General features: G+C 45.6%; 3 long non-coding RNA genes across 9 annotated transcripts; all 3 read left to right on the plus strand.

Moving 5' to 3' along the window:
- Positions 1–2876: 2876 nt before the first annotated feature.
- LOC130367827 (uncharacterized) lies at positions 2877–19339 on the plus strand. 6 transcript variants are annotated; one of them, XR_008892191.1, is made up of 6 exons: positions 2877–2891; positions 5068–5093; positions 17494–17578; positions 18611–18677; positions 18780–18944; positions 19047–19339. It is a non-coding gene; the product is annotated as an uncharacterized LOC130367827 (long non-coding RNA). The 6 variants fall into 6 exon arrangements; XR_008892194.1 differs by lacking the exon at positions 5068–5093 and adding an exon at positions 18476–18516; XR_008892190.1 differs by lacking the exons at positions 2877–2891; positions 5068–5093 and adding exons at positions 5785–5799; positions 18476–18516.
- Positions 19340–43737: 24398 nt separating this feature from the next.
- Positions 43738–44536, plus strand: LOC130367828 (uncharacterized). The gene is made up of 3 exons (XR_008892195.1): positions 43738–43855; positions 43956–44120; positions 44223–44536. It is a non-coding gene; the product is annotated as an uncharacterized LOC130367828 (long non-coding RNA).
- A 1580-nt stretch (positions 44537–46116) lies between these two features.
- LOC130367825 (uncharacterized) lies at positions 46117–58735 on the plus strand. 2 transcript variants are annotated; one of them, XR_008892187.1, is made up of 5 exons: positions 46117–46131; positions 56820–56904; positions 57989–58055; positions 58156–58320; positions 58422–58735. It is a non-coding gene; the product is annotated as an uncharacterized LOC130367825 (long non-coding RNA). The 2 variants fall into 2 exon arrangements; XR_008892186.1 differs by lacking the exon at positions 46117–46131 and adding an exon at positions 53786–53800.
- Positions 58736–72089: the final 13354 nt, after the last annotated feature.

Below are 72089 nucleotides of genomic sequence, written 5' to 3' on the forward strand. Positions count from 1 at the left end.
ATTGCACTACAAATTTTGGGGGTCTTTCTTTCCTTTTACCGCTTGTGAAGAGGAAAAGTTGGGGGCTACACCAGCCTGTTAGTGTAAAAAAAAAAAAAAAAAATTTACACTAACATGCTGGTGTTGCCCCATACTTTTTATTTCCACAAGCGGTAAAAGGAAAAAAACACCCCCAAAATTTGTAACGCAATTTCTCCTGAGTACGGAAATACCCCAGATGTGAGCAAAAAATGCTCTGCGGGCTCACAACAAGGCTCAGGAATGAGAGCGTTGAGGCCTAAATTGGTGATTTGCACAGGGGTGGCTGATTGTACAGCGGTTCTGACAAACGCAAAAAAATAAATACCCACATGTGACCCTATTTTGGAAACTACACCCCTCACCGAACATGACAAGGGGTATAATGAGCCTGAACACCCCACAGGTGTTTGATGAATTTTCTTTAAAGTTGGATGGGAAATGAAAAAAAATATATTTTTTCACTAAAATGCTGGTGTTACCCTAAAATTTTCATTTTCACAAGGGAAAATAGGAAAAAAGCCCCCCCCCAAAATTTGTAACCCCATCTCTTCTGAGTAAAAACATACCCCATATGTGAATTTAAAGTGCTCTTCAGGTGAACTACAATGCTCAGAAGAGAAGGAGCGTCATTGGGATTTTGTAGAGAAAATTTGTTCGGAATTGAAGGCCACATGTGTTTACAAAGCCCCCATAGTGCCAGAACAATGGACCCCCGACACATGTGACCCCATTTTGGAAACTACACCCCTCATGTACTGTAATAAGGGGTACATTGAGAATTTACGCCCCACAGGTGTCTGACAGATTTTTGGAACAGTGGTCCGTAAAAATGAAAAATTTTATTTTTCATTTGCACAGCCTACTGTTCCAAAGATCTGTGGGGTGTAAATACTCACTGCACCCCTTATTAAATTCTGTGAGGGGTGTAGTTTCCAAAATGGGGTCACATGTGGGGGGGTCCACTGTTCTTGCACCACGGGGGGCTTTGTAAACGCACATGGCCCTGACCATTCCAAACTAATTCTCTTTCCAAAAGCTCAATGGCGCTCCTCCTCTTCTGAGCATTGTAGTTCGCCAGAACTTTCACAGAAAGAAAGCCGTTCACTGCGGCATCTTGGTCATTAGATCGGTCAGCCTGGTCCCAGCCGGAGTGGTTGTGGTGCAAAACTGTGCAGCTAGGAAAAAACCACCAGTAAGTGCCCTAGGAAAAAACCACCAGTAAGTGCCGGCTGCATTCACCAGCACAGAAAGCCATATATGCCAGCGGAAAGCCGCCACATAAATGCTGCACATGCTGTATGCCGCAACTATGCAAATATATCTAGCACAGCCTGCAGCCTGTTCACACCTATTGTGAAAACATTCATTTCAGCTGGGATTACACTTGGCGTGTTTGTCATAAAAAACACCATGCTCGCTGCGGGCACATGTTAGGTTGGAATCAATAGGGTAATATGAAACACCAGACACTAATGGGGGTTTCTTCATCCTTTTATGGTGTTTTTAGGCTATCAAATCTGTGGGATGCCGAGAGCATGTTTTTTTTTTTTTTTTTTCGGGGGGGTATTTTCTCACTATTTTTTTTTATAGAAATCCTTCAGTCAAATGATGAAAGAATCACATGACTTGTAATGAGAAAAGCCAGAGGGAAAAAAAACACCAAAGAAAAAACACTTCTGATGATGGATTGATGATGATGATGATGGGGATGATGATTGAATTGATGATGGATTGATGATGATGATGGGGATGATGATTGAATTGATGATGATGATGGGGATGATGATTGAATTGATGATGATGATGGGGATGATGATTGAATTGATGATGATGATGGGGATGATGATTGAATTGATGATGGGGATGAGGATGATGATTGAATTGAGGATGAGGATGAGGATGAGGAGGATGAGGATGATGAGGATGAGGATGAGGATGAGGATGAGGAGGATGATGATGATGATGATAATAATAATACACATTGGGACAGATGTATGAAAACCTGTGCAGAGGTCAAGTGGACCAGTTGCCCATAGCAACCAATCAGATCGCTTCTTTCACTTTTCAGAGGCCTTTTTAAAAATGAAAGAAACTACCTGATTGTTTGCTATGGGCAACTGGTCCACTTTCCCTCTTCCCTGGTTTTGATAAATCTCTAAGACACCCCCCCCCCCCCCCCCCCCCAGTGCTTTTAGCAAAAATAACACAAAGATAGCTGAGAAAAGACATGAGGGGGAAGATTTTGATGTTTGTTTTTTTTTTGCAAAAAAAGGAAAAAACATCAAACAAGAATTGTGTTTGTTCCTAGGCTTAGGCTGTGATTAAAAACAACATATAAATGGTGTTTTTCAAAGCCCACATTGCTTTATTTTTGGTGCTTTTTCCCCCCTTTCGACATACGTCTGTCCAGCTATTTCAAAGCTACAACTCCCAGCCAGTGGCGGATCCAGGGGGGGGGGGATGGGGGCAACGGGGCAATTGCCCCCCCCCCCCCCCCCCCCCCGAGATTGCTGCCCCCCCGCTCCCTAGCATGGTGGAGCCGAAGCTGTAAGCTCCGGCTCCACCATTCACTAACCCAGTGTTTTTCAACCACTGTGCCACGGCACACTAGTGTGCCGTGACATAGTGTAAGATGTGCCGTGGGAAAAACACCCGCCGGGTGTTTTTGCCGGGGGACACCTCTGTGTCTCGAAAGTTGCTTTTGGGACACAGGGATGCCTCTAAGTCCCTGCGGTCCCGCGTTTACTTTAAAAACGCGGGGACCGCCGGGAGGTAGCGCACGCAGGGACGTCACTGACGTCCCATGCGTGCGCCCATAGCAACAATCGCAGAGGACCGGAGCAGCGAGGAGGACGCGCGCTGTCAACTTGGTAAGTGTTACCAGCGGCGCGTCACCTTTGGTGTTCCGAGCACCGCTCCTCCGGTCCTAGGACCTACTTGTATAGCCGGACCAGAGGAGTGGTGCTCGGAACACCGAAGTGGGGCAGTACACAGGCATACAGCCTTCAGTAATACACTGTATGGCTGAAGGCTGTATGTTTGTGGGGGATCTGCACCTAATGTGGGGGGACTATACTGGGCTTAATGTGGGGGGGGACTATACTGGGCCTAATGTGGGGGGACTATACTGGGCCTAATGTGGGGGGATTATACTGGGCCTAATGTGGGGGGACTATACTGGGCCTAATGTGGGGGGGACTATACTGGGCCTAATGTGGGGGGGACTATACTGGGCCTAATGTGGGGGGGACTATACTGGGCCTAATGTGGGGGGGACTATACTGGGCCTAATGTGGGGGGACTATACTGGGCCTAATGTGGGGGGGACTATACTGGGCCTAATGTGGGGGGGGACTATACTGGGCCTAATGTGGGGGGGGGACTATACTGGGCCTAATGTGGGGGGGACTATACTGGGCCTAATGTGGGGGGACTATACTGGGCCTAATGTGGGGGGAATATACGGGGCCTAATGTGGGGGGACTATACGGGGCTTAATGTGGGGGGACTATACGGGGTCTAATGTGGGGGGACTATGCGGGGTCTAATGTGGGGGGACTATGCGGGGCCTAATGTGGAGGGACTATACGGGGCCTAATGTGGGGGGACTATACGCGGCCTAATGTGGGGGGACTATGCGGGGTCTAATGTGGGGGGACTATACTGGGCCTAATGTGGGGGGACTATACTGGGCCTAATGTGGGGGGACTATACTGGGCCTAATGTGGGGGGACTATACTGGGCCTAATGTGGGGGGGACTATACTGGGCCTAATGTGGGGGGACTATACTGGGCCTAATGTGGGGGGGACTATACTGGGCCTAATGTGGGGGGGACTATACTGGGCCTAATGTGGGGGGGACTATACTGGGCCTAATGTGGGGGGGACTATACTGGGCCTAATGTGGGGGGGACTATACTGGGCCTAATGTGGGGGGACTATACTGGGCCTAATGTGGGGGGGACTATACGGGGCCTAATGTGGGGGGACTATACGGGGCCTAATGTGGGGGGACTATGCGGGGCCTAATGTGGGGGGACTATGCGGGGCCTAATGTGGGGGGACTATGCAGGGCCTAATGTGGGGGGACTATGCGGGGCCTAATGTGGGGGGACTATGCGGGGCCTAAAGTGGGGGGACTATGCGGGGCCTAATGTGGGGGACTATGCGGGGGCCTAATGTGGGGGGACTATGCGGGGCCTAATGTGGGGGGACTATACTGCCAACCTAATGTGGGGAGACTATACTGCCAACCTAATGTGGGGAGACTATACTGCCAACCTAATGTGGGGAGACTATACTGCCAACCTAATGTGGGGAGACTATACTGCCAACCTAATGTGGGGGGACTATACTGCCAACCTAATGTGGGGAGACTATACTGCCAACCTAATGTGGGGGGACTATACTGCCAACCTAATGTGGGGAGACTATACTGCCAACCTAATGTGGGGAGACTATATTGCCAACCTAATGTGGGGGGACTATACTGCCAACCTAATGTGGGGGGACTATACTGCCAACCTAATGTGGGGGGACTATACTGCCAACCTAATGTGGGGGGACTATACTGTCAACCTAATGTGGGGAGCCTATACTGCCAACCTAATGTGGGGGGACTATACTGTCAACCTAATGTGGGGAGCCTATACTGCCAACCTAATGTGGGGGGACTATACTGCCAACCTAATGTGGGGGGACTATACTGCCAACCTAATGTGGGGGGACTATACTGCCAACCTAATGTGTGGGGACTATACTGCCAACCTAATGTGGGGGGACTATACTGCCAACCTAATGTGGGGAGACTATACTGCCAACCTAATGTGGGGGGACTATACTGCCAACCTAATGTGGGGGGACTATACTGCCAACCTAATGTGGGGGGACTATACTGCCAACCTAATGTGGGGGGACTATACTGCCAACCTAATGTGGGGGAAAATAAGATATATGCAAGATAAGATATATGCAGTGTGCATAGGAATTTGTTCATATATATATATATATATATATATATATATTTTTTTTTTTTTTAACTATAGTCCGGTCCTCCAAGGAGACAAGTGCAGTAAGTACTGAGTGACAGTGAGACAGATAAATAGATATAGTGCAGTGAGTTTCTTCCCTCTTTTTTTTTTGCTCGTCAACCTCGGTAGCGGTGCCCCGCGAAAAAAAAAATTTCCGAGGTGTGCCCCGACTCGAAAAAGGTTGGGAAACACTGCACTAACCTTACACACACGCTGTGAGTACACAGCGTGTGAGCTGCGGGGACGAGATCTACTAAAGGCCGTCGCAATGACGTCACATCATCGCGCGGGCGCCTGGAGGACCCGTCCCTGCGGCCTGCATACTGTAAGTAAGGGTATGCTCAGGGTCCAGGGGATTATGGAAAGAGGATATGCTCCACTGTTAGGAGGAGGGGGGTCAGAGAAAAGGGAATATTTAATGAGGGTCTGCAGCAGGGACGTGCACACATAGGAGTGAAAGGGGGCTGGAGCCCCTGCCCTTTTCCTCACCTGCCCCTCTAGTGCCCTCACAAAAGGAGGTGCAGACTCAGGCTGACAAGTGAAGTAAAAAGGATCCATTGCTGGAGATTTGTATGTGGTTTAATGAAGGGTGCTGTGCCCTCCCTGCAGCAAGGGGGCGCCACTCACCCTATCATTATCTGCCATTTCTTTGCTTCTCTCCACACGGAGGAGACAGGAGCAGAGGAGGCAGAGGGAGGCCCCGCCCACAACATGTCCGGCCACAAACCAGTCTAAGCAGCCCTTACTGTAAGTAACTGTAAATATATGTGAGTGATTGTATGTCAGTGTGTGTGTATATATATATATATATATATATATATATATATATATACATATATGTGTGTGTGTCTATCTCTATGTATGTGCAGAGAGGGATGGATGGGGCCTTACTGTAAGTAACTGTAAATATATGTGAGTGATTGTATGTCAGTGTGTGTGTATATGTATATATGTGAGTGATTGTATGTCAGTGTGTGTATATGTATATATGTGAGTGATTGTATGTCAGTGTGTGTATATGTATATATGTGAGTGATTGTATGTCAGTGTGTGTATATGTATATATGTGAGTGATTGTATGTCAGTGTGTGTATGTATATATATGTGAGTGATTGTATGTCAGTGTGTGTGTGTGTATATGTGAGTGATTGTATGTCAGTGTGTGTATATGTATATATGTGAGTGATTGTATGTCAGTGTGTATATGTATATATGTGAGTGATTGTATGTCAGTGTGTATATGTGAGTGATTGTATGTCAGTGTGTGTGTATGTATATATGTGAGTGATTGTATGTCAGTGTGTGTGTATGTATATATGTGAGTGATTGTATGTCAGTGTGTGTGTGTATATATGTGAGTGATTGTATGTCAGTGTGTGTATATGTATATATGTGAGTGATTGTATGTCAGTGTGTGTGTGTGTGTGTATATATGTGAGTGATTGTATGTCAGTGTGTGGATATGTATATATGTGAGTGATTGTATGTCAGTGTGTGTGTATATATGTGAGTGATTGTATGTCAGTGTGTGTATATGTATATATGTGAGTGATTGTATGTCAGTGTGTGTATATGTATATATGTGAGTGATTGTATGTCAGTGTGTGTATATGTATATATGTGAGTGATTGTATGTCAGTGTGTGTATATGTATATATGTGAGTGATTGTATGTCAGTGTGTGTATGTATATATGTGAGTGATTGTATGTCAGTGTGTGTATGTATATATGTGAGTGATTGTATGTCAGTGTGTGTATGTATATATGTGAGTGATTGTATGTCAGTGTGTGTATATGTATATATGTGAGTGATTGTATGTCAGTGTGTGTGTGTATATGTATATATGTGAGTGATTGTATGTCAGTGTGTGTGTGTGTGTATGTATATATGTGAGTGATTGTATGTCAGTGTGTGTATATGTATATATGTGAGTGATTGTATGTCAGTGTGTGTATATGTATATATGTGAGTGATTGTATGTCAGTGTGTATATGTATATATGTGAGTGATTGTATGTCAGTGTGTATATGTGAGTGATTGTATGTCAGTGTGTGTGTATGTATATATGTGAGTGATTGTATGTCAGTGTGTGTGTATGTATATATGTGAGTGATTGTATGTCAGTGTGTGTGTGTATATATGTGAGTGATTGTATGTCAGTGTGTGTATATGTATATATGTGAGTGATTGTATGTCAGTGTGTGTGTGTGTGTGTATATATGTGAGTGATTGTATGTCAGTGTGTGGATATGTATATATGTGAGTGATTGTATGTCAGTGTGTGTGTATATATGTGAGTGATTGTATGTCAGTGTGTGTATATGTATATATGTGAGTGATTGTATGTCAGTGTGTGTATATGTATATATGTGAGTGATTGTATGTCAGTGTGTGTATATGTATATATGTGAGTGATTGTATGTCAGTGTGTGTATATGTATATATGTGAGTGATTGTATGTCAGTGTGTGTATGTATATATGTGAGTGATTGTATGTCAGTGTGTGTATGTATATATGTGAGTGATTGTATGTCAGTGTGTGTATGTATATATGTGAGTGATTGTATGTCAGTGTGTGTATATGTATATATGTGAGTGATTGTATGTCAGTGTGTGTGTGTATATGTATATATGTGAGTGATTGTATGTCAGTGTGTGTGTGTGTGTATGTATATATGTGAGTGATTGTATGTCAGTGTGTGTATGTATATATGTGAGTGATTGTATGTCAGTGTGTGTATATGTATATATGTGAGTGATTGTATGTCAGTGTGTGTGTATATGTATATATGTGAGTGATTGTATGTCAGTGTGTGTGTATATGTATATATGTGAGTGATTGTATGTCAGTGTGTGTATGTATATATGTGAGTGATTGTATGTCAGTGTGTGTGTGTGTATATATGTGAGTGATTGTATGTCAGTGTGTGTGTATATGTATATATGTGAGTGATTGTATGTCAGTGTGTGTGTATATGTATATATGTGAGTGATTGTATGTCAGTGTGTGTATGTATATATGTGAGTGATTGTATGTCAGTGTGTGTGTGTGTATATATGTGAGTGATTGTATGTCAGTGTGTGTATATGTATATATGTGAGTGATTGTATGTCAGTGTGTGTATATGTATATATGTGAGTGATTGTATGTCAGTGTGTTTGTATGTATATATGTGAGTGATTGTATGTCAGTGTGTGTGTGTGTATATATGTGAGTGATTGTATGTCAGTGTGTGTGTATGTATATATGTGAGTGATTGTATGTCAGTGTGTGTGTATGTATATATGTGAGTGATTGTATGTCAGTGTGTGTATATGTATATATGTGAGTGATTGTATGTCAGTGTGTGTGTATATGTATATATGTGAGTGATTGTATGTCAGTGTGTGTGTGTGTATGTATATATGTGAGTGATTGTATGTCAGTGTGTGTGTATATGTATATATGTGAGTGATTGTATGTCAGTGTGTATATGTGAGTGATTGTATGTCAGTGTGTGTGTGTATATGTATATATGTGAGTGATTGTATGTCAGTGTGTGTGTGTGTATATGTGAGTGATTGTATGTCAGTGTGTGTATATGTATATATGTGAGTGATTGTATGTCAGTGTGTATATGTATATATGTGAGTGATTGTATGTCAGTGTGTATATGTGAGTGATTGTATGTCAGTGTGTGTGTATGTATATATGTGAGTGATTGTATGTCAGTGTGTGTGTATGTATATATGTGAGTGATTGTATGTCAGTGTGTGTGTGTATATATGTGAGTGATTGTATGTCAGTGTGTGTATATGTATATATGTGAGTGATTGTATGTCAGTGTGTGTGTGTGTGTGTATATATGTGAGTGATTGTATGTCAGTGTGTGGATATGTATATATGTGAGTGATTGTATGTCAGTGTGTGTGTATATATGTGAGTGATTGTATGTCAGTGTGTGTATATGTATATATGTGAGTGATTGTATGTCAGTGTGTGTATATGTATATATGTGAGTGATTGTATGTCAGTGTGTGTATATGTATATATGTGAGTGATTGTATGTCAGTGTGTGTATATGTATATATGTGAGTGATTGTATGTCAGTGTGTGTATGTATATATGTGAGTGATTGTATGTCAGTGTGTGTATGTATATATGTGAGTGATTGTATGTCAGTGTGTGTATGTATATATGTGAGTGATTGTATGTCAGTGTGTGTATATGTATATATGTGAGTGATTGTATGTCAGTGTGTGTGTGTATATGTATATATGTGAGTGATTGTATGTCAGTGTGTGTGTGTGTGTATGTATATATGTGAGTGATTGTATGTCAGTGTGTGTATGTATATATGTGAGTGATTGTATGTCAGTGTGTGTATATGTATATATGTGAGTGATTGTATGTCAGTGTGTGTGTATATGTATATATGTGAGTGATTGTATGTCAGTGTGTGTGTATATGTATATATGTGAGTGATTGTATGTCAGTGTGTGTATGTATATATGTGAGTGATTGTATGTCAGTGTGTGTGTGTGTATATATGTGAGTGATTGTATGTCAGTGTGTGTGTATATGTATATATGTGAGTGATTGTATGTCAGTGTGTGTGTATATGTATATATGTGAGTGATTGTATGTCAGTGTGTGTATGTATATATGTGAGTGATTGTATGTCAGTGTGTGTGTGTGTATATATGTGAGTGATTGTATGTCAGTGTGTGTATATGTATATATGTGAGTGATTGTATGTCAGTGTGTGTATATGTATATATGTGAGTGATTGTATGTCAGTGTGTTTGTATGTATATATGTGAGTGATTGTATGTCAGTGTGTGTGTGTGTATATATGTGAGTGATTGTATGTCAGTGTGTGTGTATGTATATATGTGAGTGATTGTATGTCAGTGTGTGTGTATGTATATATGTGAGTGATTGTATGTCAGTGTGTGTATATGTATATATGTGAGTGATTGTATGTCAGTGTGTGTGTATATGTATATATGTGAGTGATTGTATGTCAGTGTGTGTGTGTGTATGTATATATGTGAGTGATTGTATGTCAGTGTGTGTGTATATGTATATATGTGAGTGATTGTATGTCAGTGTGTATATGTGAGTGATTGTATGTCAGTGTGTGTGTGTATATGTATATATGTGAGTGATTGTATGTCAGTGTGTGTGTGTGTATGTATATATGTGAGTGATTGTATGTCAGTGTGTGTGTATATGTATATATGTGAGTGATTGTATGTCAGTGTGTATATGTGAGTGATTGTATGTCAGTGTGTGTGTGTATATGTATATATGTGAGTGATTGTATGTCAGTGTGTGTGTGTGTGTATGTATATATGTGAGTGATTGTATGTCAGTGTGTGTATGTATATATGTGAGTGATTGTATGTCAGTGTGTGTATATGTATATATGTGAGTGATTGTATGTCAGTGTGTGTGTGTGTATATGTATATATGTGAGTGATTGTATGTCAGTGTGTGTGTATATGTATATATGTGAGTGATTGTATGTCAGTGTGTGTATGTATATATGTGAGTGATTGTATGTCAGTGTGTGTGTGTGTGTGTATATATGTGAGTGATTGTATGTCAGTGTGTGTATGTATATATGTGAGTGATTGTATGTCAGTGTGTGTGTGTATGTATATATGTGAGTGATTGTATGTCAGTGTGTGTATATGTATATATGTGAGTGATTGTATGTCAGTGTGTGTGTATATGTATATATGTGAGTGATTGTATGTCAGTGTGTGTGTATGTATATATGTGAGTGATTGTATGTCAGTGTGTGTATGTATATATGTGAGTGATTGTATGTCAGTGTGTGTATATGTATATATGTGAGTGATTGTATGTCAGTGTGTGTGTGTGTATATATGTGAGTGATTGTATGTCAGTGTGTGTATGTATATATGTGAGTGATTGTATGTCAGTGTGTGTATATGTATATATGTGAGTGATTGTATGTCAGTGTGTGTATATGTATATATGTGAGTGATTGTATGTCAGTGTGTGTGTATGTATATATGTGAGTGATTGTATGTCAGTGTGTGTGTATGTATATATGTGAGTGATTGTATGTCAGTGTGTGTATATATGTGAGTGATTGTATGTCAGTGTGTGTGTATGTATATATGTGAGTGATTGTATGTCAGTGTGTGTATATGTATATATGTGAGTGATTGTATGTCAGTGTGTATATGTATATATGTGAGTGATTGTATGTCAGTGTGTGTGTGTGTATATATGTGAGTGATTGTATGTCAGTGTGTGTGTATGTATATATGTGAGTGATTGTATGTCAGTGTGTGTATGTATATATGTGAGTGATTGTATGTCAGTGTGTGGATATGTATATATGTGAGTGATTGTATGTCAGTGTGTGTATGTATATATGTGAGTGATTGTATGTCAGTGTGTGTGTGTGTGTATGTATATATGTGAGTGATTGTATGTCAGTGTGTATATGTATATATGTGAGTGATTGTATGTCAGTGTGTGTGTATGTATATATGTGAGCAAGTGAATCTATGTGTGTATGTATGTGTATTAGTGTTGAGCGGCATAGGCCATATTCGAATTCGCGAATATTCGCGAATATATGGACGAATATTCGTAATATTTGCGAATATTCGCATATTCGTAATATTCTCGTTTTATTTTCGCATATGCGAATATTCGTGTGCGCGAAAATTAACATATGCGAAAATTAGCATATACAAAAATCAGCATAAGCGAAAATTCGTATATGCGAAAATTAGCATATGCATATTTTCGCATATGCGAACATTCGCACGCCAGTCTCACATAGTAGTATTAGAGCCTTCTTTACACCACACAAGCTGGAAGATGTATATATGTGTGTATGTATGTGTATATGTGTGTATGTATATATGTGTGTATGTGTGTGTATGTATGTATATATGTGTGTGTGTGTGTGTGTATGTATGTATGTATGTATGTGTGTATATGTGTGTGTGTGTATGTATATGTATGTATATATGTATGTGTGTATGTATATATGTGTGTATGTGTGTGTATGTATGCATGTATGTGTGTGTATATGTGTATGTATGTGTGTGCATGTATATATGTGTGTATGTATATATGTGTGTGTGTATATATGTGTGTATGTATGTGTGTGTATATATATATATGTGAGCAAGTGAATCTGTCTGTGTATGTGTATGTATGTATATAAGTGTGTGTGTGTGTATATATATATATATATATATATATATATATATATATATATATATATGAGCAAGTAAATCTATGTATGTGTGTGTATATCTGTGAGTGATTGTATGTGTGTACCTGTATGTATGATGTGCCTATTGGCTATATCTTTTAGTATATATTCCATGTTGTATGTATGTGTCAGTGTCTCTATGTATGTGTATATATTACCTATGTACTGTATGTGTGTATATTACCTATGTACTGTATGTGTGTATATTACCTATGTACTGCATGTGTGTATATTACCTATGTACTGTATGTGTGTATATTACCTATGTACTGTATGTGTGTATATTACCTATATACTGTATGTGTGTATATTACCTATGCACTGTATGTGTGTATATTACCTATGTACTGTATGTGTGTATATTACCTATGTACTGTATGTGTGTATATGACCTATGTACTGTATGTGTATATATTACCTATGTACTGTATGTGTGTATATTACCTATGTACTGTATGTGTGTATATTACCTATGTACTGTATGTGTGTATATTACCTATGTACTGTATGTGTGTATATTACCTATGTACTGTATGTGTGTATATTACCTATGTACTGTATGTGTGTATATTACCTATGTACTGTATGTGTGTATATTACCTATGTACTGTATGTGTGTATATTACCTATGTACTGCATGTGTGTATATTACCTATGTACTGTATGTGTGTATATTACCTATGTACTGTATGTGTGTATATTACCTATATACTGTATGTGTGTATATTACCTATGTACTGTATGTGTGTATATTACCTATGTACTGTATGTGTGTATATTACCTATGCACTGTATGTGTGTATATTACCTATGTACTGTATGTGTGTATATTACCTATGTACTGTATGTGTGTATATTACCTATGTACTGTATGTGTGTATATTACCTATGTACTGTATGTGTGTATATTACCTATGTACTGTATGTGTGTATATTACCTATGTATTGTATGTGTGTATATTACCTATGCACTGTATGTGTGTATATTACCTATGCACTGTATGTGTGTATATTACCTATGTATTGTATGTGTGTATATTACCTATATACTGTATGTGTGTATATTACCCATGTACTGTATGTGTGTATATTACCTATGTACTGTATGTGTGTATATTACCTATGTACTGTATGTGTGTATATTACCTATGTACTGTATGTGCCTTTATGTTATGTGCTTGTATTTATTGTATGAAGCACATTATTAGGAAATTAATAGAGGAATGTAAGCACAGTATATAGGGAATTTATGGAAGCACAGCATATATTTCATTATATTGGAACATTATATTTTTTATGTATGCTGGCACTGTGTGTAGATCCTTAGGGTGCGTTCACGTGTGCCTATTTTTGCTGCAGATTTTGCTTCTCATTGACAATGGGAAGAGAAATCTGCTAAAGCAAATCTGCAGCAGATCTGCAGCAGAAAATACGCACGTGTGAATGCACCCTTAGTGGTGGCACAGTATAGTTAAATAATAGTGGCACAGTATATAGTTCATTAATGGTGGCACAGTATATAGGGAATTAATAGATGAATGGTGGCACAGTATATAGTTCATTAATGGTGGCACAGTATATAGGGAATTAATAGATGAATGGTGGCACAGTATATAGTTCATTAATGGTGGCACAGTATATAGGGAATTAATAGATGAATGGTGGCACAGTATATAGGGAATTAATAGATGAATGGTGGCACAGTATATAGTTCATTAATAGTGGCACAGTATATAGTTCATTAATAGTGGCACAGTATATAGTTCATTAATAGTGGCAAAGTATATAGGGAATTAATAGATGAATGGTGGCACAGTATATAGGGAATTGATAGATGAATGGTGGCACAGTATATAGGGAATTAATAGATGAATGGTGGCACAGTATATAGTTCATTAATAGTGGCACAGTATATAGTTAATTAATAGTGGCACAGTATATAGGGAATTAATAGATGAATGGTGGCACAGTATATAGTTAATTAATAGTGGCACAGTATATATGGAATTAATAGATGAATGATGGCACAGTATATAGGGAATTAATAGATGAATGGTGGCACAGTATATAGTTCATTAATGGTGGCACAGTATATAGGGAATTAATAGATGAATGGTGGCACAGTATATAGTTCATTAATGGTGGCACAGTATATAGGGAATTAATAGATCAATGGTGGCACAGTATATAGGGAATTAAGGGGAGGTACGGTATATAATTAAAGGGAAACTGACAGGCTGTTTACTCGCACTAAACCCAATACACTAGGTTACAGTGCAGTATACAAAAATTGGTCTTTCCATTTTCTAGGTATTGCCCCACATTGCTAGTATGCGAAGTCAGTCTTGTGCGCAATGGAGGCGGAGCTTCCCTGCCTCCATCCTGTATGCTGTGCTATGCCTCGCCATCTTTGTATATTTATAATTATTTTTTTTTGCCAACTCTAGTATATTGTAGACTGTAAGCATATATTAGTGTGGTGTCCATCTCTTCAGTGTAAGAACCAGAGCTGTGTGGAGATTCCTGCATAAGGTGGGTGATTGGTGATGGGTGCTGGGTGATTGGTGCTGGGTGATTGGTGCTGGGTGATTGGTGCTGGGTGATTTGTGCTGGGTGATTGGTGCTGGGTAATGGGTGCTGAGTGATTGGTGCTGGGTGATTGGTGCTGGGTGATTGGTGCTGGGTGATTGGTGCTGGGTGATTGGTGCTGTATGATTGGGGATGGGTGATGGGTGCTGGGTGATTGGGGATGGGTGATGGGTGATTGGGGATGGGTGCTGGGTGATTGGTGCTAGATGATTGGGGATGGGTGATGGGTGCTGGGTTATTGGTGATTGGTGCTGGGTGATTGGGGATGGGTGATGGGTGATTGGTGCTGGGTGATTGGTGATGGGTGCTGGGTGATTGGTGCTAGGTGATTGGGGATGGGTGCTGGGTGATTGGTGCTAGATGATTGGGGATGGGTGATGGGTGCTGGGTTATTGGTGATTGGTGCTGGGTGATTGGGGATGGGTGATGGGTGCTGGGTGATTGGTGCTAGGTGATTGGGGATGGGTGCTGGGTGATTGGTGCTAGGTGATTGGGGATGGGTGCTGGGTGATTGGTGCTGGGTGATTGGGGATGGGTGATTGGTGATGGGTGCTGGGTTCTGTCATATAGAGCTCAGGTGGGGGCATATAGGGGGAGATTTATTAAAACCTTTGCAGAGGAAAATCCTTCCGCAAAATGATCTGATTGGTTGCTATGGGCGACTGCACCGCTCTTTCTCTGCACAGGTTTGATAAATCTCCTCTATAATACAGTATATTATAGGGCAGCTGTCATATCTTTTCTGTAAATAAGACTGACAGCACAGCCAAAGTGTATATACACATGGCAGACCTTCATAGATACTGTTCTTGACTCGATTTTACAAAAACACCAACTTTTATGGGGGCTAAGAATGTCGAGAAAGCCTGGCGGGAGTCCACTGTGTCCCTGGGCCGCAGCACATCTGCCCATTAAGTCTGGCAGACGTTTTTTAAATTATGAAAAGTGCCCTCTTTTTTACTTGAGCCCCTGCCCTTCAAAATGTCTGTGCACGTCCCTGGTCTGCAGGGCAAAGCACAGGGGGCATTATATGTGAAGAGCACATGACAGGGGGGCCCCCTGTCCTGTGCCCTTCACATATAATGCCCCCTGTGCTGTGCCCCTCACATAATGCCCCCTGTCCTGTGCCCTTCACATATAATGCCCCCTGTGCTGTGTGCCCCACACATATAATTTATATGTGTGGCACAGCACAGGGGGCATTATGTGAGGGGCACAACACAGGGGACATTATATGTGAGGGGCACAGCACAGGGGGAATTATATGTGAGGGGCACAGGACAGGGGGGCATTATATCATATAATGCCCCCTGTGCTGTGCCTCTCACCTAATGCCCCCTGTGCTGTGCCACACATATAAATTATATGTGTGGGGCACACAGCAGAGGGGGCATTATATGTGTGGGGCACAGCACAGGGGGGCATTATATGATATAATGCCCCCCTGTGCTGTGCCCCTCACATATAATGCCCCCTGTGCTGTGCCCCTCACATATAATGCCCCCTGTGCTGTGCCCCTCACATATAATGCCCCCTGTGCTGTGCCACACATATAAATTATATGTGTGGGGCACAGCACAGGGGGCATTATATGTGTGGGGCACAGCACAGGGGGGCATTATATGATATAATGCCCCCTGTTATGTACCCCACACTTATAATGCCCCCTGTGCTGTGCCCCTCACATATATTGCCCCCTGTGCTGTTCCCCTCACATATATTGCCCCCTGTGCTGTTCCCCTCACATATATTGCCCCCTGTGCTGTGCCCCTCACATATAATGCCCCCTGAGTGGACAGGACATGGGGCTTTATATGTGAAGGGCACAGCACAGGGGGCATTATATGTGAGGGGCGCATGATAAGGGCATTATATGTGCGGGACGCATGATGGGGGCTTTATATATGAGGGGCGCATGATGGATGCATTATATGTGAGGGGCAAAGAATGGGGGCATTATATGTGAAGGGCACAGCACAGGGGGCATTAAATGTGTGGGGCACATGATAGGAGCATTCTATGTGAGGGGCACAGCACAGAGGGCATTATTATGTGGGGGAACAGGACGGGTCATATTATATGTAGGGGCACAAGATGGGGCATTATTACTATATGTGAAGGCACAGAGTGTTTTGCCTTTCAGAAGTATAGTGTATATTGTGAGGAATTTCTGGGGTGGTACGTTTTTTAGGGGCCACAATACATTACGTCATTTTACTCAGAGGGTAGTTACAGCACAGCAAGTTATATTCAGAGAATGCACTGTGTGGTAGTATTAGATTTAGAGGGCACAGTGTGTGTTAGTATTATATTCAGTGGGTACAGTGTGTGATAGTATTATATTTAGAGGGTGCAGCGTGTGATAGTATTATATTCAGAGGGTGCAGTGTTTGGTAGTATTACATTTAGAGGGCACAGTGTGTGGTAGTATTATATTCAGAGGGTACAGTGTATGGTGGTATTATATTCAGAGGGTACAGTGTGTTGTATATTCAGGGGGTACAGTATGTCAGAATTATATTAGGAGGGTGTGTGCCAGTATTATATTCAAAGAATACAGTGTTTGGCAGTATTATAATAATTATTGTTTTCATATAGAGGATCAGAATGCGTTGGCATAGTGAGGAGACGTCTGGGCATCAAGTTCTGCAGAGAGAAGATTTAGCTGGAACAAATCCTGGCGGTATTTACCATCTGAATTAGATAAGGAAAGACTATAGAGAAGACGTCACCTGTAATCACTGATATCATAGTGTATTCTCCTCACTATAGAGAAGACGTCACCTGTAATCACTGATCTCTATAGTGAGGAGAATACACAATGATATCAGTGATTACAGGTGAAGTCTTCTCTATAGTGAGGAGAATACACAATGATAAGACGTCACCTGTAGTCACTGATATCACTGCGTATTCTCCTCACTATAGAGCCTTAGCACTTTCCCATTCTGTGGCAATTGGTATATTTGATTATTATTCTGACATATGAGCACGGCCTAAGAGTCTTAAACAAGGTTAGGACTGTATGATACATTTAATAATATTGTAAGTTCCGTAATCTTCTGTCCGCCAACACAAAATGCTCTAATAGCGCCTCTCCCGAGACGCGACTCTGGATCCGCCCCTGCTCCCAGCATGCCCTGACAGCCGAAGGCTGAGAGTTGTAGTTTTGCAACAGGTGGGCAGCCACAGGGGATCGGTGTTGCAGTATGTCAATCTAGGGCCATGGTGTCTGATCTTGAACTGGCAGCAGGAGCCACGACCACTTTAAATCAATGGCTGCTGGGACGTCTGACTAGTGACATCCTTCGCTCCAGACCGCAACGTCAGGGACATCATTCGTCAGACGTCCCGGCGGCCAGCGCTGCTCATTGAGCCTACCGGAGTAGCATTGATCTATGTAAGAAACCCATGGGCCCAGGCTGTTGGGGCCACCAAATGATATTACTTATACAGAATATCTGGTTAGGAGAAACAAATATAACGCACCCACAGGGAGTAGCGCCATTTTAATAAAAATTGTCAAAAACCTTAGATAACAGTCATACAGAATGTACTAGAAAGCTTTTTTGATTTTCAGCCAATCAGAGAGCAGCACTACTGAAATAGAACTCCCAGGAGGTAACAGCGTGTCACACATGTGATGTCATAACCATTGTCCACCAAAGAGCAGCACTGAGCAGAAATAACACTGCTCCTGTTCATTCTCCATCAGTGAGGGGCCGGTGCTGGACACTGTGTAGGGACGCGGGAATGCAAAGTCATACACATGACTGTGACTGGTAAGTGTTACATTGTTGTGTCCAAAAGGTCTTTAGTGCAGTTCCATGTGTATTTCTATGATAAACATGTAAATAATCTATCTTTTTTGTCCCCTATCTTAGATGCACTATTTCCAGGACATGGAGTAGCATTTCCGGACCTACAGCAAGACGTTGGATGAAGGCATAGCCCCAGAAATAACACTGGTCCTGTTCATCAGTGAGGGGCCGGTGCTGGACACTGTGTAGGGACACGGGAATGCAAAGTCATGCACATGACTGTGACTGGTAAGTGTTACATTGTTTTGTCCAAAAGGTCTTTAGTGCAGTTCCATGTGCATTTCTATGATAAACATGTAAATAATCTATCTTTTTTGTCCCCTATCTTAGATGCACTATTTCCAGGACATGGAGTAGCATTTCGGGACCTACAGCAAGACGTTGGATGAAGGCACAGGCCTAGGAATCATGCACATACACAGAAACATTTGCCCAAATTCTAGAGGTAACCTCCTTTAGTATGCCCAGAGGAAGGGCCATACAGTAGCCATGGATTCCCTACAGGTTTCCTCCCCTCTGGAGGTTTTTCCTGTCCTGAGTATTAGTTACTGTACGCTCTTTGTGAGTGATGGGAGGTTACAAAAAGTCCCCTACACAAACATTTTAATAAATAATAAATAAAGTTCCCCTCTATTTAAACTGTTCTTTGACTTGTTCGACTCATTTATTTATTTCTGTGTGTGAAAATAGAGTTAGCAAAACATGGATGACCAAAGCTGCTCTCCTGCACGATCTGCATAATGCGGTGCGGAGAGAGGCAACTGGTGCTGGGTGGTGCAGTTTATGAGGCAAACGTAGAACACCCAGCAAGTTCCATGCACAAGCCTTTTTCTGATGAATGGGACTCATGCAGGGAACTTGCTAGGGGTCATACGGTTGCAAAGGATCAACTTTTGGGTACATGAACTGTCCCTTAAAGGGGTACTCCGCCTCTAGATATCTTATCCCCTATGTAAAGGATAGGGGATAAGATGTCTGATCATGGGGATCCTGCTGCTGGGACCCCAGCAATCTCCATGCAGCAACCAAAATTCTTAATAGTATGTTTAGATCACTGGTTCCTGTGGTGGGATTCGTGACATCATGCCACACCTTCTTGTGACATCACACCACCTCCCATAGACATAAATGGAAAGGGTGTGGCGTGAGGTCACGACCCGCACCACGAGAACCCAGAGTTCTAAATATATTATTTGGAACGCCGGGTGCTGCATGAAGATCGCGGGGGTCCCAGTGATCAGTCATCTTTTGTCCTATCCTTAAGGTAGGGGATAAGATATCTAGGGGCGGAGTACCACTTTAAGGAATTAGAGAGTGTAAGCATGCCTTACAAGCAGGTAGACAAAAAACAGCTGGGAGAAATGACAGGAGACAAAGCAATGTTTGGCTGGGACCGATTTTGGGTGTGTTCTGGCCAATTAAAGGAGAACTATGACAAAAATTAACTTATCCCCTATCCATGGGTTATGGGATAAGTAGCTGATCGTGGGGGGTCCCCCTGCAATACCTGGGATGAGACCCGTCGCTCAGTGAGAAGCGCTCGCTGCAGACGTCAAATCTCAATTTCCCTGGACCCCTCCCCTTCCTTCATGTCCACCACAGACGCCCCCAGACTGCTGTCTCTTACAGAGTTTTATGCCCAGAAATGGTTGGCTACTCACTTTGTCAGTAGATTCTCATCCTAAATATGAAGACAATCGGGGAAATGTACCTGTGGAGAGGAAATGTTGTCCAGTTGCTCTTAGCAACCAATCAGATCACTTCTTTTATTTTTCTTGTAGTTGGGTTGTAGTACTTTCATTTTTACAGTTCCCCTATAACTCTGCAGCTTCGGTAGAAGTATGAGGCTCAGCCTTAGAGTCAGTGTATCTGGCTGCTCCGGTGTTCTTCTATTTTACAGCCTGGACCCTGTTCTCCTCCACACTGGTCCCTGTGGTCCGGTCAGATGGTTCTGGACTGGGGCTGAATGGTTGCTTGAGGGATTTAGTGGCAGAATTTTTTGGGACTTCAGTTGTTGGATGACCTCTCTCTTCAGTGGCTGCTGATATTCGTAGTGCAGAATTTACAGGTGTTACGTTAAAGGGGTACTCCGGGGGAAAACATTTTTATTTATTTTTTTAATCAACTGGTGCCAGAAAGTTAAACAGATTTGTAAATTACTTCTTAAAAATCTTAATCCTTACAGTACTTATCAGCTGTCGTATGCTACAAAGGAAGTTGTATAGTTCTTTTCGGTCTGACTACAGTGCTCTCTGTGAGTAGGAGCAAATCTCCATAGTAAACTCCTCCTACTCCGGACAGTTCCTGACATGGACAGAGGTGTCAGCAGAGAGCAATGTGGTCAGACTGGAAAGAAATCCAAAAAGAAAATAACTTCCTCTGTAGAATACAGCGGCTGATAAGTATTGGAAGGATTAAGATTTTTAAATAGAAATAATTTACAAATCTGGCAAATTTCCCCAACCTCAAGGTTAGTGTTTAACCACTTAAGGACCTAGGGCGTATGGATACGCTTTGACGTCCTGGTTCTTAAGGACCAAGGGCGTATCCATACGCCCGTGGGAATTTCAGTCCCCGCCGCGCGCCGGGCGGGGACCGGGCCGGGGTGACTGCTGATATCAATCAGCAGGCACCCCGCGCAAATGCCAAGGGGGGTCATCAGATCCCCCCCCCCCATCGGCGATCGGCGCAAATCACAAGTGAATTCACACTTGCGATTTGCGCCTATTCCTGGTCATACGGGTCTATTGTCCTTAAGGTGAAAAAGGGCTCGGTCCTTAAGGGGTTAAGGACCCAGGGCGTATCCATACGCCCGAGGGAATTTCATTCTCCGCCGCGCGCTGGGCAGGGACCGGGCCGGGGTGACTGCTGATATCAATCAGCAGGCACCCTGCGCAAATGCCCAGGGGGGTCATCAGACCCCCCCATCGGCGATCGGCGCAAATTGCAAGTGAATTCACACTTGCGATTTGCGCCGATTCCGGGTCATACGGATCTATTGTGACCCGGTGACCCGGAATAGAAGGGGGATTGCGGTTGTCTAAGACACCCACGATCCCCCTGTAGGCATAGGAGTGGGGTGGCAGGGTTGCCACCTCTCCTATCCCTGCTATTGGTCTGCTATTGATCGTCAGAGGTGGCCACCAATAGCAGACCGAGGGCGGGGGGGGTTAACTTTTGTTTTCCCCGTCCTGCCCACCCACAATAGGCGGGGCAGAATGGGGAACCGAAGGGGATCGGGCGCCGACGTCCACTTACCCATCCGGAGGCTGCGGCGACGTTGGGGACCGGGCGCCGACGTCCACTTACCCGTCCGGAGGCTGCGGCGATGCAAGGATAGAATGAACAGAAAAGGTGGTGGAGTCTGTCTGTATGTAAGAAGTGGTATGAAAGTCAGTGTGAACGATGCCATAGTGTGTGATGATTTTGAGGAGGTGGAATCACTGTGGGTAGAATTACAAAAGGAGGGAAATACTGAAAAAATAATATTTGGGGTAATCTACAGACCCCCTAATATCACTGAAGAGATAGAAATTCGGCTTCATAAACAAATAGAGAAGGCCGCTCGGGCAGGTACAGTGGTAATAATCGGAGATTTTAACTATCCAGATATAGACTGGGGTCCGGGGTTGGCTAAAACTACAAAGGGGCGACAATTCCTAAATTTATTGCAGGATAATTTTATGGGCCAGTTTGTGGAGGACCCAACAAGAAGTGATGCCTTGTTGGATCTGATCATTTCCAACATCGCAGAGCTGGTTGCAGGGGCGGACATATCACTTGTTCAGCCGGTTCGGCTGCACAGGGGCCCAGCGTGTTAGGGGGCCCACCTAGTGGCCCAGGTCACAGCCTGGGCCTCACAGTCTGGGCCCCTGCAGGGCCCCCTGCCAGTACTTCATGCTAAATGCTGCAGCAACAGGTCCCGGACCTGCCGCTGACAGCAGTCCTTTACCTTTAAACCGGCCGGGCGAGACGGACAGGCAGGGACGCCATCAGGGGGGTACAACCGGTACCCCAGTAAGGGGCCCGGACCCTCAGGGAGGCCCTACTGGCCCCAACACTCTTTCTTGCGAGTCAGTGAGTGACTGTCACTCACTGACAGCTGGGGGGGGCATCACTATACACTGACTGACTACATCACATTCTTTTTTCTTATGTTCCAGCCCTGCCCTGTCTGTTGCCCAGACTGGCCAGCGGGGGCTGAAGCAAGAGGGTGCGCCGTCCGGAGGGCAGAACTCTTTCACTTTATAATGTCAGGGGCTGCAGTTGGTATGAGACATGCCTGTGCGCGGCTCTCAGTTACCAGCAGGGCCTGATAGTAGCAGCTGGCCAGTGATGTCACCTCATGTGTCCCTCCTCTTCCTGCCCACTGCCTGCAATAGAGGAGCGGAGCAGCAGACTACACTGCACACAGGTACTTACTTGTATGGGGGCAGTGTATGATGTGTGTGTGTGTGTGTGTGTGTGTGCAGTGCATGTGTGTATGGGGGCAGTGTATGATGGCTGTGTGTGTGTGTGTTTGTGTGTGTGTATGGGGGCAGTGTATGATGGCTGTGTGTGTGTGTATGTATGTATGGGGGCAGTGCATGTGTGTATGGGGGCAGTGTATGATGGCTGTGTGTGTGTGTGTGTGTATGGGGGCAGTATATGATGGCTGTGTGTGTGTGTATGTATGTATGGGGGCAGTGCATGTGTGTATGGGGGCAGTGTATGATGGCTGTGTGTGTGTGTGTATGGGGGCAGTGTATGATGGCTGTGTGTGTGTGTGTATGGGGGCAGTGGATGATGGCTGTGTGTGTGTGTGTATGGGGGCAGTGTATGATGGCTGTGTGTGTGTGTATGTATGTATGGGGGCAGTGCATGTGTGTATGGGGGCAGTGTATGATGGCTGTGTGTGTGTGTGTATGGCGGCAGTGTATGATGGTTGTGTGTGTGTGTATGTATATATTGGGGCAGTGCATGTGTGTATGGGGGCAGTGTATGATGGCTGTGTGTGTGTGTGTGTGTGTATGGGGGCAGTGTATGTTGGCTGTGTGTGTGTATGTGTGTGTATGGGGGCAGTGTATGATGGCTGTGTGTGTGTGTGTATGTATGTATGTATGGGGGCAGTGTATGATGGCTGTGTGTGTGTATGGGGGCAGTGTATGATGGCTGCGTGTGTGTGTATGTATGTATGGGGGCAGTGTATGATGGCTGTGTGTGTGTGTATATGGGGGCAGAGTATGTGTGTGTGATGGCTGTGTGTGTATAAAGGGGCAGTGTGTGTATAAAGCAGCTGTGTATGTGTATATAGAAGCTGTGTATGTGTATATTGAAGCTGTGTATGTGTATATAGAAGCTGTGTATGTGTATATAGAAGCTGTGTATGTGTATGATGGCCATGTGTGTATATAGAGGCAGTGTATTTATTTATGGCCATGTGTGTATGATGGCAGTGTGTGTCTATATAGTGGCAGTGTATATGCATATAGAAGCTGTGTTTGTGTATGATGGCCATGTGTGTATAAAGGGGCAGTGTGTGTATATATAGTGGCAGTGTATGTGTATATAGTGGCTGTATATGTTTGTATGATGGCAGTGTGTGTCTATATAGTGGCAGTGTATGTGTATATAGTGGCTGTATATGTGTGTATGATGGCAGTGTGTGTCTATATAGTGGCAGTGTATGTGTATATAGTGGCTATATATGTGTGTATGATGGCAGTGTGTGTCTATATAGTGGCAGTGTTTGTGTATAGTGGCTGATATGTGTGTATGATGGCAGTGTGTGTCTATATAGTGGCAGTGTATGTGTATATAGTGGCTGTATATGTGTGTATGATGGCAGTGTGTGTCTATATAGTGGCAGTGTATGTGTATATAGTGGCTATATATGTGTGTATGATGGCAGTGTGTGTCTATATAGTGGCAGTGTATGTGTATAGTGGCTGTATATGTGTGTATGATGGCAGTGTGTGTCTAAATAGTGGCAGTGTATGTGTATATAGTGGCTATATATGTGTGTATGATGGCAGTGTGTGTCTATATAGTGTCAGTGTTTGTGTATAGTGGCTGTATATGTGTGTATGATGGCAGTGTGTGTATATAGTGGCAGTGTTTGTGTATAGTGGCTGATATGTGTGTATGATGGCAGTGTGTGTCTATATAGTGGCAGTGTATGTGTATATAGTGGCTGTATATGTGTGTATGATGGCAGTGTGTGTCTATATAGTGTCAGTGTTTGTGTATAGTGGCTGTATATGTGTGTATGATGGCAGTGTGTGTATATAGTGGCAGTGTTTGTGTATAGTGGCTGATATGTGTGTATGATGGCAGTGTGTGTCTATATAGTGTCAGTGTTTGTGTATAGTGGCTGTATATGTGTGTATGATGGCAGTGTGTGTCTATATAGTGTCAGTGTTTGTGTATAGTGGCTGTATATGTGTGTATGATGGCAGTGTGTGTATATAGTGGCAGTGTATGTGTATAGTGGCTGATATGTGTGTATGATGGCAGTGTGTGTCTATATAGTGTCAGTGTATGTGTATATAGTGGCTGTATATGTGTGTATGATGGCAGTGTGTGTCTATATAGTGTCAGTGTTTGTGTATAGTGGCTGTATATGTGTGTATGATGGCAGTGTGTGTATATAGTGGCAGTGTTTGTGTATAGTGGCTGATATGTGTGTATGATGGCAGTGTGTGTCTATATAGTGTCAGTGTTTGTGTATAGTGGCTGTATATGTGTGTATGATGGCAGTGTGTGTATATAGTGGCAGTGTATGTGTATAGTGGCTGATATGTGTGTATGATGGCAGTGTGTGTCTATATAGTGGCAGTGTATATGCATATAGAAGCTGTGTATGTGTATGATGGCAATGTGTGTATAAAGGGGCAGTGTTTGCATATAGCAGCTGTGTATGTGTGTATGATGGCTGTGTGTATATAGAGGCAGTGTATATATTTATGATGCATGTGTGTGTATAGCGGCAGTGTATGTGCATATAGAAGCTGTGTATGATGGCCATGTGTGTGTGTATATAGGGGTAGTGTGTGTGTATGTGTTATGGCCGCCATCATCGTCGTGTCATATACACGCGAAGCCACATATTTATGACTGTAAATACTGTCACATCAATTCCTGATGACAGGACAGACGGAAACGTATAGAGTCTAAAAGAAAAAGGAAAAGCCAATTAGGAAGCAAAATCAGGATAACAGCTTTTGTTTCACACTAATGTGGAGGATTGTTTGTTTACTTCATGTGACTAATCTTAGAATGTGGGCATTGGGTAACTAATAGTACCTGCAGATATGAAGATGTCCTAAGAACAGTTATGTTGTATGCACTGTATGGGTTAATGCCATTCATTTGATAGCATCCAGTAAGAGACTGAGAATGTGGTCTGCCAGAGAGAGGATTTATACATTGATGTTTTGGAGTGCGCTAAAACTCTCAATAATATACTAATAATGACTACAAAACTAACACTACTAATTCTGAATACATGCAAATACATAAAATAGCTGACAAGGATTCCTGCGAGGGACATGGAACACATGATTGTATATAAGACTAACACATTGATGTTGAAAATTGGATGTTCACTCAGGCAAGTGTTCATATATGGTCGGTGTGAACAGGCAGCAAGTATTAATATGGCTACTAAGATGGTGGCCGGAAATAGCTGCAGATATGTATAAATACAGTTCTATTCACTTTCTTTTTTGATATATGGTTTTTAGAAGAAGTATTAAAAGTGAGGTTTTAAAGTCTCAGATTATGTATTCAGTGCCATATACAGTCATAATGGTAAATGTTGGCCCCCTGAAATTTTTCAAGAAAAAGAAGTATTTCTCACAGAAAAGGATTGCAGTAACACATGTTTTGTTATACACATGTGTATTCCCTTTGTGTGTATTGGAACTAAACCAAAAAAGGGAGGAAAAAAAGCAAATTGGACATAATGTCACCAAACTCTAAAAATGGTCTGGACAAAATTATTGGCACCCTTAACTTAATATTTGGTTGCACACCCTTTGGAAAAAAATAACTGAAATAAGTCGCTATCTATAACCATCAATAAGCTTCTTACACCTCTTATCCGGAATGTTGGACCACTCTTCCTTTGCAAACTGCTCCAGGTCTCTTATTGGAAGGCGCCTTTTCCCAACAGTAATTTAAGGATCTCTCCACAGGTGATCAATGGGATTTAGATCTGGACTCATTGCTGCCACTTCAGAACTCTCCAGCGCTTTGTTGTCATCCATTTCTGGGGGCTTTTTGACGTATGTTTGGGGTCATTGTCCTGCTGAAAGACTCAAGATTTCGAACGCAAACCCAGCTTTCTGACACTGGGCTGTACATTGCGACCCAAAATCCGTTGGTAATCCTCAGATTTCATGATGTCTTGTACACATTCAAAGCACCCAGTGCAAGAGGCAGCAAAACAACCCCAAAATATCATTGACTTCCACCATATTTCACTGTAGGTACTGTGTTCTTTTCTTTGTAGGCCTCATTCCGTTTTCGGTAAACAGTAGAATGATTGGCTTTACCAAAAAGCTCTATCTTGGTCTCATCTGTCCACAAAACGTTTTCCCAGAAGGATTTTGGTTAATCAAGTTCATTTTGGCAAAATGTAGTCTTGCTTTTTTATGTCTCAGTGTCAGCAGTGTGGTCCTCCTGGGTCCCCTCCATAGCGTTTCATTTCATTTAAATGTCGACTGATAGTTCATGCTGACTCTGATGCTCCCTGAGCCTGCAGGACAGCTTGAATATCTTTGGAACTTGTTTGGGGATGCTTATCCACCATCAGGACTATCCTGCGTTTACACCTTTAATTAATTTTTCTCTTCCATCCATGCCCAGGGAGATTATCTACAGTGCCATGGGTTGTAAACTTCTTGATAATGTTGCGCACTGTGGACAAAGGCAAATCTAGATCTCTGGAGATGGACTTGTAACCTTGAAATTGTTGATATTTTTCCACAATTTTGGTTCTCAAGTCCTCAGACAGTTCTCTTCTCCTCTTTCTGTTGTCCATGCTTAGTGTGGCACACACAGACACCCAATGCCAAGACTAAGTGAACTTCTCTCCTTTTTATCTGCTTTCAGGTGTGATTTTGATATTGCCCACACCTGTTACTTGCCCCAGGTGAGTTTAAAGGAACATCACATGCTTGAAACAATCTTATTTATCCACAATTTTGAAAGGGTGCCAATAATTTTGTCCAGACCATTTTTGGAGTTTGGTGTGACATTATGTCCAATTTGCTTTTTTCCTCCCTTTTTGGGGGGTTAGTTCCAATACACACAAAGGGAATAAACATGTGTATAGTAAAACATGTGTTACTGCAATCCTTTTCTATGAGAATTTTATAGAAAAATTTCAGGGGTGCCAACATTTACGGCCATGACTATATGTGTGTATTGGCGCTGTGTATGAGTATATAGAGGCTGTGTACACATATGAGGCTGTATATGTGTATTTCCTTAAGGTTGCAGGGTGTAAATGTACGTCCTGCCCCCCTCCAGTTCTATGCTTCATAACCGGTTGGTTAGAGCTGGGACATGTGGCTAATGCCAGAGTTCACCAATCAGGGTGATGTCCAGCATTAACCACATTAGATGCCACAATCAAAGTTCATTGCAGCATCTAAAAGTATGAAAATAGGTTGCCAGATAGCCCAGAGGAGCTGATCAGGACCACAGCAAAATTGTGGTGTCCCGATCAACTCAGCGGAGGGTACCTATCTGCCTCTGGCTCGTCTGATCTGTGCTCCGTTAGGGCAGAAAGCTTCAACAGCCTGTAGTAAGGTAGCGCCAATAACAAATTCTGTGCTATGGCACAACATTGGTAAGTATATGCAATCTAAAAATTACCTGGGGGCGGGGAGGGGTTGAAGGGGGCCTTGACCTGTGTAAGGGGCCCCAAAATTTCTGACGGCAGCCCTGATGAGAAGGACCGGGGGGGGGGGGTGTCAGCTGTGTAATAATGATGAGGTGCTTAAGGTATATGGGGTGATGAGGAGACTGAGGATGGAGTGCGTGGGGTGTATGGGGGTGTTGAGGAGACTGAGGATGGAGTGCATGGGGTGATGAGGAGACTGAGGATGGAGTGCATGGGGTGTATGGGGTGATGAGGAGACTGAGGATGGAGTGCATGGGGTGATGAGGAGACTGAGGATGGAGTGCATGGGGTGATGAGGAGACTGAGGATGGGGTGTATGGGGTGATGAGGAGACTGAGGATGGGGTGCGTGGGGTATATGGGGTGATGAGACTGAGGATGGAGTGCGTGGGGTGTATGGGATGATTCAGTGGTTGGTACAGTGGTTGGCAGTATTAATGGAGTACAGTGATTGGCAGTATTATATTAATGGAGTACAGTGGTTGGCAGTATTATATTCAGGGGTACAGTGGTTGGCAGTATTCAGGGGGTACAGTGGTTGGCAGTATTATATTCATGGGTACAGTATTTGGCAAGGTTATAATGATTATTGTCATCATACAGAGGATGAGGATCTACTGACAAATTAAGGAACCAATGATGTCCAGGTGTCAGACTCTGCAGAGAAGATGGAAGAAATCCCGGTGTCTGGACCAGATGAAGAAGAAAAGTAAAGACAACAGAGAAGACGTCACTCAGGTCAGTGATATCATTGTGTATTCTCCTAACTGTCCCATCAGAGCTGTAGTCACTGATATCATTGTGTAGTCTCCTGACTGTCCCATCAGCTGTAGTCACTTCAGACATGATGGGAGTTGCAGATTTCCAACATCTGGGGAGCCACTTGAACCAAGGTGATTGGTGGGGGTCCCATGAGTCAGACCCCCACTATAAAAATGGGCTGTTTATTTTAAAATGCCTGGGCCTATTTTTCGTCCCAGTCTGGCCCTGCCTGTAAGTCACTTCTATTACTAAGGAGCCAAGGAACCAGGGGGTGCCAAGGGGTGTCGTGCTAAGTCAAGGGGTGTGAGTGTAAAGGGGAGCACTGCCCTCTGCCTCCCAGCTAGATACGGGTCAGGCTGACCCGGGGGAGTACTCATGGGGCCTGGTCCGCACACTGAGAGGGACAGGGGCCACCCGGAGCCCACCTCAGGAGCCGTTCCATCCACCTGTGGTGGACAAGGCAAGTGGCGACACTACACGGGCGGGATAAGTGGAGGCAGTCCGGTGGGGTCTAGGTACATGAGGGGGCACAGTGCTGGGGGGGGGGGGGCAGGCACATTCTTTGCACAGGGGCCCTCTGCTGTCTGTGTCCGCCCCTGGCTGGTTGGTAATGTAACTGTGCGGGAAAACCTTGGTAATAGCGACCACAATATAGTTACTTTTGACTTAAAATGTAGAAAACAAAGACAGGCGGGGAAGGCAAAACCATATAACTTTAAAAAGGCAAATTTCCCTGGGCTGAGGGCTGCACTACAGGACATAGACTGGGGGGAGATGTTGTCAAATACTGATACAGAAGGTAAATGGGACATCTTTAAATCAACTCTAAATAACTATACAGCTAAATATATACCAAAGGGGAACAAATATAAATGATTAAAACTAAATCCTACATGGCTGACACATGATGTTAAAAGAGCAATAAACAACAAAAAAATTGCCTTCAAAAAATACAAATCTGATGGGTCAGCTATAACATTTAAACAGTACAAGGAGCTTAATAAAATCTGTAAAAATGTAATAAAAACAGCAAAAATTCAAAACCAGAGACAGGTGGCCAAAGAAAGCAAAACTAATCCTAAATATTTTTTTTAGGTATATAAATGCAAAAAAACAAGGACAGAGCATGTAGGACCCCTTAATAATGATAATGAGGAGGTTGTCACAGGCGATCAAGAGAAAGCGGAGCTACTGAATGGGTTCTTTAGTTCTGTATACACTATGGAAAAAGGAGCTGACATTGGCCAGGTCAGTGCTGGTAACACATCATGTATTGTACTGAACTGGCTTAATGTAGAGATGGTACAAGGTAAGTTAAGTAATATAAATGTAAGCAAATCCCCAGGGCCGGATGGACTACACCCAAGAGTTCTTAGAGAGGTAAGTTCAGTAATATCTGTACCCCTGTTCATGATATTTAGAGATTCTCTGGTGTCTGGTATTGTGCCAAGGGACTGGCGCAAGGCGAATGTGGTGCCAATCTTCAAAAAGGGCTCTAGGTCTTCCCCAGGAAACTATAGACCGGTAAGTTTAACGTGCATTGTGGGTAAATTGTTTGAAGGACTTATAAGGGATTACATACAGGAATACATAGGGGATAATTGTATTATAAGTGATAGCCAGCATGGGTTTACTAAGGATAGAAGTTGTCAAACCAATCTAATTTGCTTTTATGAAGAGGTGAGTAGAAGCCTTGACAGAGGAATGACTGTGGATATAGTGTTTCTGGATTTTGCTAAAGCGTTTGATACTGTCCCTCATAGACGTCTGACAGGTAAGTTAAGGTCTTTGGGTTTGGAAACTTTAGTTTGTAACTGGATTGAACACTGGCTCATGGATCGTACCCAGAGAGTGGTGGTCAATAATTCGTACTCTGATTGGTCCCCGGTTATTAGTGGTGTACCCCAAGGTTCAGTACTGGGCCCGCTGCTGTTTAATTTATTTATCAATGATATAGAGGATGGTATTAACAGCTCTGTTTCTATCTTTGCAGATGACACCAAGCTTTGTAGCACGGTACAGTCTATAGAGGATGTGCATAAGTTACAAGATGACTTGGATAGACTAAGTGTCTGGGCATCCACTTGGCAAATGAGGTTCAATGTGGATAAATGTAAAGTTATGCATCTGGGTACTAATAACCTGCATGCATCGTATGTCTTAGGGGGGATTAAACTGGCAGAGTCACTGGTAGAGAAGGATCTGGGTGTACTTGTAGATCACAGACTACAGAATAGAAAGCAATGTCAGGCTGCTGCTTCCAAAGCCGGCAGGATATTGTCATGTATCAAAAGAGGCATGGACTCAAGGGACAGGGACATAATACTCCCCCTTTATAAAGCATTGGTACGGCCTCACTTGGAATATGCTGTTCAGTTTTGGGCACCTGTCCATAAAAGGGACACTGCGGAGTTGGAAAGGGTGCAGAGACGCGCGACTAAACTAATATGGGGCATGCAACATCTTAGCTATGAGGAGCGATTAAAGGAGTTACAATTGTTTAGTCTTGAGAAGAGACGTTTAAGGGGGGATATGATAAACGTATATAAGTATATTAATGGCCCATACAAAAAATATGGAGAAAAACTGTTCCAGGTTAAACCCCCCCAATGGACGAGGGGGCACTCCCTCCGTCTGGAGAAGAAAAAGTTTAGTCTCAAGGGGCGACACGCCTTCTTTACCGTGAGGACTGTGAATTTATGGAACGGTCTACCTCAGGAACTGGTCACAGCAGGAACAATTAACAGCTTTAAAACAGGATTAGATACATTCATGGAACAAAAGAACATTAATGCTTATGAAGAAATATAAAATCCCATCCCTTCCCCAATATCACTGTGCAGTGGTCTAAAAACTGTAGCTCTCCAGATGTTGCAAAACTGCAATTCCCAGCATGCCCAGAAAGCAAACAGCTGTCTCGGCATGCTGGGAATTGTAGTTGGGTACCTCCAGCTGTTAAAAAAACCTATAAATACGCCACTACAGCGTATAGGGTAAACCCACCAAGAATAAAAAATGTATATAATAAAATAAATAAGAAATATATTAATCTGATAAATCAACGACCATCAAATTTAATAAATATAGTTTTATTTTACAAAAAAATATATATATTATACACAAGCAAAAAAAGAGATTGATGATAATATATAGCTATATAACATACATAAAAATAGTAATCATTAGCGCAATTTGATATTGTGTATAATTGTTTAAAAAAATTAATTATATATATATATATATATATATATATATATAAAATAAATGAACTTAAAAAATGCAATAGATAGCAGGGACGGGAAAAGGATGTAAAAAAGAAAGGCGTAAATGTCGGGGTCAACTGATCACCAATGGATCATAAAAGCACCTGTTGCTATAAAATACGTGCAATGTGACACTCTGTTTAAAGCATAAAAAGTGTGTTTAACCTTAAAAATATATGCATAAGGTGCAATGTGCAACACAGAAATATAAGTGTATACAATAAATGTAAAAAAAGTAGTGCAAGAAAACAAAAAATAGGGTGCTAAAGGTGAAGGTGTCAGAATGTAAATACTTGACCCCACATGTAAAAAGAAGATAGGTTCCACGTCCCTGCGATCAGATGTTGCAAAACTGCAATCCCCAGCATGCCCAGAAAGCAAACAGCTGTCTCGGCATGCTGGGAATTGTAGTTGGGTACCTCCAGCTGTTGCATAACTACATCTCCCAGCATGCCCTTCGTGATTAGTACATGCTGGGAGTTGTAGTTTTGCAACAGCTGGAGGCACACTGGTTGGAAAATACTGAGTTAGGTAACAGAACCTAACTGAAGGTTTTCCAACCAGTGTGCCTCCAGCTGTTGCAAAAGTACAACTCCCAGCATGCACGGTCTGTCAGTACATGCTGGGAGTTGTAGTTTTGAAACAGCTGGAGGTTTGCCCCCCCCCCCCCCCCATGTGAATGTACAGGGTACATTCACGCGGACAGGTTTACAGTAAATTTCCTGCTTCAAGTTTGGGCTGCGGCAAATTTTTCGCCGCAGCGCAAACTCCTAGCGGGAAATTCATCATAACACGCCAGTGTGAATGTACCCTAAAACACTACACTACACTTGCACATAATAAAGGGTAAAACACTACATATACACCCCCTTACACTGTCCCCCCCCCCAATAAAAAATTAAAAACGTCTTGTACGGCAGGGTTTCCAAAACGGAGCCTCCAGCTGTTGCAAAACAACAGCTCCCAGCATTTCTGGACAGCCACTGACTGTCCAGGCATGCTGGGAGTTTAGCAACAGCTGGAGGAACCCTGTTTGGGAATCACTGGCGTAGAATACCCCTATGTCCACCCCTGTGCAATCCCTAATTTAGTCCTTAAATGCGCATGGCGCTCTCTCACTTCGGAGCCCTGTCGTATTTCAAGGATACAGTTTAGGGCCACATATGGGGTATCTCCGTACTCGGGAGAAATTGCACTACAAATTTTTGGGGGCTTTTTTTCCTTTTACCGCTTGTGAAAAGGAAAAGTTGGGGGCTACACCAGCCTGTTAGTGTAAAAAAATAAAAAAAATTTACACTAACAAGCGGTAAAAGGAAAAAAAGACCCCCAAAATTTGTAACACAATTTCTCCTGAGTACGGAAATACCCCAGATGTGAGCGTAAAATGCTCTGCGGGCTCACAACAAGGCTCAGGAATGAGAGCGCACCATGTACATTTGAGGCCTAAATTGGTGATTTGCACAGGGGTGGCTGATTGTACAGCGGTTCTGACAAACGCAAAAAAAAAAAAAATACCCACATGTGACCCCATTTTGGAAACTACACCCCTCACCGAACGTGACAAGGGGTATAATGAGCCTGAACACCCCACAGGTGTTTGATGAATTTTCATTAAAGTTGGATGGGAAAATGAAAAAATATATATTTTTTCACTAAAATGCTGGTGTTACCCAAAATTTTTCATTTTCACAAGGGAAAATAGGAAAAAAGCTTGCCCCAAATTTGTAACCCCATTTCTTCTGAGTAAGAACATACCCCATATGTGAATTTAAAGTGCTCTGCGGGCGAACTACAATGCTCAGAAGAGAAGGAGCGCCATTGGGATTTTGCAGAGAAAATTTGTCCGGAATTGAAGGCCACATGTGTTTACAAAGCCCCCATAGTGCAAGAACAATGGACCCCCGACACATGTGACCCCATTTTTAAGACTACACCCCTCACGTAATGTAATAAGGGGTACATTGAAAATTTACGCCCCACAGGTGTCTGACAGATTTTTGGAACAGTGGTCCGTAAAAATGAAAAATAAAATTTTTCATTTGCACAGCCCACTGTTCCAAAGATCTGTGGGGTGTAAATACTCACTGCACCCCTTATTAAATTCTGTGAGGGGTCTAGTTTCCAAAATGGGGTCACATGTGGGGGGGGGGGGTCCACTGTTCTGGCACCACGGGGGGCTTTGTAAACGTACATGGCCCTGACCATTCCAAACTAATTCTCTTTCCAAAAGCTCAATGGCGCTCCTCCTCTTCTGAGCATTGTAGTTCGCCAGAACTTTCACAAAAAGAAAGCCGTTCTCTGCGGCATCTTGGTCATTAGATCGGTCAGCCTGGTCCCAGCCGGAGTGTTTGTGGTGCAAAACTGTGCAGCTAGGAAAAAAACACCAGTAAGTGCCCGCTGCATTCACCAGCACAGAAAGCCATATATGCCAGCGGAAAGCCGCCACATAAATGCTGCACATGCTGTATGCCGCAACTATGCAAATATATCTAGCACAGCCTGCAGCCTGTTCACACCTATTGTGAAAACATTCATTTCAGCTGGGATTACACTTGGCGTGTTTGTCATAAAAAACACCATGCTCGCTACGGGCACATGTTAGGTTGGAATCAATAGGGTAATATGAAACACCAGACACTAATGGGGGTTTCTTCAACCTTTTATGGTGTTTTTAGGCTATCAAATCTGTGGGATGCCGAGAGCATGTTTTTTTTGTTTTTTTTTGGGGGGGGTTGGTATTTTCTCACTATTTTTTTTTTTTCCAAAATATCTTTTTATTATCATTAAGTATCATATACAACAATGACAACAGGGCAATAGAAGAAACATCTCGTCAGTATGAATAAGTACTTACAACATTGTAAATCACGAAACATAGTCACAGGTGTCAACATCGTCCCATGACATCCGGAATGAGCTCCCACAGTAAATACAATCAAGCTGAAACTACACAGGTCTGAGGTAATAGACAGGCATGAGAAACAGTCGTTATCTAAGTGAGAAATAACCTCTGAAGTCCAACGGAGCTAGCTGGAGCGACACCTACTCGTAGTCATGAGACCAACATATAAGTGGATCAGGGGCAAGCGTGAGTCGGCCTGAGACAAAGAAGGTGGTAGGGGTTTTGAGGAGGAGAGGGGAACGGAAAGGAGAAGGAGGAAGGGAGGGAAAAGGGGTGGGAAGGGAGGGAAGAAACAAAAAAAAACGGGGGGCATAAGGGACATGGGAAAGGAGAGGAGGAGAAAAAGAAAGGGCAAGCAAGTCAAAGAGTGAATCAAGTGTGCGGAGATAGAAAGGAGGGAGGGAAGAATAGAAAAGAAAGACAAGAGAAGAGAGTGGCTAGGACCACAGGCTGAAGGCGGCATATAGTGAGGTTCTCTTGTGGTGCACATACCTGTCCGGGTCAGTCCCCAATCGTCGATCAATCATCCCCTCGAGTCATCCAAGTGCCGGGTTCTGAAATCGGGCGAGGTCACAAAGGCTAGCCAGGGGGCCCAAACCTCATGAAATTTGGTGCATTGGCATCTGGAGTCCGCCAGCAGCTCCTCCATTCTACAGATGTGCGATACTTCCCTAAGCCAAGATGAGTGAGTGCCATAGAGGACTTCCAGAGTCTGGGAATTACTGATCTGGCAGATAGTAGTAGGAAATGTGTTAGTTTGGAGGTAAGTTTGGGTGTGTCTCGCGGCAGGATCGAGAGTAGTATGACAGCCGGTTCCCTTGGGAGCGTTAGAGAGGTGAATGTGCGGATTCTGTCTAGGACGGAGGCCCAAAAATCATCAAGCATAGAGCTGGACAGCCATATATGCGTCATAGTTCCTCCCCGATGTCCACATCTCCAGCAAGAATCCGAGACAGATGGGTAAATACGGGAGAGAAGAGCAGGAACTCTATACCAGCAGGATATTATTTTATAATTAGTCTCGTGTATCCTGCAGGAGATGGAAGATCTATGACAGAGGGTCAATGCATGCACCAATCAGCATCCGAGAGCACACCGCCAATTTCCCTCTCCCATGCCGTACGGAAAGGCAAAGGAGTGGAGGAGCCTGTGCGTTAGAGCAGTGAATATACTACGCTCACAGCATGGGGAACAGTGTTGGAGGTGGCGCATAAGCTTTCAAAGGTAGTGAGCTGTCTATGCAGATTGAGGGAGGTTTTGTTGGAGCTGTAGAAGTGTCGTAACTGGTTGTACTGGAAGGAGTGTAGAATAGAGTGGGGAGCATCGCCTAAGATGTCCGGGAGAGATTTCAGACTATCCTGCGATAGGACAGAGGAGAGAGTGGTACCCTCCAATCTATGAAAAGATCGAAATGATGTGGAGGAAAGGGCCGGGGGGAAGGCGGGGTTCCCAAAGATGGGCGTTAGTGGTCCGTCTGGTGTTATCAGGGAGTGGCTACCCAAATACGCCGAGTACGTTTTAACTATGGAGTCCATCACTGGAGGTAAGGTGAAAGCGGAGCGGAGGATAGAGTGGATTAGAGCGCCCCTCAATTCTGACCCACAGCTTATTAGAAGTGTCCTGGAAGCTGTCCAGTACACGGACTAGAACGGCCGCCAGATAGTACGATAGGCAGTCTGGTAACGCCAGTCCCTCATCAGTTTTGCGTCTGTATAGTTGTTTCCTAGCAATACGAGGCCTCTTGCGTGCCCACACAAAACCCGACTGGAGCGCAGAGAGTTCCCTGAAAAAAGAGCGAGGCAAGTGCGACGGAACCCCAGCAAACAAGTAGAGGAGTCGAGGTAGCACGTTCATCTTAAAGATATTTATCCGCCCCAGCCAGGAAAAGTCCCTGCGCTCCCACCTGGTTAGGTCATTACGCAGCGTCTGCAGCAGAGGGGGGAAATTGACCTTGAAGGTGTCTGCAAGGTTAGAAGGGACATGCATGCCCAGGTATTTTAAAGCTATTGATTGCCATTTAAACGGGTACAGAGATTTGAGTAGGGACACCTCTTGTGAAGAGAGGGTAATATTCAGAGCCTCGCTTTTGGCCAAGTTTAACTTATAATTGCTATAATTTGAGAATAGGTCTATATAGGCCATTAGGGAGGGCAAGGATGTGAGGAGGGAAGAAATGTACGAGAGGACATCATCCGCAAATGCCAAGCATTTGCAATGGTCATGAGACAGCGGTAACCCCCTGATGTCAGGATTGTTGCGGATCGCGTTAAGCAAGTGTTCAATACATAGAACATACAAAAGGGGTGAGAGGGGGCACCCCTGTCTAGTACCATTGCAAATCTCAAACGGCGCGGATAGTTGACCATTGACACGTATCTGTGCAAAGGGGTGTCTATATAGGGCCATGATACGTTGTCTTGCTACAGGACCCAGACCAATTTGAGTAAGGGTGGCAGACATGAAGTCCCAGTCCATCCGGTCAAATGCCTTTTCAGCATCTAAGTACAGCAGTAACAACGGCAGGCGTTCATTTTGAGCATGATGAATCGTGGAGAAGGCACGAAGCGTGTTATCTCTTTCTTCCCTACCCCGGATGAAGCCAACCTGATCCGGATGGACTAGGGAATCCATGTGGCCAGACAACCTGTTAGCTATTAATTTTGCGAACAGTTTAGCGTCTGAGTTTATCAGGGAAATGGGTCTATAGCTTTGGCACAAAAGGGGGTCCTTTCCCTCCTTGGGGATCACTGTGATGAAGGCTCTCAGGAAGGATTGTGGTATGTCGGTGGAGTCTGAGATGTCGTTAAATGCAGATAGGATCGGAGAAGTCAGTTCACTTCTGAGTACCTTATAGAATTTAGCCGTGTAGCCATCAGGCCCCGGGCTTTTGCCTGCCGGTAAGGAGGCGATAGCGAGGTCGAGTTCTTCAGCAGTGAACGGAGTCTCCATGAAGGTAAGTACATCAGGGGAGAGTTGGGGTAGTGCCGTGTCGGAGATATAGTGCGCCAAGGAGGGAAAAGCGGTGTCATTAGGAGATCGTAGACCCGGGGGCTTGGGTAGATTATAGAGGGTAGTGTAGTAGCTATGAAACGCCTCCAGGATGCTCAGGGTTAGGTGAATAACTGAGCCAGATCCAGTACGGATGGCAGGGATATATAGAGAAGACTTCTTCTCACGTAAGGCATTAGCCAGGAGGCGTCCCGACCTATCACCCCACTCATAGAACAATTTACCAGTGATCTGTTTGTAGTGACGGTGTTTAGCATTAAACAGGGACAGAAGCTCCTGATGAACCCCAATCAGATCCCTGTATACAGTGTCTTGCTGCGTCTGCTTATGTTGTGTTTCAAGCGCCGATAGTTTCAAGAGCAGCGCAGAGAGTTTCTCCGAGGCCGCCCTTTTAAGCCTCGCCCCATGCCTCACTAGGATGCCCCTGAGGACACACTTGAGTGCCTCCCATTTAATCAGTGGAGAAGAGGTGTCATGTAAGTGATCCCTGTGAAAGTTTGAGATCGTCTGTTTGAGATCTAGCAGACATAATTCATCTAGGAGTAGGGACTCATTAAGCCTCCAGGAGGCATGGGGTTTGGTAAAGGAGGGCAACGAGAAGGAGCAGGTGACAGGGGCGTGGTCAGAGACAGTCATTATCCCTATCGCAGCTGAATGAAATGCAGGGAGAAGGGAATGAGAGCAAAAGACATAGTCAATCCTACTGTATGAATTCCTGGGGTGGGAGTAGAAAGTATAGTCTCTATCCTGTGGGCGCAGCGTTCTCCAGACATCTAGCAATTGTAGGGAGTGGAGTTTCTGTCTCAGGGCTCTCAGACGACTATGTGATATGTAGGAATGGCCCGAGGAGGTGTCCACTGTGGGGAAAAGGGGGAGATTAAAGTCCCCACATAGTATCACAGGCCCAGTTGCAAACCGAGCCAGGGCATCCAAGGTATTAATCAGAAATGGAACCTGGTCGCGGTTTGGGGCATATATCGACGCTACAGTAATAGTCCTGTCAGAGAGGGAACAATTTGCAAATATGAATCGTGCATTCGGATCTATAGAGGAGGAAAGAACTGTGAGTGGGAGTGACTTGTGAAAAAGCAGTGAGACCCCCTTCGTCCTGGATTCAGGATTTACACTATTTAACCAGGTTGGGTAATATCTATTAGTGCCTGAGGGGAGATGACCCTCTTTGAAGTGGGTTTCCTGTAGGGCCACTATATGTGTCCTCTGTTTATGTAGTGCATACAGGGTCTGCGCTCTTTTCTCGGGGATGTTGAATCCCTTAACGTTAAGGGACGTGATATTGTCAGCCATCATATGTGTGTGGAGGGATTACAATTAACTCACCCAGGAGGAGGAGGACCGAGGGGATGATCAGTCCGGGAGGCCAGCACCACGAGATAATAGGTAGCCTGTGGGAGAGAGGGGAGACAAAGAAAAATAAGAACAGGACAGCAAGAGGTAGCAATATCCGTACAGACACGGATATACAGGGACTAAGAGGATAGGTCATAAGGACCTGAGACCTAGTCGGAACAAGCCCGACGTCTATACTATGGCGGGTAGCATGAAAGGCACACCAAAGTATGGAGTACGCAAAAACAAACACAATCAACATCATACAGAACTGAGTATGACCGTTAAATAACTAAAGGAGCCCAATCCAACCCGCAGGGTGGTGGGCGCATATGGAAAACAGGCTATGAAGTAGCTGGACGGGTAGGGAACCCGAATGAAAACTACATAACAGGAGGCAGATATTCAGGGAGGCCCCACAACACTTAAGAGACCCACAGAAAAATGGGCCGAGGGGCGGCATCCACTATGTGCAATAAACAAGAAAATATAACCCAGCGACACATGTAACTGTCCAGGGGGATGAAGGTCTGGGAACAACAGGAATCAATGCATTCGCAGTCCATACTGTAGATCCTACGATGACAATTGTAAGAAGTCCCAACTAGATCAGGCAGCATGTGTCTGTCTTGGAATCATCGGGTTCGATGACCTCCCCTGTCGCCTGGGCGAGGAGGAATGTCCAGCAGAGGAAGCGGCAGGGGGCTTCTGAGGTGGAAAAACAAACATCTGATCCCATTCCGGCAGTTGCATCGGCGGGAGCTTGAATTTGGCAAGAAACTTTGGCAAGTTAGGAGGACATCTGAGGGTGGCAGAAGTCGTCCCATGTCTAGCTGTTAGTGAAAAGGGGAATCCCCATTTGTAGACAATCTGCGCATTTTGTAGAATCTGAAGAAGCGGCTTCAGTGAGGCTCGTAGGAGCAGTGTGCGCAAGGAGAGGTCAGGGTACAGGTTGATCTGAGTCCCATTATACAATATATTCTTAAGGTGTCGCGCTTTGCGCATAATCTGATCCTTCTGGAGGAAGTGGTGCACCCTGCAGATCACGTCTCTTGGACGTTTGGGATCGGGATTTTTGGCTTTCAGAGCTCTATGAGCCCTATCCAATTCAATTGGTGAATCCTCCGATTTCTGAACGATTTCATTGAACAGCCTCTGGAGTGTGGCAGGTAAGTCAGCGGGCAGCACAGACTCTGGCAGGATTTTTATTCTAATATTGTTCCTGCGGTTTCTGTTGTCCATATCGTCGATGTGATCCACTGTAAGGGCATTTTGGATGGTTAGGTTCGCCGTCGCCTCCTGCAATTTTTGTATCTGTAAAGACGTAGCAGATTGTTGTTCCTCAAGGCTATGCACCCTTTCCTGAAGAGACGTGACTGCAGTTTTCACGGGTTTGAGATCCTGTGTCCATGCAGAATGTAGATCTGTGGCAAGCGCCTGCATATCAGCTTTAGTCGGGAGCAGGGCCAGCAAGGCTTGTAATTCCGGGTGGTTCTTGAGGGTGTTAACCGCCGCCTCAGGCGAGGGTAAGGTGGAAGCAGGGGTGATGTATGGCCCAGCATTAGGATTGGGAGAAGCAGCAATCCTGACAGGTGCCGGGTGTTTAGCAGGTGAGCCCCCCTTAGGAGTGAGGGATCCGTCCGAGGAGGAATAGTCAGAAGTGCAGCTTCTGAGGTGGCGCAACTTTGATGGAGTTTTAAATAATTTCTTCTTTGCAGACGGACTGTCACCCCAGAAATCAGGAACATCACTGTCTGCAGAGGAGTCTTGTGACCCCCTTTCCGAGTTAGAAGCATCAGAGTCCATTTCACCCGTCCAGTCCGTGACATCCCTGGCAGGGGGTCCCTGGACTGGGGTCAGGGAAGGCTGTCCAGGGGGGGGATAAGTAGGGCTGTCCTGAGAGTGCTGAGACTGAGTAGCCCTGGGCTTAGATTTACGCTTTACTGTCTGCCATTGCTCATTAACAGCTGGGAGTTCTGGAGGAGTCAGAGGTGGGTAGTCCATTTCAGATTGCTGCGGGGTTAAGGATACACAGGGACACCCAGGAGTGGAGGGCAGTGCAGCCTGAGCAACATTCAGTGAGAGACGAGTGATATGGTTGCCATGGGTTACCACAGAGTCCGCTGACAGATCACTGGGGAGACTTCTCATGGGAGCAGCAGTTTATGAGGGTTCAGGTCTGTGCCCCTGTCTCCGTTCTGATGCAGGCAACACTGAGGGAGCAGGGAGCTGAGGGGACACAGGAGGAAGAAGGTGTTTCTGGTCAGCGCTGCACAGCACCATGTCACTAGACACAGGGGGGAAGGTGACAAGGCTTACTTGATGCACAGGTGGTGCAGAGGGTGCCTCCATCTGTGTCACGGCTCTCGGTGGTTGCAGAGGAGGGCTCCGTCCTCCATCTCCAGCGTGTGTGGCCGCCGCCATTACGGAAGCTGCAGGGGCTGAGAGCGGGGATGTCACGTGTCTCGGAGCCGGCAGAGCAGTGGGGGAATGGCGCGCTTCCTTCTCCGGCTGCTGGGAAGTTGGGAGCAACTTGAAGAAGCGGGTAATGCGGGTTGGGTGGTTGCCGGGACCTTTAGGAGCCTTTTTCTGTTGTTTGTGGTGCGATCTGCCTCCCATAACCGTTCCGGTCGCCTGTTTTAAAACCGGTCAGGACGGAGCTCTCACACAAAGCGTCCTCGCTCCAGCGTGCCGATCCACACCCCCTCCCCCACTATTTTTTTTTTTATAGAAATTCTTCAATCAAATGATGAAAGAATCACATGACTTGTAATGAGAAAAGCCAGAGGGGAAAAAAAACACCAAAGAAAAAACACTTCCTATAATAATAATAATAATGATAAAGATGATGATGATGATAATAATAATACACATTGGGACAGATGTATGAAAACCTGTGCAGAGGTCAAGTGGACCAGTTGCCCATAGCAACCAATCAGATCGCTTCTTTCACTTTTCAGAGGCCTTTTTAAAAATGAAAGAAACTACCTGATTGGTTGCTATGGGCAACTGGTCCACTTTCCCTCTTCCCTGGTTTTGATAAATCTCTAAGACCCCCCCCCCCCCCAGTGCTTTTAGCAAAAATAACACAAAGATAGCTGAGAAAAGAAATGAGGGGGACGATTTTGATGTTTGTTTGTTTTTTGCAAAAAAAGAAAAAAACATCAAACAAGGATTGTGTTTGTTCCTAGGCTTAGGCTGTGATTAAAAACAACATATAAATGGTGTTTTTCAAAGCCTATATTGCTTTATTTCTGGTGCTTTTCCCCCCCTTTCGACAGACGTCTGTCCAGCTATTGCAAAGCTACAACTCCCAGCATGCCCTGACAGCCGAAGGCTGAGAGTTGTAGTTTTGCAACAGGTGGGCAGCCACAGGGGATCGGTGTTGCAGTATGTCAATCTAGGGCCATGGTGTCTGATCTTGAACTGGCAGCAGGAGCCACGACCACTTTAAATCAATGGCTGCTGGGACGTCTGACTAGTGACATCCTTCACTCCAGACCGCAACGTCAGGGACGTCACTCGTCAGACGTCCAGGCGGCCAGCGCTGCTCATTGAGCCTATCGGAGTAGCATTGATCTATGTAAGAAACCTATGGGCCCAGGCTGTTGGGGCCACCAAATGATATTACATATACAGAATGTCTGGTTAGGAGAAACAAATATAACGCACCCACAGGGAGTGGCGCCATTTTAATAAAAATTGTCAAAAACCTTAGATAACAGTCATACAGAATATATTAGAAAGCTTTTTTTATTTTCAGCCAATCAGAGAGCAGCACTACTGAAATAGAACTCCCAGGAGATAACAGCGTGTCACACATGTGATGTCATAACCATTGTCCACCAAAGAGCAGCACTGAGCAGAAATAACACTGCTCCTGTTCATTCTCCATCAGTGAGGGGCCGGTGCTGGACACTGTGTAGGGACGCGGGAATGCAAAGTCATACACATGACTGTGACTGGTAAGTGTTACATTGTTGTGTCCAAAAGATCTTTAGTGCAGTTCCATGTGTATTTCTATGATAAACATGTAAATAATTTATCTTTTTTTTCTTATCTTAGATGCACTATCTCCAGGACATGGAGTAGCATTTCCGGACCTACAGCGAGACGTTGGATGAAGGCATAGCCCCAGAAATAACACTGGTCCTGTTCATCAGTGAGGGGCCGGTGCTGGACACTGTGTAGGGACACGGGAATGCAAAGTCATGCACATGACTGTGACTGGTAAGTGTTACATTGTTTTGTCCAAAAGGTCTTTAGTGCAGTTCCATGTGTATTTCTATGATAAACATGTAAATAATCTATCTTTTTTGTCCCCTATCTTAGATGCACTATTTCCAGGACATGGAGTAGCATTTCGGGACCTACAGCAAGACGTTGGATGAAGGCACAGGCCTAGGAATCATGCACATACACAGAAACATTTGCCCAAATTATAGAGGTAACCTCCTTTAGTATGCCCAGAAGAAGGGCCATACAGTAGCCATGGATTCCCTACAGGTTTCCTCCCCTCTGGAGGTTTTTCCTGTCCTGAGTATTAGTTACTGTACGCTCTTTGTGAGTGATGGGAGGTTACAAAAAATCCCCTACACAAACATTTTAATAAATTATAAATAAAGTTCCCCTTTTTTTAAACTGTTCTTTGACTTGTTCGACTCATTTATTTATTTCTGTGTGTGAAAATAGAGTTAGCAAAACATGGATGACCAAAGCTGCTCTCCTGCACGATCTGCATAATGCGGTGCGGAGAGAGGTAACTGGTGCTGGGTGGTGCAGTTTATGAGGCAAACGTAGAACACCCAGCAAGTTCCATGCACAAGCCTTTTTCTGATGAATGGGACTCATGCAGGGAACTTGCTAGGGGTCATACGGTTGCAAAGGATCAACTTTTGGGTACATGAACTGTCCCTTAAAGGGGTACTCCGCCTCTAGATATCTTATCCCCTATGTAAAGGATAGGGGATAAGATGTCTGATGAAGGGGATCCTGCTGCTGGGACCCCAGCAATCTCCATGCAGCAACCAAAATTCTAAATAGTATGTTTAGATCACTGGTTCCTGTGGTTGGATTTGTGACATCATGCCACACCTTCTTGTGACATCACACCACCTCCCATAGACATAAATGGAAAGGGCGTGGCGTGAGGTCACGACCCGCACCACGAGAACCCAGAGTTCTAAATATATTATTTGGAACGCCGGGTGCTGCATGAAGATCGCAGGGGTCCCAGTGATCAGTCATCTTTTGTCCTATCCTTAAGGTAGGGGATAAGATATCTAGGGGCGGAGTACCACTTTAAGGAATTAGAGAGTGTAGGCATGCCTTACAAGCAGGTAGAAAAAGAACAGCTGGGAGAAATGACAGGACACGAAGCAATGTTTGGCTGGGACCGATTTTGGGTGTGTTCTGGCCAATTAAAGGAGAACTATGGCAAAAATTAACTTATCCCCTATCCATGGGTTATGGGATAAGTAGCTGATCATGGGGGGTCCCCCTGCAATACCTGGGATGAGACCCGTCGCTCAGTGAGAAGCGCTCGCTGCAGACGTCAAATCTCAATTTCCCTGGACCCCCCCCCCCCCTTCCTTCATGTCCACCACAGACGCCCCCAGACTGCTGTCTCTTACAGAGTTTTATGCCCAGAAATGGTTGGCTACTCACTTTGTCAGTAGATTCTCATCCTAAATATGAAGACAATCGGGGAAATGTACCTGTGGAGAGGAAATGTTGTCCAGTTGCTCTTAGCAACCAATCAGATCACTTCTTTTATTTTTCAGAGGTCTTCTCAAGAATGAAAGAAGCAATCTGATTGGTTGCTATGGGCAACCTGATGAAAACATTTTTTTTTTATTTAACAACTACAGTACTACAACTCCCATTGTAATGTGTCTGTTCAACCTGTGCCTCCTCCAACCCTGACCCTTAGGGGGGCACAGACGGACCACACTGGGGGTTGTAGTACTTTCATTTTTACAGTTCCCCTATAACTCTGCAGCTTCGGTAGAAGTATGAGGCTCAGCCTTAGAGTCAGTGTATCTGGCTGCTCCGGTGTTCTTCTCTTTTACAGCCTGGACCCTGTTCTCCTCCACACTGGTCCCTGTGGTCCGGTCAGATGGTTCTGGACTGGGGCTGAACGGTTGCTTGAGGGATTTAGTGGCAGATTTTTTGGGGACTTCAGTTGTTGGATGACCTCTCTCTTCAGTGGCTGGTGATATTCGTAGTGCAGAATTTACAGGTGTTAAGTAAAAGGGGTACTCCGGGGGAAAACATTTTTTTTTTTTTTTTAAATCAACTGGTGCCAGAAAGTTAAACAGATTTGTAAATTACTTCTTAAAAATCTTAATCCTTACAGTACTTAAAATAATACACTACTGCTCAGGATATACAGGTCTGGCAGAAGACCTCTAGCTCCCAGTCAACGATAAACAATTGGTCTGAATAACCCTTAGTTTAACACACAAAGAGTATGGGGAGTGACTCTATTAAAACATAACTTTTACTAAATCAAAGTAAAATATCAAAAAATAGGTGCTGCATCCAGTGTGGATGACTCAGTGCAAATACCGGACAAACATGAAAACAATCTACTCAATATTCATTAATGGGTTTATGGACCGAATATGCCCCAATTAGAAAAGTATGAAGAAATATAAAATAGTATTAAATCCTGTCACAAATATTGTGAACTTGCTCATACAATAATTCTAGAACAAAGGTTTCTCAATAGTATTAAATCCTGTCACAAATATTGTGAACTTGCTCATACAATAATTCTAGAACAAAGGTTTCTCGACGCGTTTCTGCCGAAGTGCCTCGGCGTCCTCAGGGGAAACCCTTATAGATTATTATTTTTAATCAAATAGATGATAAAAATCAAATACAACCCTCACAGACTAATGCAGGTCTGATGCTTATAATGTCAAGCATACCCAGACCTATGATACTGTAGGGGTGGCCACAGGACATCAGGTACCTAGAAAAAAGAAAAAGCACATGATAGTGTATGGTGGGGGAAATAGTTTCCATTTTTTAGAGATAATTCCCCACTTCCTCTACTTACATACAGACAATGCTGCCTAGGTTTACCTGGAAAAAAGCACAGAGGAAAAATAGCCTTTTTACTAACTCTCCTGGAAAGGCCGACTGTGGAGAAAACTGTACGCTCGACAGATAATCTACTGACGTTATATCCGGTCGCCCAGACACATGCGTCAGAAGGCCGCGCCCCGTCAGACGCCTCTGAAGGGCGCGACTAGGATAGTCTATGCGCGTGCGCAGATGGCGGCGATCCCGATCTCAAAAAAGTAACTAAATGTTTACATAGGCTCAATGTTACTCAGTCTTGTCAGTGGGCGCAACAATGTGGATTATAAGAATATAGAGTAAGTGTTGGGGATGTAAGAACAACACTGTACCCAAAGTCCATGTTTTAGAGAATTATGAGATGCTCAAGGCAGAACCACGCATATGTAGATTCACTACAGCTTTGGAAAATTACTAGGGGGGCCAATAATGGCTGATTTGTGGACATGTAATGTCCATATATTGTTTTTTGCACATATGAGGCCAAGCAATCCACGGATACCATAAGGTGCCCTGTATTTAAGTTGGGCACAGAGCCACTGAGGTGACTATTGGGACCATGGAGTGGTAGGCGTCATATGTGCATTAAAAAAACACATGCTGGAACATTTGGGGGACATCAGGCACCATCGGGATACCCCCCTAGCTAGACATGTGAACACTGTACATGCAGGAAATTATAAAAATCTCAAATTTATTGGTATTGAAAAAGTGATACCATCAGCTAGCGGAGGGGACCTTGATCGATTACTTCTTCAAAAAGAGAGCAGATGGATACATAGACTTGATACGACATTTCCTAGAGGTTTAAATGAACAACTTAACTTTGCTTGTTTTTTGTGACATGGTCATAGTTCGGTGACTATTAGGCAGTTAGTGAGGGTCTTAGATGATCCTCGGAGCTAGTGTCACCATTCCCTATAGTTAGGGTTTGTAGGGAACCTTAGGAGGTTGGATGAGCGGGACCGCCCTTTTTAGGGCTGACCATCCTGCCTAGGATTAGGGCCTGTTAGTTAGTGTAGGGATTTACAGGCTCCCTTAGGCCCAATTTAATCCCAGTCACCATTCCCCCCTAGGGACTCCCACCCCTGGTAGACCGTGTCACTCTCCCTTTCATATATCTAAATTTGCTGCCCCTTTCTCTATTTTTAGTGCACATATGATGCCTACCACTCCATGGTCCCAATAGTCACCTCAGTGGCTCTGTGCCCAACTTAAATACAGGGCACCTTATGGTATCCGTGGAGTGCTTGGCCTCATATGTGCAAAAAACAATATATGGACATTACATGTCCACAAATCAGTCATTATTGGCCCCCCTAGTAATTGTCCAAAGCTGTAGTGAATCTACATATGCGTGGTTCTGCCTTGAGCATCTCATACTTCTCTAAAACATGGGCTTTGGGTAGGGTGTTGTTCTTACATCCCCAACACTTACTCTATATTCTTATAATCCACATTGTTGCGCCCACTGACAAGACTGAGTAACATTTAGCCTATGTAAACACTAAGTTACTTTTTTGAGATCGGCATCGCCGCCATCTGCGCACGCGCATAGACTATCCTAGTCGCGCCTCTCAGAGGCGTCTGACGGGGCGTGGCCTTCTGACGCGTGTGTCTGGGTGACCGGATATAACGTCAGACGCCGTCGCTATGCGGTATGTGCAGTGAAGCCGAGGATCGCGGCTCCCTGCTTCGGCAGGTTTGCACATCACCGCATCTATTCTTTGCCCGGACATCATTACCGTGAGTAGATTATCTGTCGAGCGTACAGTTTTCTCCACAGTCGGCCTTTCCAGTAGAGTTAGTAAAAAGGCTATTTTTCCTCTGTGCTTTTTTCCAGGTAAACCTAGGCAGCATTGTCTGTATGTAAGTAGAGGAAGTGGGTAATTATCTCTAAAAAATGGAAACTATTTCCCCCACCATACACTATCATGTGCTTTTTCTTTTTTCTAGGTACCTGATGTCCTGTGGCCACCCCTACAGTATCATAGGTCTGGGTATGCTTGACATTATAAGCATCAGACCTGCATTAGTCTGTGAGGGTTGTATTTGATTTTTATCATCTATTTGATTTAAAATAATAATCTAAAAGGGTTTCCCCTGAGGACGCCGAGGCACTTCGGCAGAAACGCGTCGAGAAACCTTTGTTCTAGAATTATTGTATGAGCAAGTTCACAATATTTGTGACAGGATTTAATACTATTTTATATTTCTTCATACTTTTCTAATTGGGGCATATTCGGTCCATAAACCCATAATGAGTATTGAGAAGATTGTTTTCATGTTTGTCCGGTATTTGCACTGAGTCATCCACACTGGATGCAGCACCTATTTTTTGATATTTTACTTTGATTTAGTAAAAGTTATGTTTTAATAGAGTCACTCCCCATACTCTTTGTGTGTTATACTAAGGGTTATTCAGACCAATTCCTTACAGTACTTATCAGCTGCCGTATGCTATAGAGGAAGTTGTATAGTTATTTTCGGTCTGACTACAGTACTCTCTGTGAGTAGGAGCAAATCTCCAAAGTAAACTTCTCCTACTCCGGACAGTTCCTGACATGGACAGAGGTGTCAGCAGAGAGCACTGTGGTCAGACTGGAAAGAAATCCAAAAAGAAAATAACTTCCTCTGTGGAATACAGCGGCTGATAAGTATTGGAAGGATTAAGATTTTTAAATAGAAATAATTTACAAATCTGGCAAATTTCCCCAACCTCAAGGTTAGTGTTTAACCACTTAAGGACCTAGGGCGTATGGATACGCTTTGACGTCCTGGTACTTAAGGACCCAGGGCGTATCCATATGCCCGTGGGAATTTCAGTCCCCGCCGCGCGCCGGGCAGGGACCGGGCCGGGGTGACTGCTGATATCAATCAGCAGGCACCCCACGCAAATGCCCAGGGGGGTCATCAGACCCCCCCCCCCCCGCCATCGGCGATCGGCGCAAATCGCAAGTGAATTCACACTTGCGATTTGCGCCGATTCCGGGTCATACGGGTCTATTGTGACCCGGTGACCCGGAATAGAAGGGGGATCGCGGTTGTCTTAGACACCCACGATCCCCCTATAGGCATAGGAGTGAGGTGGCAGGGTTGCCACCCCTCCTATCCCTGCTATTGGTCTGCTATTGATCGTCAGAGGCGACGACCAATAGCAGACCGGGGGCGGGGGGTTAACTTTCGTTTTCCCCGTCCTGCCCACCCACAATAGGCGGGGCAGAACGGGGAACCGAAGGGGACCGGGCGCCGACGTCCACTTACCCGTCCGGAGGCTGCGGCGTCGTTGATCGGCGGGCAGCGTCACGTGCTTCTGAAGAGGACGGCTCCCGGGATCCTACGGAAGCCGGTAAGTTGATCTGGAGGGCTACAGTCTGAGACTGTGGTCTCTAACTGTAGCCCTCCAGATGTTGCAAAACTACAACTCCCAGCATGCCCAAACAGCTGTTTGGGCATGCTGGAATATGTAGTTTTGCAACAGCTGGAGGGCTGCAGTTTGAGACCACTATACAGTGGTCTCTAAACTATATGCCTCCAGATCTTGCAAAACTAAAACTCCTAGCATGCCCACATAGCTGTTTGTTGTCTGGACATGCTGGGAGTTGTAGTTTTGCAACATCTGGAGGTCCACAGTTTGGAGATCACTGTGCAGTGGTCTAAAATCTATAGCTCTCCAGATATTTCGAAACTGCAATTCCCAGCATGCCCAGAAAGCAAACAGCTGTCTCGGCATGCTGGGAATTGTAGTTGGGTACCTCCAGCTGTTGCATAACTACATCTCCCAGCATGCTCTTCGGTGATTAGTACATGCTGGGAGTTGTAATTTTGCAACAGCTGGAGGCACACTGGTTGGAAAATACTGAGTTAGGTAACTGAACCTAACTGAAGGTTTTCCAACCAGTGTGCCTCCAGCTGTTGCAAAAGTACAACTCCCAGCATGCACGGTCTGTCAGTACATGCTGGGAGTTGTAGTTTTGAAACAGCTGGAGGTTTGCCCCCCCATGTGAATGTACAGGGTACATTCACATGGACAGGTTTACAGTAAATTTCCTGCTTCAAGTTTGGGGTGCGGCAAATTTTTCGCCGCGGCGGAAAAACCTAGCTGGAAATTCACCGTAACACGCCAGTGTGAATGTACCCTAAAAACACTACACTACACTAACACATAATAAAGGGTAAAACACTACATATACACCCCCTTACACTGCCCCCCCCCCTAATAAAAAATTAAAAACGTCTTGTACGGCAGGGTTTCCAAAACGGAGCCTCCAGCTGTTGCAAAACAACAGCTCCCAGCATTTCTGGACAGCCACTGACTGTCCAGGCATGCTGGGAGTTTAGCAACCGCTGGAGGCACCCTGTTTGGGAATCACTGGCGTAGAATACCCCTATGTCCACCCCTGTGCAATCCCTAATTTAGTCCTCAAACGCGCATGGCGCTCTCTCACTTCGGAGCCCTGTCGTATTTCAAGGAAACAGTTTAGGGCAACATATGGGGTATCTCCGTACTCAGGAGAAATTGCACTACCAATTTTGGGGGTCTTTCTTTCCTTTTACCGCTTGTGAAAAGGAAAAGTTGGGGGCTACACCAGCCTGTTAGTGTAAAAAAAAAAAAAAATTTACACTAACATGCTGGTGTTGCCCCATACTTTTTATTTCCACAAGCGGTAAAAGGAAAAAAAGACTCCCAAAGTTTGTAACGCAATTTCTCCTGAGTACGGAAATACCCCAGATGTGAGCGTAAAATGCTCTGCGGGCTCACAACAAGGCTCAGGAATGAGAGCGCACCATGTACATTTGAGGCCTAAATTGGTGATTTGCACAGGGGTGGCTGATTGTACAGCGGTTCTGACAAACGCAAAAAAAAAAAAAAATACCCACATGTGACCCCATTTTGGAAACTACACCCCTCACCGAACGTGACAAGGGGTATAATGAGCCTGAACACCCCACAGGTGTTTGACAAATTTTTATTAAAGTTGTATGGGAAAATTAAAAAAAAATAGTTTTTTTCACTAAAATGCTGGTGTTACCCTAAATTTTTCATTTTCACAAGGGAAAATCGGAAAAAAGCCCCCCCCAAATTTGTAACCCCATCTCTTTTGAGTAAGAACATACCCCATATGTGAATTTAAAGTGCTCTGCGGGCGAACTACAATGCTCAGAAGAGAAGGAGCGCCATTGGGATTTTGTAGAGAAAATTTGTCCGGAATTGAAGGCCACATGTGTTTACAAAGCCCACATAGTGCCAGAACAATGGACCCCCGACACATATGACCCCATTTTGGAAACTACACCCCTCACATAATGTAATAAGGGGTACATTGAGAATTTACGCCCCACAGGTGTCTGACAGATTTTTGGAACAGTGGTCCGTAAAAATGAAAAATTAAATTTTTCATTTGCACAGCCCACTGTTCCAAAGATCTGTGGGGTGTAAATACTCACTGCACCCCTTATTAAATTCTGTGAGGGGTGTAGTTTCCAAAATAGGGTCACATGTGTGGGGGGGTCCACTGTTCTGGCACCACGGGGGGCTTTGTAAACGCACATGGCCCTGACCATTCCAAACTAATTCTCTTTCCAAAAGCTCAATGGCGCTCCTCCTCTTCTGAGCATTGTAGTTCGCCAGAACTTTCACAGAAAGAAAGCCGTTCACTGCGGCATCTTGGTCGTTAGATCGGTCAGCCTGGTCCCAACCGGAGTGGTTGTGGTGTAAAACTGTGCAGCTAGGAAAAAACCACCAGTAAGTGCCCGCTGCATTCACCAGCACAGAAAGCCATATATGCCAGCGGAAAGCCGCCACATAAATGCTGCACGTGCTGTATGCCGCATCTATGCAAATATATCTAGCACAGCCTGCAGCCTGTTCACACCTATTGTGAAAACATTCATTTCAGCTGGGATTACACTTGGCGTGTTTGTCATAAAAAACACCATGCTCGCTGCGGGCACATGTTAGGTTGGAATCAATAGGGTAATATGAAACACCAGACACTGATGGGGATTTCTTCATCCTTTTATGGTGTTTTTAGGCTATCAAATCTGTGGGATGCCGAGAGCATGTTTTTTTTTTTTTCGGGGGGGTATTTTCTCACAATTTTTTTTTATAGAAATCCTTCAGTCAAATGATGAAAGAATCACATGACTTGTAATGAGAAAAGCCAGAGGGAAAAAAACACCAAAGAAAAAACACTTCCTATAATAATAATAATAATAATAATAATGATGATGATGATGATGATGATGATGATGATGATAATAATAAACAAACAAGAATTGTGTTTGTTCCTAGGCTTAGGCTGTGATTAAAAACAACATATAAATGGTGTTTTTCAAAGCCCACATTGCTTTATTTCAGGTGCTTTTCCCCCCTTTTGACAGACGTCTGTCCAGCTATTGCAGAGCTACAACTCCCAGCCAATGGCGCATCCAGGGGGGGGGAACGGGGCAATTGCTGCCCCCCCCCCCGCTCCCTAGCATGGTGGAGCCGAAGCTGTAAGCTCCGGCTCCACCATTCACTAACCCAGTGTTTTTCAACCACTGTGCCACGGCACACTAGTGTGCCGTGACATAGTGTAAGATGTGCCGTGGGAAAAACACCTGCCGGGTGATTTTGCCGCAGGACACCTCTGTGTCCCGAAAGTTGCTTTTGGGACACAGGGATGCTTCTAAGTCCCTGCGGGCCCGCGTTTACTTTAAAAACGCGGGGACAGCCGGGAGGTACCGCACGCAGGGACGTCACTGACATTCCATGCGTTCGCCCATAGCAACAATCGCAGAGGACCTGAGCAGCGAGGAGGACGCGCGCTGTCAACTTGGTAAGTGTTATCAGTGGCGCGTCTCCTTTGGTGTTCCGAGCACCGCTCCTCCGGTCCCGGGACCTACTTGTATAGCCGGACCAGAGGAGTGGTGCTCGGAACACTGAAGTGGGGCAGTACACAGGCATACAGCCTTCAGTAATACACTGTATGGCTGAAGGCTGTATGTTTGTGGGGGAACTGCACCTAATGTGGGGGGACTATACTGGGCCTAATGTGGGGGGACTATACTGGGCCTAATGTGGGGGGGACTATACTGGGCCTAATTTGGGGTGGACTATACTGGGCCTAATGTGGGGGGACTATACTGGGCCTAATGTGGGGGGACTATACTGGGCCTAATGTGGGGGGACTATACTGGGCCTAATGTGGGGGGACTATACTGGGCCTAATGTGGGGGGGGACTATACTGGGCCTAATGTGGGGGGGGACTATACTGGGCCTAATGTGGGGGACTATACTGGGCCTAATGTGGGGGGACTATACTGGGCCTAATGTGGGGGGGACTATACTGGGCCTAATGTGGGGGGGACTATACTGGGCCTAATGTGGGGGGGACTATACTGGGCCTAATGTGGGGGGACTATACGGGGCCGAATGGGGGGGACTATACGGGGCCTAATGTGGGGGGACTATGCGGGGCCTAATGTGGGGGGACTATGCGGGGCCTAATGTGGGGGGACTATGCGGGGCCTAATGTGGGGGGACTATGCGGGGCCTAATGTGGGGGGACTATGCGGGGCCTAATGTGGGGGACTATGCGGGGCCTAATGTGGGGGGACTATGTGGGGCCTAATGTAGGGGGACTATGCGGGGGCCTAATGTGGGGGGACTATGCGGGGCCTAATGTGGGGGGACTATGCGGGGCCTAATGTGGGGGGACTATACTGCCAACCTAATGTGGGGAGACTATACTGCCAACCTAATGTGGGGGAAGATAAGATATATGCAAGATAAAATATATGCAGTGTGCATAGGAATTTGTTAATATATATATATATATATATATATATATATATATTTTTTTTTTTTTTAACTATAGTCCGGTCCTCCAAGGAGACAAGTGCAGTAAGTACTGAGTGACAGTGAGACAGATAAATAGATATAGTGCAGTGCGTTTTTTCCCTCTTTTTTTTTTGCTCGTCAACCTCGGTAGTGGTGCCCCGCGAAAAAAAAAAATTCCGAGGTGTGCCCCGACCCGAAAAAGGTTGGGAAACACTGCACTAACCTTACACACACACTGTGAGTACACAGCGTGTGAGCTGCGGGGACGAGATCCACTAAAGGCCGTCGCAATGACGTCACATCATCGCGCCGGCGCCTGGAGGACCCGTCCCCGCGGCCTGCATACTGTAAGTAAGGGTATGCTCAGGGTCCAGGGGATTATGGAAACAGGATATGCGCCACTGTTAGGAGGAGGGGGGTCAGAGAAAAGGGAATATTTAATGAGGGTCTGCAGGGCAAAGCACAGGGGGCATTATATGTGAAGAGCACATGACAGGGGGGCCCCCTGTCCTGTGCCCTTCACATATAATGCCCCCTGTCCTGTGCCCCTCACATAATGCCCCCTGTCCTGTGCCCTTCACATATAATGCCCCCTGTGCTGTGTGCCGCACACATATAATTTATATGTGTGGCACAGCACAGGGTGCATTATGTGAGGGGCACAACACAAGGGACATTATATGTGAGGGGCACAGCACAGGGGGCATTATATGTGAGGGGCACAGGACAGGGGGGCATTATATCATATAATGCCCCCTGTGCTGTGCCCCTCACATAATGCCCCCTGTGCTGTGCCACACATATAAATTATATGTGTGGGGCACACAGCACAGGGGGCATTATATGTGTGGGGCACAGCACAGGGGGGCATTATATGATATAATGCCCCCCTGTGCTGTGCCCCTCACATATAATGCCCCCTGTGCTGTGCCCCTCACATATAATGCCCCCTGTGCTGTGCCCCTCACATATAATGCCCCCTGTGCTGTGCCACACTTATAAATTATATGTGTGGGGCACAGCACAGGGGGGCATTATATGATATAATGCCCCCTGTTATGTACCCCACACTTATAATGCCCCCTGTGCTGTGCCCCTCACATATATTGCCCCCTGTGCTGTTCCCCTCACATATATTGCCCCCTGTGCTGTTCCCCTCACATATTTTGCCCCTGTGCTGTGCCCCTCACATATAATGCCCCCTGAGGGGACAGGACATGGGGCTTTATATGTGAAGGGCACAGCACAAGGGGCATTATATGTGAGGGGCGCATGATAAGGGCATTATATGTGCGGGACGCATGATGGGGGATTTATATATGAGGGGCGCATGATGGATGCATTATATGTGAGGGGCAAAGAATGGGGGCATTATATGTGAAGGGCACAGCACAGGGGGCATTAAATGTGTGGGGTACATGACAGGAGCATTATATGTAAGGGGCACAGCACAGAGGGCATTATTATGTGGGGGGAACAGGACGGGTCATATTATATGTAGGGGCACAAGATGGGGCATTATTACTATATGTGAAGGCACAGAGTGTTTTGCCTTTCAGAAGTATAGTGTATATTGTGAGGAATTTCTGGGGTGGTACGTTCTTTAGGGGCCACAATACATTACGGTATTTTACTCAGAGGGTAGTTACAGCACAGCAAGTTATATTCAGAGAATGCACTGTGTGGTAGTATTAGATTTAGAGGGCACAGTGTGTGTTAGTATTATATTCAGTGGGTACAGTGTGTGATAGTATTATATTTAGAGGGTGCAGTGTGTGATAGTATTATATTCAGAGGGTGCAGTGTTTAGTAGTATTACATTTAAAGGGCAAAGTGTGTGGTAGTATTATATTCAGAGGGTACAGTGTATGGCGGTATTATATTCAGAGGGTACAGTGTGTTGTATATTCAGGGGGTACAGTATGTCAGAATTATATTAGGAGGGTGTGTGCCAGTATTATATTCAAAGAATACAGTGTTTGGAAGTATTATAATAATTATTGTTTTCATATAGAGGATCAGAATGCGTTGACATAGTGAGGAGACGTCTGGGCATCAAGTTCTGCATCGAGAAGTTTTAGCTGGAACAAATTCTGGTGGTATGTACCATCTGAATTAAATAAGGAAAGACTATAGAGAAGACGTCACCTGTAATCACTGATATCATTGTGTATTCTCCTCACTATAGAGAAGACGTCACCCATAGTCACTGATATCATTGTGTATTCTCCTCACTATAGAGAAGACGTCACCTGTAATCACTGATCTCTATTGTGAGGAGAATACACAATGATATCAGTGATTACAGGTGATGTCTTCTCTATAGTGAGGAGAATACACAATGAAAAGACGTCACCTGTAGTCACTGATATCACTGCGTATTCTCCTCACTATAGAGCTTTAGCACTTTCCCATTCTGTGGCAATTGGTATATTTGATTATTATTCTGACATATGAGCACGGCCTAAGAGACTTAAACAAGGTTAGGACTGTATGATACATTTAATAATATTGTAAGTTCCGTAATCTTCTGTCCACCAACACAAAATACTCTAATAGCGCCCCTCCCGAGACTCGACTCTGGATCCGCCCCTGCTCCCAGCATGCCCTGACAGCTGAAGGCTGAGAGTTGTAGTTTTGCAACAGGTGGGCAGCCACAGGGGATCGGTGTTGCAGTATGTCAATCTAGGGCCATGGTGTCTGATCTTGAACTGGCAGCAGGAGCCACGACCACTTTAAATCAATGGCTGCCGGGTCGTCTGACTAGTGACATCCTTCACTCCAGACCGCAACGTCAGGGACGTCACTCGTCAGACGTCCCGGCGGCCAGCGCTGCTCATTGAGCCTACTGGAGTAGCATTGATCTATGTAAGAAACCTATGGGCCCAGGCTGTTGGGGCCACCAAATTATATTACATATACAGAATGTCTGGTTAGGAGAAACAAATATAACACACCCACAGGGAGTGGCGCCATTTTAATAAAATTTGTCAAAAACCTTGGATAACAGTCATACAGAATATATTAGAAAGCTTTTTTGATTTTCAGCCAATCAGAGAGCAGCACTACTGAAATAGAACTCCCAGGAGGTAACAGCGTGTCACACATGTGATGTCATAACCATTGTCCACCAAAGAGCAGCACTGAGCAGAAATAACACTGCTCCTGTTCATTCTCCATCAGTGAGGGGCCGGTGCTGGACACTGTGTAGGGACGCGGGAATGCAAAGTCATACACATGACTGTGACTGGTAAGTGTTACATTGTTGTGTCCAAAAGATCTTTAGTGCAGTTCCATGTGTATTTCTATGATAAACATGTAAATAATCTATCTTTTTTTTCTTATCTTAGATGCACTATTTCCAGGACATGGAGTAGCATTTCCGGACCTACAGCAAGACGTTGGATGAAGGCATAGCCCCAGAAATAACACTGGTCCTGTTCATCAGTGAGGGGCCGGTGCTGGACACTGTGTAGGGACACGGGAATGCAAAGTCATGCACATGACTGTGACTGGTAAGTGTTACATTGTTTTGTCCAAAAGGTCTTTATTGCAGTTCCATGTGTATTTCTATGATAAACATGTAAATAATCTATCTTTTTTGTCCCTATCTTAGATGCACTATTTCCAGGACATGGAGTAGCATTTCGGGACCTACAGCAAGACGTTGGATGAAGGCACAGGCCTAGGAATCATGCACATACACAGAAACATTTGCCCAAATTCTAGAGGTAACCTCCTTTAGTATGCCCAGAGGAAGGGCCATACAGTAGCCATGGATTCCCTACAGGTTTCCTCCCCTCTGGAGGTTTTTCCTGTCCTGAGTATTAGTTACTGTACGCTCTTTGTGAGTGATGGGAGGTTACAAAAAATCCCCTACACAAACATTTTAATAAATTATAAATAAAGTTCCCCTTTTTTTAAACTGTTCTTTGACTTGTTCGACTCATTTATTTATTTCTGTGTGTGAAAATAGAGTTAGCAAAACATGGATGACCAAAGCTGCTCTCCTGCACGATCTGCATAATGCGGTGCGGAGAGAGGCAACTGGTGCTGGGTGGTGCAGTTTATGAGGCAAACGTAGAACACCCAGCAAGTTCCATGCACAAGCCTTTTTCTGATGAATGGGACTCATGCAGGGAACTTGCTAGGGGTCATACGGTTGCAAAGGATCAACTTTTGGGTACATGAACTGTCCCTTAAAGGGGTACTCCGCCTCTAGATATCTTATCCCCTATGTAAAGGATAGGGGATAAGATGTCTGATCAAGGGGATCCTGCTGCTGGGACCCCAGCAATCTCCATGCAGCAACCAAAATTCTAAATAGTATGTTTAGATCACTGGTTCCTGCGGTGGGATTCGTGACATCATGTCACACCTTCTTGTGACATCACACCACCTCCCATAGACATAAATGGAAAGGGCGTGGCGTGAGGTCACGACCCGCACCACGAGAACCCAGAGTTCTAAATATATTATTTGGAACGCCGGGTGATGCATGAAGATCACGGGGGTCCCAGTGATCAGTCATCTTTTGTCCTATCCTTAAGGTAGGGGATAAGATATCTAGGGGCGGAGTACCACTTTAAGGAATTAGAGAGTGTAGGCATGCCTTACAAGCAGGTAGAAAAAGAACAGCTGGGAGAAATGACAGGATACGAAGCAATGTTTGGCTGGGACCGATTTTGGGTGTGTTCTGGCCAATTAAAGGAGAACTATGGCAAAAATTAACTTATCCCCTATCCATGGGTTATGGGTAAGTAGCTGATCGTGGGGGGTCCCCCTGCAATACCTGGGATGAGACCCGTCGCTCATTGAGAAGCGCTCGCTGCAGACGTCAAATCTCAATTTCCCTGGACCCCCCCCTTCCTTCATGTCCACCACAGACGCCCCCAGACTGCTGTCTCTTACAGAGTTTTATGCCCAGAAATGGTTGGCTACTCACTTTGTCAGTAGATTCTCATCCTAAATATGAAGACAATCGGGGAAATGTACCTGTGGAGAGGAAATGTTGTCCAGTTTCTCTTAGCAACCAATCAGATCACTTCTTTTATTTTTCAGAGGTCTTCTCAAGAATGAAAGAAGCAATCTGATAGGTTGCTATGGGCAACCTGATGAAAACATATTTTTTTTCTTTAACTACAGTACTACAACTCCCATTGTAATGTGTCTGTTCAACCTGTGCCTCCTCCAACCCTGACCCTTAGGGGGGCACAGACGGACCACACTGGGGGTTGTAGTATTTTCATTTTTACAGTTCCCCTATAACTCTGCAGCTTCGGTAGAAGTATGAGGCTCAGCCTTAGAGTCAGTGTATCTGGCTGCTCCGGTGTTCTTCTATTTTACAGCCTGGACCCTTGACTAGGGGATATTATAGCTGCTAAAGCCTACCATCCACCAACCCCCAAAAGCCCCCTTTGTAACGAGGAATCCCTTACCTTAAACATGACAGACACAGTGTTGGTGGTAACAAGGCCACAGCAGCCCCTTTATTAAATATCAAACCATAAATAACAATAAAACATTGTAAGGCAACCTTGTATGAACATCATATATAACATTGAATAAAACATTCTTAACATAAGTTAACCAATTAACATGTCCCTAATACAGGAGGAGGACCTGAAGGCACTGTTACCGAGCCCAAGCTAGAATGGGGCCTCACTTGCTCCTAGCCGTTAGCGCCTGCACAGGAGCACCATTTTGTGAGGCCCCCCATCCATCCTGGGAACCCATGTTCCCTTGCAGAATTTTCCATCGGGCTGGGACCGCTCCCAGCCCACCTCCACACTGTATCCCATCACCTCCATGCCATCCACTTGTACCTCCAGGTCTCTCTCCTGCCACCGCCACAACGGCGACAAGTGACTCCTCACTTGTCCCCATTCCGCCACAGACTAAGTGCTCGCTCCACCACCTCCCGAATCTCCAAGATCCACAGATCCATACCAAAAATATTCAGATGAACGCCATCATCATCCAAGAACTCCGAAGAGCTCCCCTCCAATTCTCTATGACGCACCACCAGGCCACCATTACGGGCCACGAATTTGCCCACCATCTTATTGAGTTTTATCCGTGCTCTATTAATGGCAACCACAGACCTGGCCTGCCTCCATTTCCTCCTGGCCACCATATCAGACCACACGATGATCAGGCCTGGAAAGGACGACCACAATCGCATCAAGTCCAGCTTGATGTCCCGGGTCAGATCCCGGGATCTCCTCACACCCAAATCATTCCCCCCTAGGTGTATGACAAGGACGTTGGGGGCTCTGTCCAAGTGTACAAAAAACTGAACCCTGGCCAACAATTCCGCCCACCGCATTCCGCTCTTCCCAAACCAGTGGACCTGACCTGCCGAACTCGTCAAGCCTAACTGCCGGCCCGCCGGACGAACACCAGCCCGCACCCCACCCCTTACCACATAGGAGTGGCCGATAATCCACACAAGTCCCGGGCCGCCACCTGAAAGACAAAAAACAATAACAAAATCCAAACCGCACTCCCCCAACACACAACAAGTGCCTGACGCACCAAAAACGACTTAGCGACGTCCGGCAAACCACGAACTTTGAACCAGAACGCAAAAGCCGACATCCGACGGCCAATCCCCGCCGGAGACACGCCCTCGCAAAACGCCCTACCAACATAATACAATAGGGCCGCCTCCCAATCTGCAGGGGCACCCGTAAACGACAACTGTCCCAGTAGCGTCTCCCAGTCCGACCACCAGCGTCGATAAGAAGCCCAAGTAGCCTGGCTTACTGACCGACAGACTAAAGCGAGCGCCACCTCTAAACCAGACGCCACAGCCATTCCGGACACGGAAGGCCGGTCACCTCGGCCTCCGGCGCCAGTTCCCGGAAGCGGTCCCACTGTAAGCGAGATAGAGCGTCAGCCACCGAATTATCCACCCCCGGCACATGCAACGCCACCACCTGAGAATTAAGCTCTAGCACCCTCAACACTAATCGCCTCAGCAACGTGACCACTGGTGGAGAACTCGCCGTCTGGTTGTTGATAGTCAAAACCACCCAGGTTGTCACAATGGAAGCACACCTTCCTATTGCGAAACAGCTCCCCCCATACAAACAACGCAACCACGATCGGGAACAATTCCAGGAACGCAAGGTCCCTAGTCAGCCTCGTCTCCCGCCATACCTCCACACACCACTGAGTGCCCATCACCACAGAGTGCCCATTATACCGACCAAAAAAATCCTGCCACACCCTCAGGTCCTCACGCAACCCCACCGGCTACCGCACATAGTGATTAGGCCGAGAAACACCCACCGTGACCGCCGCGAGACGTCTGCAAAAAACCCTCCCCATAGGCATGATCCGGCAAGCAAAATTAAGACGCCCCAGCAAAGACTGGACCTCCCGCAGCTTCAGCTTCCGAACCCGACACGCCCTCGCCACCGCCTCCCTCAGCCCGCCCAGCTTATCTTCTGGCAGCCGACAATCCATGGCCACAGTGTCGATCACTATTCCCAAAAACTTCACCGACGTAGACGGGCCCTCAGTCTTGTCAGGCGCCAACGGAATGCCAAACCAGCCCGACACCCTTTCCATTTCCTGTAGTAAAATAGCACACACCCTAGACCCCGCTGGGCCCAAAAACAGGAAGTCATCAAGGTAGTGCAAAACTGAATCCAAATCCGACTCTACCCGCACCACCCACTCCAAAAAGGAGCTAAACTGCTCAAAAAACGCACATGAAACTGAGAGGCCCATGGGCAAACACATGTCTACAAAAAACCGCCCTCCCAAACAGCACCCCAATAACGCAAAACTGTCCGAGTGTACCGGCAACAGACGAAAAGCGGCCTCAATGTCCGTCTTGGGCAACAAGGCCCCCTGGCCGTACCTCCGGACCCATGCCAATGCCGCATCAAAAGAAGTATAAGACACAGCACAGATAGCTGGGTCAATGCCGTCATTCACCGACCCTCCAGAAGGATGTGAAAGGTGGTGAATCAGGCGGAACTTATTAGGCTCCTTTTTAGGAACCAAACCCAATGGGGAAACCCTCAAGCCCACCAACGGAGGCGAGTCAAAAGGACCAGCCATCCGTCCCAAAGACACCTCTTTCATGAGTTTCTCCTCCACCAAATCTGGCCGGGCAAGAGCCGAGACCAAATTCCTAACCTCCCCATTCCCATCCAGAACCCCCTCAAAGGGGATACGGAATCCTTCCGTAAACCCCGCCCTCAAAAATTCCGCCGCCGCCCTATTTGGGTACTTGGCGAGGAACGGCTCCATCCTTGCCACCTGCACCGGGGTCGCCCCTCTTCGCATCAACCTCCCCCAATTTGCCTTTACCCCGCCGGAAACAGCGTGACAGCCCGTGGCCACCCACTCCGCACCCGGAGCATTCGTGCTTAAAACGGCACTCTGCTCCGAACTTGCATTTCCCTTCATTGAATTGCCAGCAAACACCCTTACCAGCCCCCCCGGACCGCCCTGACCCCGGCCCTGCACCTCCAGCGCTGTCCCGAAAGGACTGCAGGCCACCCCCACTGCGTGGAGCCGCCATAAGCCGCATCCACAGCCATATGTCCTTATGGTCCCACCTCAAATCATGGCGCACCGCCAACCGCTGCCTAAACTGTTTTTCAAACCGAAGCCACGCCAAACCCCCATACACCCAATACGCCTCTCCCACAGCGTCCAAATAACAAAAGAGACCAGAGCAATGCTCCGGCGACTTTTCTCCCAAAACGCTGGCCAAAATAGCGAATGCCGGAAGCCAGTTGGAAAAGATCCGAGGTATCAGCCGATACCGCCGGCGCTCCTCCTCCTCAACGTTCTCCATACGCTTCGACTCATCCGGCCTAACCCTGTCCAGATTAAATTTTTCAAGCGGGAGTAGCGAAAAAATATCCACATACTCCCGCTTCCAAATCCTTTCCGCACCTCAGCCTTAAGGTGCGCGCCCAAGGGGCCCTCGAAACACACGTACACCTCCCCCCGAGCAGAATCAGCCAAACGAACCTCCCCACTGGATCCCGATGCCCCCACCACCGGGGGTGAGCTCGCCCGAGCAACCGCAGGACCCCCGACTATATCCATCCCCCGGCACTCCCTTAATCCACCAGCCCTTTGGACAAAGACGCTGCGCCCCACACAGGTACTGGCGACCCACCCGCAGACAACTCGCTACTGCGCAGCAACGCTTGCAACCCATCTACAAAATATTGCAACCCCCCGCCAACCCCCCCCCCCCCCTGAACCCGCAGCAGTGGAGACCTCACCGGCTCTGGACCAGCGGCCGTAACTCCAGCTGCGGGACGGCTCCGGAAATCACGGACTCGGCTCACATCGACGACAGGAGGCTGGACCAGAAGAACCCCCTCCATGCGGAATGCAGCAACACCGGTCAAATCACCCCCAACAGCGGCATCATCACAGGAAGAACTCCGGCCCCCGCTAACCTCCGTGCCTCCGACCCCGAGGGGAAGCAGGGGATTGGCCATCGGGTCCAGGGCAACAGCAGGACCATCAGCCAGCAGCAGCTCATCACCGCTGGCATCGCTAGGGGTGGGGCTAATTTCATCCCCCCCGTACACTGCAGCTCCCCCTGCAGCAGCAGCAGCCTGCGACAATCTAGTATGCCGCCTGCCCCCTCTAGTGGTGGAGGCCGCAGGTGCAGCATGAATCAAGGCCTGGGTGACTGCCAGGCCCGCAGGAGCCTGCCCCCCCGACTGGGGGGCGGGGTCAGCCGGGGCACGTGTCGTCCTCCTCCCCCTGGCCTGCTCCCCCATCACCGTCACTCCCAGGGAGCAGGCCGCCGCACCATGCTCCCGTTGCAGCGAGCGAGGCGCGCCGCACGCACGCCTCGCGGTCCCCACTAGCGCAGCATCTGAACCGGCAGGCGTTCCCCCCGACCGCCCACCGCTGGCCGCCACGGACCTCCAGCCAGCGGCAACGGCCGAAGGGCTCACCCGCCGGCGTCTAGCAGAGGGAGAGGCCGCAGGTGAAAGGCACTCTGGAGGGCGAGAGCGCCGGCCGCTGGACCGGGGCCCGGACTCCCCCACCGACTGCGCCGCGAATCCCGGAAACTGCTCCGCGAACCACTGGGGCCCACGGAGCAGCGCCTCCTCCCTCACTCGCCTCAAGATCGCGTCCATGTCCTCCATCAGGTAGGGAGCTCTTCTCACATTCCTCCTCGTGTCCCGACTGGCCCTAACTTCCTGCCTACCTACTTATGACCCCTGTACCTAGCTCCTCCCTTTCCTCCTTGAACCTCCCGCTCTAACCCATTAACCCTTTACTCGCTGCCTAATCCCCCTGTCATGTGCCCCTACAGTCCAATGCTTTCACTTCCAGGGCATTCTGTTCTCCTCCACACTGGTCCCTGTGGTCCGGTCAGATGGTTCTGGACTGGGGCTGAACGGTTGCTTGAGGGATTTGGAAGATTTTTTTGGGACTTCAGTTGTTGGATGACCTCTCTCTTCAGTGGCTGCTGATATTCGTAGTGCAGAATTTACAGGTGTTACGTAAAAGGGGTACTCCGGGGGAAAACATTTTTTTTTTTTTTTTTTAAATCAACTGGTGCCAGAAAGTTAAACAGATTTGTAAATTACTTCTTAAAAATCTTAATCCTTACAGTACTTATCAGCTGCCGTATGCTATAGAGGAAGTTGTATAGTTCTTTTCGGTCTGACTACAGTGCTCTCTGTTAGTAGGAGCAAATCTCCATAGTAAACTTCTCCTACTCCGGACAGTTCCTGACATGGACAGAGGTGTCAGCAGAGAGCACTGTGGTCAGACTGGAAAGAAATCCAAAAAGAAAATAACTTCCTCTGTAGAATACAGCAGCTGATAAGTATTGGAAGGATTAGGATTTTTAAATAGAAATAATTTACAAATCTGGCAAATTTCCCCAACCTCAAGGTTAGTGTTTAACCACTTAAGGACCTAGGGCGTATGGATACGCTTTGACGTCCTGGTACTTAAGGACCCAGGGCGTATCCATACGCCTGTGGGAATTTCAGTCCCCACCGCGCGCCGGGCGGGGACCGGGCCGGGGTGACTGCTGATATGAATCAGCAGGCACCCCGCACAAATGCCCGCACACCCCCCCCCCCCCCCATCGGCGATCGGCGCAAATCGCAAGTGAATTCACACTTGCGATTTGCGCTTATTCCGGGTCATACGGGTCTATTGTGACCCGGTGACCCGGAATAGAAGGAGGATCGCGGTTATCTAAGACACCCACGATCCCCCTGTTGGCATAGGAGTTGGGTGGCAGGGTTGCCACCCCTCCTATCCCTGCTATTGGTCTGCTATTGATCGTCAGAGGCGACGACCAATAGCAGACCGGGGGCGGGGGGGTTAACTTTCGTTTTTCCCGTCCTGCCCACCCACCCAATAGATCGGGCAGAATGGGGAACCGAAGGGGATCGGGCGCCGACGTCCACTTACCCGTCCGGAGGCTGCGGCGACGTTGATCGGCGGGCGGCGTCACATGCTTCTGAAGAGGACGGCTCCCGGGATCCTACGGAAGCCGGTAAGTTGATCTGGAGGGCTACAGTCTGAGACTGTGGTCTCTAACTGTAGCCCTCCAGATGTTGCAAAACTACAACTCCCAGCATGCCCAGACAGCTGTTTGGGCATGCTGGAATATGTAGTTTTGCAACAGCTGGAGGTCTGCAGTTTGAGACCACTATACAGTGGTCTCTAAACTATATCCCTCCAGATCTTGCAAAACTACAACTCCTAGTATGCCCACATAGCTGTTTGTTGTCTGGGCATGCTGAGAGTTGTAGTTTTGCAACATCTGGAGGTCCACAGTTTGGAGATCACTGTGCAGTGGTCTAAAAACTGTAGCTCTCCAGATGTTGCAAAACTGCAATTCCCAACATGCCCAGAAAGCAAACATCTGTCTCGGCATGCTGGGAATTGTAGTTGGGTACCTCCAGCTGTTGCATAACTACATCTCCCAGCATGCCCTTCGGTGATTAGTACATGCTGGGAGTTGTAGTTTTGCAACAGATGGAGGCACACTGGTTGGAAAATACTGAGTTAGGTAACAGAACCTAACTAAAGGTTTTCCAATCAGTGTGCCTCCAGCTGTTGCAAAAGTACAACTCCCAGCATGCATGGTCTGTCAGTACATGCTGGGAGTTGTAGTTTTGAAACAGCTGGAGGTTTGCCCCCCCCCCCCCCCCCCCCCATGTGAATGTACAGGGTACATTCACACGGACAGGTTTACAGTAAATTTCCTGCTTCAAGTTTGGGCTGCGGCAAATTTTTCGCTGCAGCGCAAACTCCTAGCGGGAAATTCACCGTAACACGCCAGTGTGAATGTACCCTAAAAACACTACACTACACTAACACATAATAAATGGTAAAACACTACATATAAACCCCCTTACACTGTCCCCCCCCCCCAATAAAAAATTAAAAACGTCTTGTACGGCAGGGTTTCCAAAATGGAGCCTCCAGCTGTTGCAAAACAACAACTCCCAGCATTTCTGGACAGCCACTGACTGTCCAGGCATGATGGGAGTTTAGCAACAGCTGGAACTCTTTTTATTAGAAAAATATAAATCTTTTACAAAACACAAATACAATGCTTAATCAGCTGAAACATAAGCAATGAAAAAGTAACAAATATAAACTCTTTGTTACAGAATAAAAGGACCTACCTAAACCTTTTTTTCTTTTAAATCAACTGGTGGCAGAAAGTTAAACATATTTGTAAATTACTTCTATTAAAAAATATTAATCCTTCCTGTACTTATTAGCTGCTGAATACTACAGAGGAAAATTAATTTCTTTTTGGAATGCTCTCTGATGACATCACGGGCACAGTTCTCTCTGCTGACATTATTATAATAATAATAATATCACTTTATTTATTGTTGTCCTTAGCTGGATTTGAACCCAAGTCCCCAGCACTGCAAGGTAGCAGTGCTAACCACTGAGCCACCATGCTGCCCTTAGCATACATCTGATATGCATGGTTGCTAAAATGGACAGAGATGTCAGCAGAGAGCACTGTGCTCGTGATGTCATCAGTGTTCCAAAAAGAAAGGAATTTCCTCTGTAGCCTTCAGCAGCTAATAAGTACTGGAAGGATTAAGATTTTTTAATAGAAGTAATATACAAATATGTTTAACTTTCTGCCACCAGTTGATTTAAAAGAAAAAAGGTTTTCACCAGAGTACCCCTTTAACTCAACTAACAAATAATGCCTGATACTACTAATTCTTACCTATTATCCTTCCAAACACATACACACACACACATATTCATTACCAACAAAACATAAATATAGCTTTCCTTAATTAAATTTTTACTGAAAACATCCGAATAGGAAACTTATCCCCACATACCATACACAAAATGCATTAAACAAAAATAAATAGGGCTAACTGCCATAAAAATAATAAGGAAATAAATAAAATAATTCCATCTTGGAAATACCATTAATTTTACACACATACAACAACCAATACTCACAATACATATTATATCATAACAACGGGAAAAAAAAAATTATAATAAAAAGAGGGCTTATTGCCATAACTAAAAATAATTCCAACTTGGAAATTTTTTCTTGTTTTTTTTTTTTTCTTTTCTTTTTTCCCTTCTCTTTAAACTATAGTAACATACACATGCATGGATACATTACCATAAGGGGAAAAAAACCACGATAATATCAACTAAAATCTGGTCTGACTGCCTTTACCCTACAATGAGGTATAACACTATACAAAAATACATAAAACTATTTATACTTATGAAATACATGTAAACAAGAATAAAACCTAAAGAAAAAGAACCTACGCTATGAACTCTCCCATCACCCACACCATCCCCACTGGACATGGTCAGAGTTCGTGTATCCCAGTTTTTTTTTTTTTTTTTTAACTGAAACAGTCATTGTCCATAAACTGACCCAAGTCAGACCCAAAACATCACCCCCTCCCCCCAACAACCCCCACCCAACCTAAAATGAATCCCCCCCACTATTATTAACTAACTCAACAATGTACTAACTCACTACAACCACAGAAATAATATGAAAAACAAAGTAATACAGTACTACAAACCCCCACCAGGCCCAAGATTAGTTGCCTGCAAGCCCTTTACATTCAAATTACAGAAAACAAAACAAAAGGCTAGAGTGACATGCATAGCCCACCACCAGGAAGAAGGATGGCAATCCTGATAAAACTTAGTTTCAAAATGCTTACCCTATGAACCTTACTTCTAACCCTATTGCTATCCCTTCATAAAACTGACCCTATACTCACCCTAACATCTATATACTGTCCCTAACCAAAATGAAGGTACATCAAAAGAAAAACCTCTCCATAGGAGAGAAGCCCTACTGATACCAAGACTGCCATACTCCAAAGACCTGATCTTCCCGAGGTCACCAGTGATGTTCCTACACACCTCCACCTCGGAGAGGACTTTCTGTTGGGTCGATACTAAGCACCGTGCATTCCACGTGTAGTACCTAACCACTAAGCTAACTAAGAATAAAGTGCCCCGATCACGGCCACCCAGGTTCCTGAATGCCCCATAAGCCCACTCCGGATAGGAAAGGCCAGCAAGTTGACGCCAGCCGATGGAAGCGCCCACCCGGTTGTAGACCCCTATATTAAAGGGACAATAAAGCAGGAAGTGGTCCGTGCTTTCCAGCATGTCCCCGCACTCTTCTCGCGGACATCCCCGGTCATCAGAGTTCCTGTACTTCAGGTTGTCCCTCACATATAGCTTCCCCTGAAAGCAGCGCCAGGCCAAGTCCCAAAACTTCTGGGGGATCCTTTTCATATTTAAAAGATACAACCCCACCCTCAGATCCTGACCTGGGCAGTCCCTGAGCACCAGAGGCTTCTGGAAGTGGGTCAACAGAACCCATTTGTCAAGGAACTGCCTTGACTGGATCCTGATCTCCCACACTCCCAGACCCCACCGACGTATCGCCTTCAGAGTCGGGGTAGCGTAAGCCGGAAGATATCCATGTGGTGTAAGGAGGTCCTTCACTTGCCCTCCTGTCTCCCATTCCTGGAAGAAAGGCCGAAACCATTCCCTGCAGGAGAGTATCCACGGAGAAGCCCTCTCTGACCAGAGGTTTGCAATGTTGTCTTTCAAGAAGGTGTTCGTTAAGAACACCACAGGGTTTACCATATATAAACCCCCTAGTCTCCTCGTACGGCACGTAACCTCCCTCTTGACTAGGTTCAACCTGTTCCCCCATAACAGTTGGAAAAACAGGCTGTAGATCCTAGTGTAGTAGGCATCTGGCAAGATACATACGCTGCAGATAGATAAACAAGGGGAGCAGGTACGATTTGATCAGGTGTACCCTTTCCCTGAGTGTCATAGTCAACCCTTCCCCTGGTCCACCCTCTGAGTGGCATCCTGGAGCTTACCATCCCAGTTTTTGGTGGGATAATCATTATGGCTGAATGTAATGCCCAAAACTTTTGCTGACTCTTGGGGCCCTGGAATGGTGTCCGGGAGATCAAACGTGGGGTCTCCCCCTCCCAGCCAGAGACTCTCAAACTTATCCTGGTTGATCTTAGACCCGGATGCCTCCAAGTAGCGTTCCACTTCTGACACCACCACATCGACCTCCTCTCTCTCGGAGACGAAAATGGTGACATCATCAGCGTACGCCACCACTCTCTGGGCGACACCTGGCTCCGCCAGAATCATCCTGACTCCCGCCAATGGTCCGCAACTCACCCTCCTAAGGAAGGGATCGATCGCAAATACATATAAGAGCGGGCTCAAAGGACAACCCTGACGGACTCCGGACCCCACCTCAAAAGAGCGGCCAGACCAACCGTTTACCAGCGGGAAACTCTCTGCCCCTGCATACTAGTGTTGCTCTCGAACATTCGCAATACGAATTTTATTCGCGAATATTCGCGAATATAGCGCTATATATTCGTAATTACGAATATTCATTTTATTTTTTCACAGTACACATCACAGTGATCATCCCTCTCTGCTTCCAGCTTGTGTGGTGTAAAGAAGGCTCTAATACTACTGTGTGAGACTGGCGTGCGAATTTTCGCATATGCTTATTTTCGTATATGCGAATTTTTGCTTATGCTAATTTTGTATATGCTAATTTTCACATATGTTATTTTCGCATACGCAAATTTGCGCATATTCGAAAATAAAACGAGAATATTACGAATATGCGAATATTCGCGAATATATGACAAATATTCGTCCATATATTCGCGAATATTCGCGAATTCGAATATGGCCTATGCCGCTCAACACTACTGCATCCTAGATCTTAAGCCAATTAACAAAAGTTCTCGGTAAGCCATATCTCAGGAGGACCGACCAGAGGTACTCGTGGTTCACCCGATCAAATGCTTTGGCTTGATCCAAGGACAGTAAGTACCCCTTCCAGAGACCCGCACTACTCCGCTCCACTGCCTCCCTGACACTGAGGACAGCACTTAAGGTGCTTCAGCCTGGAAAAGAGCAGTGCTGGGCCCCCGAAAGGAGCCGGGGTGCAAACTTCACCAGCCGATTAAACAGTATCTTGGCCAGAAGCTTCCTGTCTGTATTGAGAAGAGCTATGGGCCTCCAATTCTCAATACGGCTGGGATCTTTACCCTTTGAGAGAAGAATCAGGGCTGACCTCCTCATTGACTTTGGTAGAGTGCCCGAGGAGAGACACTCATTGAATACCTCAGTCAAGAGGGGAGCTAAAGACTCCTTAAAGGTCCTGTACCACTCGGATGTTAAGCCATCCGGACCTGGCGACTTCTTGGGGGCGAGCCCCTCGATCGCCAGTCTCACTTCCTCTTCCCTGATTTCTTCTGCCAAAATGCCAAGAGAGGGGTCTACCCCTGGCTCAGGAATAGTTTCAGCCAGGAAAGCCGACACCCCGTCTCGATCTAGATCCTTCCTCCCCAAGAGGTGCGAGTAGAAGGATCTGACGACCTCCAGGATCCCTGATCTGGACCGATTCAGAGATCCCGTACTATCAACCAGTCCTGAGACTACTTTACTACTCACTGAGATCTTGCAGTTCCTGTAAGGGTCGGGTGAGCGGTACTTCCCGTAATCCCTCTCAAAAACCAAAGATGCGTTCCTATCATACTGACACCTCATCAGCAAGGACTTCACTCTGGAGATTCCTCCCGGCTACCTCCAGTCGAGACAAGGAGCTCAAGTTTCCTCGGTAAAAAGGACCGCCACCCCACTATACAGCTCAGCCGCAAGAGACCAGTGGGAGGGCCCGCACCTCCACTCTCTTCTGGCTTTCACCAGAGAGGCTAGATCT

This window comes from Hyla sarda, chromosome 4 (assembly GCF_029499605.1).
Source record: "Hyla sarda isolate aHylSar1 chromosome 4, aHylSar1.hap1, whole genome shotgun sequence".
Classification (NCBI taxonomy): Eukaryota; Metazoa; Chordata; class Amphibia; order Anura; family Hylidae; genus Hyla; species Hyla sarda.